The 72,089-nt window shown below is 42.5% G+C and overlaps 2 protein-coding genes across 8 annotated transcripts; one reads left to right on the top strand and one right to left on the bottom strand.

Annotated features, from left to right (window-relative positions):
* The first annotated feature begins 4,818 nt into the window (after nt 1-4,818).
* Nucleotides 4,819-12,302, top strand: ZNF792 (zinc finger protein 792). The gene is made up of 4 exons (XM_070557375.1): nt 4,819-5,092; nt 7,651-7,777; nt 8,300-8,422; nt 9,074-12,302. The coding sequence occupies exons 1-4, from the start codon at nt 5,060-5,062 to the stop codon at nt 10,702-10,704; spliced, it is 1,914 nt and encodes a 637-aa protein (XP_070413476.1). The 5' UTR covers nt 4,819-5,059; the 3' UTR covers nt 10,705-12,302.
* A 16,291-nt stretch (nt 12,303-28,593) lies between these two features.
* Nucleotides 28,594-47,877, bottom strand: ZNF30 (zinc finger protein 30). 7 transcript variants are annotated; one of them, XM_070557371.1, is made up of 8 exons: nt 47,570-47,793; nt 46,380-46,478; nt 43,066-43,153; nt 41,619-41,751; nt 40,526-40,621; nt 36,560-36,631; nt 32,948-33,073; nt 28,594-32,462 (listed from the first exon to the last, which is right to left on the bottom strand). In XM_070557371.1, exons 3-6 carry the CDS (start codon nt 43,072-43,074, stop codon nt 36,579-36,581), a joined length of 291 nt encoding a protein of 96 aa, XP_070413472.1. In that variant the 5' UTR covers nt 43,075-43,153; nt 46,380-46,478; nt 47,570-47,793; the 3' UTR covers nt 28,594-32,462; nt 32,948-33,073; nt 36,560-36,578. The 7 variants fall into 7 exon arrangements, with proteins under 7 accessions (XP_070413472.1, XP_070413470.1, XP_070413474.1 ...); XM_070557369.1 differs by lacking the exon at nt 46,380-46,478 and having other exon boundaries at nt 47,570-47,854; XM_070557373.1 differs by lacking the exon at nt 36,560-36,631 and having other exon boundaries at nt 47,570-47,763.
* Between the last annotated feature and the right edge of the window lie 24,212 nt (nt 47,878-72,089).

Here is a 72,089-nt window from a genome sequence, read left to right as displayed (position 1 = left end):
CATAGATTAGAAAAGAAAAATATTTAAAAATCAGTAATATAGCTTCCACCTTAGGAAACTAGGGAAAAAAAAGAACAAAGTAAGCAGAAGAAAAAAGTAATAAAAATTAGAAGAGAAATCAGTGAAAACGAAAACAAAAAATTAATAGAATCAACAAAACCAAAAGCTGGTTCTTTGAAAGAATTAATAAAATTGATAACTCTAGCCAGGCAAACTATATCAGTCTGCCAGCGTTGCCATAACAAAGGAACACAGACTGGGTGCCCTAAACAGCGGGATTTATTTTCTTACAGTTCTGGAGGCTAGAAGTCTAAGATCCAGGTGCTGTCAGGCTTGGATTCTGGTGGCCTGTAGGTAGCTGCCTTCTTGCTGTGCCCTCATGTGGTCTCTGTGTGTGTGTGGAAAGAGTTGTCTCTGATGTCTCTTCCTCTGCTAATAAGGACCCTGGTCCTATCAGATTAGGTCCTCACGCTTATGACCTCATTTAACTGTAAGTATCTCCCTGAAGGTCCCATCTCCAAATACAGTCACATTGGGGGTTAGGGATCCAACATACAAATTTGGAGGGGCGGGGGGCACATTTCAGTCCATAACACCAACAAGCTAAAAAAAAAAGGAAGACACAAATTACTAATATCAGAAATAAGAGAGAGACCATTTACTACTGATCCTATGGACATTAACGAAGTCCATTTATCAATTTTTTTCATGGATCATGCCTTTGGTGGTGTATATAAAAAGTCATGGCCCAAAACAAGTTCATTTAGATTTTCTCCTGTGTTATCTTCTATGAGTTTTGTAGCTCTGTGTTGTAAATTTGGGTCTGTGGTCCATTTTGAGTTAATTTTTTTATGGAGGATGTAAGGTCTGTGTCTAGATTTATTTTTTTGCGTGTTGATGTCCAGTTGTTCCAGCACCGTTTGTTGAAAAGATTATCCTTTCTCCATTGAATTGCCTTTGCTCGTTTGTCAAAAATCACTTAACTAAATTTGTGTGGGTCCATTTCTGAGCTCTCTATTCTCAGATCAGTAGATCCGTTACATTGATCTATTTGTCTATTCTTTTGCCAGTACCACCCTGTCTTGATTTCTGCAGTGGCCAATTTCAGGTCCCTACACTATCATCGCAGCGTTTCCACCTGGAATCACTTTCATTGTTCTTAAATATAATCTTTAGAATTGCATTTTATGCAGGTTAATTTTCTATTAAGTTTTTTCATTTTGGGCTTGAAATAACTTTATCTCTTTTTTTTGGTTGTTCTTGAAAGACACTTTTGCTATGTATAGAAATCAAGCTTGCCAGTAATTTCTTCAGCAGTTTGAATAGGTCCCGTCACTGTGCTCCTGAGTCATGACGGTAAGTTGGGAGTGAGTGGTGACAAGTTACGTATTTTGTTTAGAGTCTCCTGATCTTGGGTTGAGTTAGGAGCATAAACACTGTAGGGACCTGAAATTGGCCACCCCAAGATGTGTCTCTTTGGCATCAGGATTATTTGAGGCTGATTGCTTTTGATAAACTGGGACAGGGAAGGAGGCTCTGAGGAATGGAACTTGCCCTTCGTTAGGACACATTTACATTTGTAAGGTAAATCTCTATCTGTAAAATGTGCCTCTCTCTCTGTACCAGGAAGAAGAAAGGAGATGACCTTCTCTCTAGAAACTCTTAAGCAATACCAAAGGCAAGGACTTAAATCCGCATTTTATTGTGCTTGTCTGGTAACCTCCTGTAACTGACTTCCCTCCCCCTCCCAACGTTGGCATTTCCTTAAAGATTAAGCATCTTTCCTTAGGCAAGGAACTGCTTGCTGCGCTCACCTGTGACCGCCCAGCTCCAGACAGACTTGCCTCCTGCTACGCCCACCGAGACAGCAGACCGTTACCTGCTGTGTCCATCAAGCACTGTGCTGACAGGGCAATCTTGTGACTATTGTGGGAGGGACATTTCAATCACATGTGAAACACCTTGTTTGGGGGTATATAACCACTCTGTGCACCCCACTTCTTCGGTGCCCTTTCTTCCTTTGGGAAAAAAGGCCCCGGGCCATGGTTCCTCATAAAGCTTTGTTTAATTTTCTCTTGCTATTCTGTCTCATGTGAATTTAATTCGTTCTCTGGCCAGACGAACCCACATTTGGGAAGACGAAATGTCTTCCTCCCCTACAATACTAAGACAGAGACTGAGGCAGTGACGGGATAGGTTTGGGGTAGTCAGAAAAAAGAGGGGCTGAGAGGCTGAATGTGCAAGAAGAATGAAAAATGGGTGTTTGGTTGCCAAACTGATGGATGGTTCTTGAAACCAGCAATGTGCTCATCAGCCCTTTTTCTTTTTCTGTACACCCAGCTTCTCTTCCGTTAAATCTGGACCGTGTAAATGAGCTTGGGGCAATGAAAAATGGACAGACGTGATTGTGAAGCTGTGTCTTCTTTATGCCTTCTCATTTTGCACCTCTTCCTAGGATGGCCTCCTGGCACCTCCAGTTTCCCACCCACTCAGATGGAGTGTCCTCCATGGGCTGCAGGCTCAGGCGGTGGGCTGATTAAGTCTCGATGGGGACAAGGCCTGGTAACTTCCAGCCAACGGACATCAAGCTGGGATGTCTGGTGATCACGTATTTGTACCCAGATCTGGTTGCTCTGAATGCCACCGGGGAGTTGGGAGAGGGCGAGGTTTTGATTCCCGTGACAGAGTCTCTCCTTGGCAAACCTCTAGCCAGGCTCTTCTGAACTCTCTTCTCAACTAGGCCCTGACTTTCTGATTTCCATGTTCCTCTCTGCATTGTCTGATTTTAGCAAGAATCCTGTTGAGTCAGTTTCGCAACAACCCCCCCTTTTCACAACTCTTGATGACTGATCCAGTTCCTTACCCTCCACCAGCCCTCAGGCAACTCCTGATCCCCCTGGCCTGCCTTCAGCAAGAATCCTATTAGGTGCGTTTAGCCAGAACCCCCCTCACCCTTGATGTTTCCTCTGACCCCCACCTGCTCCTTGGCGATGAACCCCTACTCTTCTTGGCTGGGTTTGGAGTTGCTCCCAATCCCTCTTTCACTGCAAGCTCCTGTTGCAGTGGGCCCCAAACCTATCCCTTTATTCAGCGCCCCTGAATAAACTTCTTTAACAGGTATCTTGAATAATTTTTTCTTTACTGTCTGAGAATTAGAGATGAGTAGTGCCATGTCATCATGTCACAAATTTGGATCCATGTCAGCTCCACTGTCCACTTATGCCTGCCACTTAATCTGGTGCTTCGCAATGTTGAATCACGTGGCCTGTAAGAATCCATCCTCTGGGCAATAGGCCTACCTGTATTGTATGTAACTCTCCTGCATGATGTGTTTTTAAGAATAAAATAAAATTAAATTAAAAAATAAATAAAACAAAATAACGGAGCCAAATGGTGAAAGGTGTGCTTTCATGTAAAAACCATCATCTCCTATGAGGCTACTTTTTCACTTAGAGAGTTGTTGTAGTTTATATGTTGATGGTCTCCCGTATGCCCCTGCAGAGGCATCTCTGACCTGCCCCCCACGTCAGGGTGTGATGCTCATAACAATGCTCTTAACTGTTGAGCCCAACTCTCTGCCAGGCCCTGTTACCTACCATGAGATCTGTAGCGTTATTTTTCCCATTTTATTTACTGGATTCTAATGAGTCCCTTTTCTCAAATTGGGGTCCCCTGGTGGGCTTGCTGACACACAGAAGACTGGGCCCCACCCTCAGAATTTCCGAGTCCCTAGGTTTGGGTGGTTGCCCAGGAACTTGCATTTTTAACAAATCCCTGGGGGATGCTGATGTTACTGGTTAGAAATGTCGACGAAAATAATCCATAACCAATCTATAAATGAAAATTTGGGAGAGTTTATTCTGAGCTAAAATGTGAGGACCATGGCCCACGGCCTTTCTTTCCGAAGGAAGAAAGGGCACCAAAGAAGTGAGGTACACAAAGCGATTACATACCCCCAAAGAGGATGCTTTACATATGATTGATTACATTTGATGTCCCTCCCACAATAGTCACAGGATTGCCCTCTTGGCACGGTGCTTGAGGGACACAGCAGGTAGTGGGTCTGCTATCTGGGGTGGGGGGGCAGGTGGCGCGGCGCAGCAGGAAGCAAGTCTGTTGTGTCGGGCTGGGTGGTCACAGGTGAGCGCAGCAATCAGTTCCTAGCCTAAGGAAAGATGCTTGAGCTTTAATGAAATGCCAACGTTGGGAGGGGGAGGGAAGTTGCACCTTTATCTCAAGGGCCTTTGTTCTCGCCATAGGGAATATCTAAAGCAGATAGACAATGCATGCTTAACCGCCATGGTCAGACCCTTTTGGAAAGACAAGGTCAGGCCGAATTAGGTTTACACCAAATGGCTTCCTCATATACTCCAATATATCCTATTGCTTGCCATTTCTATTTGTCAGAAGCACCGAATTAGAGCAACTTTCGCGTTAGTACACAAAGACCCCGCCATGAGGTAGTATCTTTATTTTTCACGCGCATCTGGGTCCCTGAGAGTCTGCGAGGGGAAGGGGCTCGCCTGCGCCCACACAGGCAGACACGGGCCTCTGACAGAACTCCGAGGGCCCCAGGCGGTCACACGAGTCTGGGGACGGCCCCTGTAAGAGGAAAAGCTCGCGGTGCAGCTCAGCCAAGTCCCGGAAAGCCGAGGGGGTCCGCCCGCCGCCCCCGCCGCCCGGCCGGACGCAGGACCGCAAACAGCCGATCCCGGAGGCCGTGCCTGAGCGTCACCGCCTGGCGCCGGGCCAATGGCGGCCCGGGAGAGCGGCGGTCCTTAGGGCCGGGGAGGTGGGGGCCGGAACTTCCTGCCTTTCGCTCCAGCAAGTCGTTTCCCGGGCCGATCTGCGCCCCAGCCCTGGGGCCGGGCGGACCCTCCCGCGCCCTGCCCGAGCCGTGACCCCCCGGGGCGCTCCGCGGCCGCACAGGCGGCGCCCCGGGCCCCGCGCGCCTTTCACACCGGGAGACTGAGGCTGGGAGGGGCCGCAGCGCGCCCAGGGCCAGGCAAGGTGCCCGCCCGGGTCCCCCGCCTGCTGCCCGCTGCGCGCACAGGCTCGGATGGCGGCGGCGGCGCGGACGGAGCCGGCGCAGGTGAGTGGAGGGGCTTCAGGCCCTCAGCCGCTCACACCCGCGTCCTCCGGTGCCTGGCGCCAAGGGATAAAAGATGGGCGGTGCTGTCCGACTTTCTGCCTTTCCCGTCTCTCTGCTTTTGAGTCTGGGCGCCCTGGAGGGGAGCCACTCCCACCTGGGGTCCTGAATCCACGCCAGGAATTATATAGAGCCGTTCCATTTCTGAAACCCAGCGGGAGGCGGGGAGAAAGGGTTTCCTAGGCACAGGAACCAGCATGTGCAAATGCCGGGCGGTGGGAGTGAGCTGGGAGTGTTTAGAGAGCAAGTCAGCCCTGGAACGGCGGCCCGGGGAGCTGGGCCTCTATTCTGAGCGCCTTAGGAGCCATAGAAGGTTTAGAGCAGGGGAGGAAGATGATCTGACTCAGGTCTTAACGGGCTCCCCACGGCTGCAGCGTGGAAAACTGCCTGGAGGGGGAGGGGGAGGCGGGGAGACCAAAGAGTGGGCTACTGCAATAGTCCGTGAGTAGTGCAGGTGGCTGGGGGTGGAAGTGGTCGGATTTTGGGGTGCCCTTTTAAGTCGAGTTGACCAGACTTTCTGATGTGGAGGGCCAGCAAAAGAAGGGATGCCTGCGCGGTTTTTGGCCTTAGCGGCTGGAAGGGTGGATGAGCATCACCTGAGCAGGGAAGCTGGTTGTAGAGGCATTTTCGGTGGAAAAGCCGAAGTTAGGTTTTGGCCATGTTGAGCGCTGAGGTGCAAGAGCCCTGAGTGGGGCTGGAGAGTAGGCAGCTAGACACGCAGTTACGGGTGCTGGGCGGCTTCGGTTAAGGTTAGGAGAGACTGGATACGCAAAGGGGCAGCGGCCAGACCATATATAAAAATAGCACTCTGGCCCACAACCTGCAGCAGCCTGCCCAGGAAACCAGCGTGCTTATCTTCAGCAAACAGCCAGGAAGCTGGCCTCTGGGAGGCAGACTCGCAGGAAGCCGGATTGCTGTCTCTCGTGACAGTCCAGGAAGTTAAACAATGACTGCTGTCACAGCTGACCCCAAACCACCAGAGCTTGATTCATAACCGACAGCTGCTTTAATTTTTGTTCTTGCTTCCAACTTGGGACCAAGCAGAGAAAGCCGAACGTGCCCCCCAGCCAGTCACACAGGATGCCCCCGCTTCCAGGTCTCCTGCCTGCAGCTCCCACCGGCTGGCAGCCTCCCTTTGTCCCCCTATATAGCTTTCCCACTCCTCTGCCTGCCTTTGCTCCTCTGCCAGAACATAAGTGACGGCGGCTGACTCCCTTGCTAGAGCGAGCTCTGAATAAATAACCCCTCCTTTTCTCATTTGGTTGGTTTTCGTTTATTTCCACAGTTAGAAGGATCCAGTATGTGGCATCTGGCGTGTGTACAGGGTGTAGCAGTGTGTCAGATCTGGGGCGGGGGGGGGCAAGCTCCAGGTCCTGGTGGCAGTGATGTTGGGGGGAAGGAAGAAGATGGGGCCTGGGGTGAGAAGGGGCTGTCTTGCTCGCGCACCGTGCTTGGCTTGTTTGGCATCATAAAGACAGATGGAAGAGTAGTTGTGGTGGGGCAGGGGCTGTGTGTAGGGAATAGGGGGTCTGGCAGGGGCCACATTTTCCTGGGGGCGTAGATACCAGAGGGATGCTGAGGCTTGGTGGAAATGGAGGTGATGTTACACTGAGGCTGGGCTGGTGCTTAGTCACCTCTCTGCGTTCTCACCAGGCCTTTGTGGGGACCCTTGGTGGGGCCTGGGGATTCTCAGCTGGGCTGGGGAATTAGTTCAGGGGCAAATGGGGTCAGCTGAGAGCGCCACTTGACCCTGGGTGGGTGGAGGTAGGAGGACCAGAGGGGTTGACTTTTGAATGAGCGTGACAGACGAGGGGACAGAATGTGCAGCATGGAAGAGGGAGAGGGCCATGGATGTCTGGTAGCTGGTGTGGCTCTGCGTGGCTTAGATCGAAGCCAGGAACAGGGCCAGGTGGGGAGACCTTCAAATCAACCGTGGATGTTGCCCTTGGCACTGAGAGCCACCCAAGGCCTAGGGCAGTATGGGATCGTGGTTGTATTTGCCAGGAATTCTCTGGGTGCCATGTGCAGAGTGACATGTGGGGTCCATGGAGACAGCTGCGACGTGCTAGGATGGGGAGAGTGGACAGTGACAGTGGGGATGCAGTGGGGAGGTTCAGAGTTTGAGGAAGGTGCAATCCAAAAAGTGAGATGCATATGGGAGCGAGGGTGAGCTGTTGGCCCTGGGGATTAAAGGGAGATTGAGCCCATGTTTGTTTGTATCTGGGAGGCATGACATTGGTGACACCAGGGGAGAGGGCCTGCAGGAGAGGGGGTGGGCCCTGCGCTTCAGGCTTGGAGCCCGGCTGGTGTCTCTCTGCCCAGCTGTTGATGTTGTGGGCTGACAGCGGTCACGGGAGGCATGAGAACAGAGCAGGCGCCCCTGGAACCAGCACCTGGGGTCTCCTCTGAGTTGGGAGCCCGGGAGGAGGGTGAGCAGGGGACAGACAGGGAGTCCTGAGGAGAGAAGCTGCTCATGGAATGGACTATCCCCATCATGGCAGGGCTGTGTGACCTTTGAAGACGTGACCATTTACTTCGCCCAGGAGGAGTGGGGGCTCCTTGATGAGGCCCAGAGGCTCCTATACTGCGACGTGATGCTGGAGAACTTTGCACTGATAGCCTCGCTGGGTAAGGCCCTTACACCCACCCGGTGTCCTGAGCTCGTCTCTGCCTGTCCCCTTTCCCCAAGAGACGGCTCTTTCCGGCCCAGGGCCAGAACTTGGGCACTGCTGCCCTCCCCACTTTCCTGTACAGCTGCTGTGGGCTCCCGGGCTGGGCTGTGTGCACAGTCCCATCCTCTCCCTGAGCAGCCCCAGCCCCCGCTGCCCTGAGGCCTTGCAGGGAAGGGTCTGGGAACGAGGGGTCTGGCAGTCAGCCCAATGGGTCCCATTTTCTGGGCCCCTCCCAGCCTGGGTGATGGTCCAGATCTGACCGTTCTGTTCTGCTCCCTTCCTTTAGCTAACGTTTCCTGAAGTCTGACTGCCAGGAATTCTGGGCTCTGATGTGGTTCCTACTTGCCGTGACCACAGGGATGTTCCTGCCAGGCCTCCCTTGTGTGTTCTTTTCGTAATATTTCATTTTCTTTCCTGGTCTGTCGTGGGCTAGTTCACCTGAAGTGCTGGCCACTTACCTGTGCTGTCTTTCCCTTAGGGCTTACATCTTTCAGGTCCCACGTGGTTGCCCAGCTGGAGCTGGGGGCAGAACCCTGGGTGCCTGACAGAGTGGACATGACTTCAGCCATGGCAAGAGGGTTGTATGGCAGGCCTGGTTCTGGTAAGTGGGAGATGGGGGACCATGTGACATCACTACTGTCTTCAGGTCATACCTGCAACTTTTCTAGCGTTCATCATTGTTTTGGTGCCAAAGCCAATGGCTATGTCTCTGCCACCTTTCCTCTCCATTTTTGACACCTTGCCCACTTGGCATTTCTACTCCACCTTGGGGCCCCTGGCTGTGCCCCACCTTTCTGGCCTCCATGGCTCACTTTTTGCACAGCTCCCTCCGCAGCACTCTCCAACATGGGCATACACTTAATATGTCGTGAGATGCTCCCGTTTCCTTTGTTGGTCCTTGAACACCAGCTGCCCAGTTGCAAGCAGGTTTTCCTGGGCCTGGACACAGCCCTCTGCATAGGGCTTGTGTGTTACCAGCAGCCAGAGCCCTGCTGAAAAGGCTTCATAGAGAAGTGAGTTGTAGATCCTGCCTTTTTGCCCAGGACTGTACCTTGGTCCTCGTAAGGCCTCCTGTTTTGTGATCTTGCCAGGCACAGTACTGCAGAACAGACCATTCCTTACCCTGACCCTGGGCTTCTCATCATGCCAACAATCCCAGGGACTCACTCCTGGGTCAGACATGCCTTTGTGATGGGGCTGTTCCCTTCTGTCAAAGTTAACATGAACTTCACCAGCATTTCTCTGCTTTCAGATTTTTGCTGTGGAACTGAATGTGAGGGATCACCTTCCGAACATAGTGTTTCTGTAGAAAGAGTGTCACAGAACGGGAGTCCCAAGGCAGCTCTGTCTGCCCAGAAGGACTACCCCTGTGACACGTGTGGTCAACACTTGAAAGACATTCCGCACCTGGCTGAACACCAAGCAACACATCCCAGGCAGAAACCGTATGTCTGTGAGGCATATGGAAGAGAGTGCAGGTCCAACGCAAACCTTCCCCAGCAGCAGATGCGGGAGAATGTAGACAAGCCTATCAGAAGGGAGGAAGGCAGGGCCTCGCTCGTGAAGAGCTGCACAGACGACACATCAAAGAAGCCTCTCACATTCAGAGAGGGTGGGGAGGACTTTGTGGCCAGATCTGGCTTTCTCCAGCACCAGGTCACTCACTGTGTGGAGGAGCCACAACAGACCACGGAAGGTGTGGGGGATTTTCACACCGTGCAAAGCCATGGCAAGTGCAGTGAATTTGGGAACACTTTCAGCGACAAACCCACACTTGTGCAGCCCCAGAGAACTCCCGCTGGAGAAAGGCCGTATGAGTGCAGCAAATGTGGGATCTTCTTTAGCCATGCTGCTGGCTTGTCTCAACACCAGAGGGATCACAATAGAGGAAAGCCTTATGAGTGCTGCGAATGTGGGAAATTCTTCAGCCAACACTCCAGTCTCATCAAACACCAGAGAGTTCACACAGGTGAGAGCCCGCATGTGTGTGGTGAATGTGGGAAGTTCTTCAGCCGAAGCTCCAACCTCATTCAACATAAGAGGGTTCACACTGGTGAGAGGCCCTATGAGTGCAGTGAGTGTGGCAAGTTCTTCAGCCAGCGCTCCAACCTCATTCATCATAAGAGGGTTCATACCGGGAAGAGCGCCCATGAGTGCAGTGAATGTGGGAAATCCTTCAACTGCAACTCCAGCCTGATCAAACACTGGCGAGTGCACACTGGAGAAAGACCTTATAAGTGCAATGAATGTGGGAAGTTCTTCAGCCACATTGCCAGTCTCATTCAACATCAGATAGTTCACACTGGTGAACGGCCTTTTGGGTGCAGTGAATGTGGGAAAGCCTTCAGCCGAAGCTCCGACCTCATGAAACATCGGAGGGTCCACACCGGTGAACGACCTTATGAGTGCACGGAGTGTGGGAAACTCTTTAGCCAAAGCTCCAGCCTCAACAGCCATCGGAGACTTCACACTGGTGAACGGCCTTATTGCTGCCCTGAATGTGGGAAATTTTTTAACCAAAGCTCCAGCCTCAATAACCATCGGAGACTTCACACCGGTGAACGGCCTTATGAGTGCCTCGAATGTGGGAAAACCTTCAGACAAAGGTCAAATCTGAGGCAGCACCAGAAAGTCCACAAGCCAGATAGGCCATATACGTGCAACGAATGTGGGAAAGCCTTCAGCCAAAGGCCCACCCTCATTAGGCATCAGAAAATCCACACTAGAGAGAGGAGTGCAGAGAAGGTGCTCCCCCCTCCTTCGACACGACGACACACATTGGAGAGGAGCTCTGAGAGCAGTCCTTATGAGGGAGCCCTCAGCCAGAAGTTGAGCCTTGTTCATCCAAATATCCACGCTGGGGAGGTTCCCTATCAATGCTAGATATGTTGGAAGCTTTCAGGAATGAAGTTGCCTTTTCTGACCGTGGGCGTCACCAGAGTTTTGTTACTACTAGTGTTTGTGTCAGAAGCCGTCTCAGCTCTGCCCACCAGGAGGTCTCCACAGTGTGTGCCAGCCACTCCCTGAGCTCAGGGAAGACAGACGTCCATTCTCTCTTTCCAAGAAGAAATCACGAGTAGCCTGAGGCTGTAGGAAGGTGTCATTCCCTCCCCCATGACTGGCTTAGCTGCGGACATGATCCATCTTTGGCCATGAAGCCTTGAGCTGGCGTCTGCTGGAAGAGAAGGTTTCCCTTTTTAGGGACATCATTGATTTCATATGGTGCTCATCATGGATTCATCCAGCCTCCACATTACCCATCCCAACAATTGTCTACTTTACATTGCTCTGGTTTGGGTGATAATAAGGATCTTATTGATAAAGCCACCTTTAATCTTCTGTGTTGTGCTCACTGTGTGGAGTGGGATGAGAACAGAATTAAGGTTTACCACACTAAAGGGGTCTCCAAATTTCCTGCTTCAGAGGGAGCAGCAGGATGGCAGAGAACAGCTCTCAGGCCAGATTTGGCCTCATTTGTGTTGCTACTCAAGGCTTCCTGGGGAAGATTGTAGGGCTTTGTGGGCCTAATGTGGTCTGAATGGCATGGGTTTTTGTGGGTCAGAGATTACCCTGAGGAAGGGGCAGTGGTGACAGCCTCCAGTGCATCTGGGAGCAGCATGAATTAGTTCCCTTGTTTCCAGGGGAGGCCTCATGTTCCCAGCACTGTCGAGCAGTTTACCTGGCACCTGCCAAGGAGGATATGCCTTGAAGTCTGATAGCCACTTTACAGGTGTCTTTAACTGTAAGACACTGGGCCCAGTTGGGACCGTAATTTGTGCAGAATCACTGGGAGTGATAACAGGGAGTAGGTGAGATTGCAGCAAACTAGAGGGAATGTGCCTCTTCTAAAAGTGCATCCACAAATGTTCCCTTGAGTGTGACTGTGCAGGTTTTAGGCTTGGTAGAAGTTCTCAGGACCTCCAGACCTCTGTCCTATGATTAAGGTCACTGGCAGAGCAAATAATCTAAAGGTTTTTGTAGATTCCTGCAGGCTCACTGCACTGTTCACCTCAAGGCCATTGCTGCAGAGGAATGGGACAGAGAAGGTAGATCTCGTACTCCAGGGATGTGGCATTAGTGCCATAGCCAGAGATCTTGGCTGCCGAGGCATGAAGAGAGAGAGAGTAGAGCCAAATGTAATTTCTAGAATGGGTGGAGATCAGATTTTTATGTACAACCATTTCTTTTAATGGTTTGTTGAGATATAATTGTCATGCAATAATTGAATATATGTATTTGATGTGTACAAGGTAGGTTTTAAAATATGTACACACTCAGGGAACCAGCATCACAATTACGATAATGAGCATCTCCATCACCCATAAAGCTACCTCGTGCCCCTTTACCATCCCTCCTTGCCTTCTTGAGGAAACCCTTAGCCACATCCCAAGGAATCCATTGATTTACCTTTTTTTCTCTACGGGTTTGTTTGCCTTTCCTAGAATTTAATACAATTGGAATCATAAAGTATTTATGCTCTATTTTTGGTCTACTTTCTTTTATGTGGCATAATTTTCTTGAGAATCAACCATGCTGTGTGTATGAATAGTTCATTCCTTTTACTGCTGAGTAGTACTCTATTGAATGAATCCACTACAATTTGTTTATGCTTTATTTTTGGTGAAATACCCATAATATAAAATTTACCATCTTAACTGTCTCTAAGTGTACAGTTCCGTGGTATTAAGTACATTCATATTGTATGGCCATCACCACCATTCATTTCCAGAACTCTCTTCATCTTGTAAAACTCAAATAATAACTAACTAACTAAATAAATAAATAAATAAAACTAAATAATAACTCCCATTCCTCTCCCCAAGCCCCTGGAAACCACCATTCCACTTTCTGTCTCTTGAATTTGACTACTCTGGGTCCCTCAGATAAGTGGAATCATGTAGTATTTGTCTTTTTATGACTGTATTATTTCGCTTAACCTAATGTCCTCAAGGCTAATCCATGTTGTCCCATGTGTCAGAATTTCCTTCCTCTTTAAGGCTGAATAATATGCAGTTGTATGTATGTGCCATTTCTTGCTTATTCCTTCATCTGTCAGTGGATACTTGGTTTACTTCCACTTTTTGGCTATTGTAAATAGTGCTATGTACGTGGATGTACAAATATCTCATTGAGACCCTGCTTTCTGTTCTTTTGGGTGTATACTTGGAAGTGGAATTACTGGATCGTATGGTAATCATATTTTTAACTTTTTGAGGAACTTCCATTCTGTTTTCCACAGTGGCTGCACCACCTTGCATTCCTACCAACAGTGTCTAAGGGTTCTAGTTTTTCTACGTCCTCACCAACACTTGTTTTTTTTTTTGGATAGTATCTATCCTGATGTGTGTGAAGTGGTATCCTATTGTGGTTTTGATTTGTATTTTCCTAATGATTCTTGATGATGACCATTGTGTCATGTGCTTGTTGGTCGTTTGTACATCTTTAGAGAAATATCTATTCAAATCTTTTCTCCATTTTTGAATTGGGTTATTTGGTTTTTGTTGTTGAGTTTTAGGAGTTCTCTATATATTCTGGATATTAGCTCCTTATCAGATGTGTGATTTGTAGATATTTTCTCCCATTCTGTGGGTTACCTTTTTACTCTGTTGATAGTGTCCTTTGATGCACAAAATTTTTAACTTTTATGAGGTCCAACTTATCTATTTTTGTTGTTGCTTGTACTTTTGGTGTCACATCCAAGAAATCATGGACAAATTCAGTGTCATGAAGGTTTTGCCCTATGTTCCCTTCTAAGAGTTTTACAGTTTTAGGTCTTACATTGAGGTCTTTGGTCCATTTTGAGTTGTAAACAGTGTGAGGTGAGGGCCCAACTTCATTCTTTTGCATGTGGATATCCACTTTTCCCATCGACTAATATTAGCACCTTGTCAAAAATCATTTGTCCATATATGTGAGGATTTATTTCTGGGCTCTCTGTTCTATTCTATTCATCTATACATCTCTCTTTATGTCAGTACCTGACTGTTCTCATTAATGTGGCTTTGTAGTAAGTTTTGAAATCGGGAAGTTTGAGTCCTCCAACATTGATCTTTTCCAAGATTGTTCTAGCTATTCAGGGTCCCTTGAGATTCCATATGAATTTTAAGATAGAGTCTTCTGTTTCTGCAGAAAAGTGTCATTGGGATTTTGATAGGGATTGCATGAAATCTGTACATTGCTTTGGGTAGTATCAACATCTTAATAATACTCAGTCATCCAATCCATGAACATGGGGTACGTTTCCATTTATTTGTTTTCTTTAATTTATTTCATTGATGTTTTGTATATTTTATAGTACAAGTTTTCACCTCCTTGGTTAAGTTAATTTCTAAGTGTTCTATTCTTATTGATGCTATTGTAAAGGAATTGTTATCATAATTTCCTACTCAGATTGTTCATTGTTAGTGTAGAGAAATGCAACTAACTTTTCTGTTTTGGTTTCGTATCCTACTTTGTTGAATGCATTCATTAGTTCTAACAGTAATTTTGTGGAATCTTGAGGGGTTTTTACATATAAGATCATATCTGTGAACAAAGAAAATTTTACTTCTTCCTTTCCAATTTGGATGCCTTTTATTTCTTTTTCTTGCCTAATTCCTCTGGCTAGAACTCCAGTACTGTGTTGAATAGAAGTGGTGAAAGTGGGCATCCTTGCCTTATTTCTGATTGAAAAGCTCTCAGCCTTTCACCATTGAATATGATGTTAGCTGTGGGTTTTTCATAGATCACTCTTATTATGTTGAGGTAGTTTCTTTCTATTCCTAGTTTGTTGAGTGTTTTTATCATGAAAGGGTGTTGAATTTTGTCAGATGCTTTTTCTGCATCGATTGAGATGATCATGTGGTTTTTTTCCCTTTGTTCTGTTAATGTGGTATATTACATTGATTGATTTTTATATGTTGAACCATCCTTGTCTTCCAGGAATAAATCCCACTTGAACACAGTGTTTAATCCTTTCAGTATGCTGCTGAATTCTGTTTGCTAGTGTTTTTTTTTTTTTTTGAAGATTTTATTTTTCCTTTTTCTCCCAAAGCCCCTCAGTACATACTTGTATACTTTTAGTTGTGGGTCCTTCTAGTTGTGGCATGTGGGATGCTGCCTCAGCATGGCCTGATGAGCGGTGCCATGTCCACACTCAGGATCCGAGCCAGCGAAACCCTGGGCTGCCAAAGCAGAGCACACGAACTTAACCACTCAGCCATGGGGCCGGCCCCCTGTTTGCTGGTGTTTTGTCAAGGGTATTTGCATCAGTGTTCATAAGGAATGTTGGTTTGTACTTTTCTTTTTGTTTTTAAATATTGGCACCCAGCTAACAGCTGTTGCCAATCTTCTTCTTCTTTTTTTTTTTGTTTTTGTCTTCTTCTCCCCAAAGCCCCCCAGTACATAGTTGTATATTCTAGTGGTGAGTGCCTCTGGTTGTACTGTGTGGGACGCCACCTCAGCGTGGCTTGGTGAGTGGTGCCATGACCATGCCCAGGATCTGAACCCTGGGCTGCTGAAGTGGAGTGCACGAAATTAACCCCTCGGCCATGGGGCCAACTCCTGCACTTTTCTTGTAGTATTTTTTCCCGACTTTGGTATCACGGCAAGTAAATTAGGAAGTGTTCTCTTTTCTTCAAGTTTTTGGAAAATTTTGACAAGGATTAGTGTTAGTTCTTCTTTGTCGTAAGCTCTCTCTGCTGGGGATCAGCCTGAGGTGTAAACTTAAGGTCATCTCAGGTCTTCTCTGAGCCTGTGCCTTTCCATGTGCAGTGACTTCCTAAATTCCCCGTAATGGTCGCTTTGGAGATGTCATAGTCCTAAATATCTGGTTCCCAAAAGGAGGAAAAGAGAAAAATGAAGGGGAAGAAATGTGCTGGTGCCTTAAATCCCCTGGAAGTTGCTTCAGCTGGAAAGGGAGGGGCTCGCAAAAATGGGATGAGGGCTGCACAAATGTCTGCTCACTTCTGTGTCTTCACCTCTGCGGTGAGAAGCAACAGTCAGGTCAGAGCACAGATCCTCAGTCTCGCAAGAGCAGGATCTCACCCTGGCTCCCACGGAGCGTGCCAGCTGCTCTGGGGACCCACACAGCTGCCTGCCACAGGGCAAAGAGGTGGGCGGTGGGTAGGGGGTAGCTGCTACAGTGCTAAGGGCTGAAATTGACCAAAATTAAATAGTATCTAAGCCTGCCTCTGGAAGTTGTAAGCCTTTGAATAGACCCCAGGTTTCCAAAATAGTTTCATCAGACAGATTCTGCCAGTACAATTGTTGTCTGGGTGAGGAGACGAATTCCTGGTGCCTCCTACTCCACCCTCTGCACAGATTCCTTACTCAGATGCACCGTGATTTTTTTTTAACCCCTTTCTTCTGTTAAATGGGGTATGGGTTTTTGACTATTACAAATTAAGCAACCATGACCATGAGTGTACAGGTCTTCATATGGGCCTGTGCTTGCATTCCTCTTGCGTTAATATCTAGGAACGCAATGCCTTTGTCACAGGGAGGTGAATATTTAAAACTTTCGGAAACTGATAAATCATGTTCTAAAGTGGTTACACCGTGTTGCATTCCCCCAACAGTGAATAAGATTTCAGTGCTTCCATATACTCACCAGTAATTGCTCTGGTCTGTGTTTTTAACGTGTGCCGTTCTAATAGGCATGCGGCAGTAGAAGCTCTGTGGTTTTTCCTGGCATTTCTCTAATGACTCATGATTTTGAGCATTTTTTAAATATGTTCATTTGCCACCCATATATCTTCGTTGGTGACATGTCCATTCATATCTTTTGCCTATTGTTAAGGTACATGTTGGTTGATATTTCTATTTTCATTAACAAAAACACAATGAAGCAACAAAAAAGTTTGTTGGAACTTCAGTCATTCATCAATAATGTCAGTAACTTATTCACTTAGTGGGGCAATAGTTTTTGAATGCTGAAAGAATATTTCCTCAAACTTTTGTGCTGTGCCCAATGGAAAAACTATAGACACTTTTTTTTTTTTTTGGTGAGGAAGATTGGCCCTGCGCTAACATCTCTTGCAAATTTTCCTCTTTTTGCTTGAGGAAGATTGTCACTGAGCTAACATCCATGCCCATCTTCTTCTCTTTTGTTTGTGGGATTTCTCCACAGCATGGCCTGATGAATGATGTGTAGGTCTGCGCTCAGGATCTGAAACTGTGAACCCCGGGCCACCAAAGTAGAGTGTGCACATTTAACTACTATACCACCAGGCCAGCCCCCACATTTTTAAATTAAATCTGAATTATTAACATACTCTCTACTTCCTTAAATCTTCACAGCCAATGAAACAGTAAACCAAACTCTGAGTTGCAATGTTTACCATGCAGCCAATTTGAAGCTGCAACATGATGTCTCTGAATGTGAAGTTGGGAAAAGAGGTGCAGTAGCACGCCATTGTATCTGTTTCCACCATTTAGATACAGTAGATGTAAATAACCACAGATAACAGTAAGATGTAGTGAAATCATTGGAGAAGGATGAGTTTTGAGTACCTATTAACATTTTTTAAAAAACAGCCTTATTGAAGGCTAAACCACACATATTTAACATGTGCAATTTGATACACGTTTATGCCTAGGAAATTAAAGATTTTCTTGTGCCTTTTGTAATCTCTCCCTCCCTACCCACCCATCTTCAGAAACCACTGATCTGCTTTCTGTTACTATACGTTTGTTTACATTTTTTAGAAAATTACATTAATCTGGGAGCAGTTTAGGCAGGCAGTTATGGCTCCAGATCCCCCGTGAAGTAGCAGTCAAGCTGTCTGCTGGGGCTGCAGTCTCCGAAGACTTGCATGAGCCTGGAAGTTTCCATTCTAAGCTCTCCCATGGCTGTTGACAGGAAGCTTCGAGTCCTTGCCACATGGGTCTCTCCAGAGGGATGGTCGTCGCATGGATTCTTTTCAATATAGCAAGTGACCCAAGATCAAGAGAGTGCACCCAAGAAGGAAACCATGCTGTCTTTTATCACCTAAAATTGGACATGACATGCCCTTACTTTTGACATATGTGATGGCTATGGTCCACATAGATCGACTCTGATAAAATGTGGGAGGGGTGCACATGGAGGAGAATGCTGCCAAGAAGGGATTTGAGGGGCCATCTGAGAGCCTCTCCTACTACAATTGTATGTTTTACCTTTTTCAGTCTTTTAATGGTAAATTACATTAATTTTCAAATATCAAACCTTGCATTTCTGGGATAAACTCTACTTTTTCTTGGTATGTTATCCTTTTTATATATTGCTGGGTTTGATGTGCTGAAATTTTGTGAGGTTGTGCATCTGTATTAATGAAGGATATTGGTGTGTGATTTCCCTGTGCTGCCCTTGTCTGGTTTTGCTATCGGTATAATGTTAGCTTCGCAGAGTAAGCTGGGAAGCATTTCCTACTTTTCAGTTTTTTGGAAGAGTTTCTGCAGAATTGATGCGGTTCTTTCCTGGGATATTTGGTGGAATTCACCACTGAGGTATTCAAGCCTGAAGTTTGCTTTGTGTGAAGCTTTCTAATTCCAATTTCATTTCTTTAATAGATATAGGATTATACAGGTTATCTATTTTTTCTTATGTGAAGTTTAGTCATTTATGTCTTTAAAGGAATGTGTCCATTTCATTTAAGTTATCCATTTGTTGGTATAAATACGTTCATGATTTTCCCTTATTCTCTTTCAATATTTATATAATCTGTAGTGATGTCTCCTGTCTCATTCCTGATATTGGCAATTTGTGTATTTCCTCTTTTTATTTTGATAAATCTTGCTGGAGGTTTATCTGTTATTATTCCTAAGGCTCTTGTTTTCATTGACGTTCTCTACAGTTTATTCTGTGTACTTCATTGATTTCCATTTAGATTTTTATTATATTATTGTTTTCTGTTTCATTTGCTTTTCTCTTCTTTTCCTAGTTTTTAAATGTGGAAACTGGGATCCTTTTTTTGATACCTTTTCTTTTGTTTAATGTATTTACCTAGGCTTCACCTAACATATTGTCCTGACAATTTTTTCCTATATTTCCTTCTAAACGTTTTTTACTTTTATCTTTTATATTTCAGTCTGTGATCCCTTTTGAGTTCATTTTTGTTTAAGGTATGAGGATAGATTGATCTCCATTTCCTTTGCCTATGTATGTTCAATTGCTCCAGCGTTATTTGTTGAAAAGGTTTCCTGCCTTCATTTACTTGATTTTGTTGGTTTGTCAAAAATCAGTTGGTCCATTTGGGTCTATTTCTGGGTTCTCATTCTGTTCTGTTGACTTATGTGTTTATCCAATACTACACTGTCTTGTTTGTTGTGGCTATATGACCCTTATCATCATGGAGCCCTCAACATTGGGTAGAGTGATTCCCCTTAAATGGAGCCCCCTCCAACAAAGGCTGTAACCTTTGTCAAATTAAAATTAGCAGGCACATTTGTTAGTGCCCTCAGAGGCTGTTTCACTGTTGAGGCTGTGGCAACCTCTTCTCACGTGTCCTGTAGTCTCTGGACCACCTATGACGGCCATAAGTTGCACAAGATCTATTGATGAAGAAAATGCCCCTCTTGGCCCCATGCTATACCTTGCTGAAACAAAATGACTGACTACATACTGGGCTGTCCTGGAAACAGAGGCTCTCACAGACCTTGGGCCTGTGACGCTCCATACCCAGCTACCAATTATGCTTTGGGTCATGGAAACAGCACCCCACAAGCTTGGCATGGCTACTGAGACCTCCTTAGTACAAGATGCAGCCATGCCTGGCTTCTCTGGCATATTCCACCTGCAGAAGGAGATGACATCACCTTCCCTCAGTCCCTTGCCAGATGCCATAGTGCTGGAGGAGGTCACTCTTCCTCCAGATCCCTTGGCCAGCTGGGGGGACCCTTGGGATTAACTGAATGAACAGCAATGGGAGTTCATAGACTATGTGAGTAGCACTGCCAACCATCATAAAAAATGGATGGTTTTAATTTTCTTTTCTTTAATCAATGGAATGTTGCTACTTTTCATCTCTTAGCCAGGATGTCTCTGATAATGGAGGGAACCCATTGGTCAACACAATTGGATGAACTTCAGCTAGTCATTTTAGCATTGGATGTCATGGCCAACAAATGGCCCCATATTTTCATTTATTACGAACTGTTGGACCACTGCCTAAGAGTCATCCTCTTCAGGGTAAAAAACTGGGAATCTCTTGCTTCACAGATATATAAATCAAAATCACCTGTCTCTACATATACTAAGCCCACAGTACAAGACCTTACCAAGACACACCTTATTCCCTTCAGAGTTATAGACATTACTGATAATCAGCAAGCACACGTTTCAGTTCCCATCATACACAAAGCTAGGTTCTTGGTAAAGCTACTCGATCGAACTCTTTTTTTTTTTTTTTTTGGTAAGGAAGATTGTCCCTGAGCTAACGTCTGTGCCAATCTTCCTCTGTTTCATATGTGAGACACCACCAAGCATGGCTTGATGAGTGGTGTGTAGGTCCGTGCCCAGGATCCGAACTGGCGAACCCTGGGCCACTGAAGCAGAGCGTGTGGAACTTAACCACTATGCCACCAGGCCAGCCCCCAATGGAACTTTTATATCCCTGATATGTCCCAGATAGCCAGTTTGATTGAGAGAGAGAATTTCCTCCTCAAACAATTCCTTTTTAAATCTAGTCCAGCAAACGGACTACTAAATAGGTCTCTATCTTGCCCCAGGCCTTAATCTATCTTTATAAATTGTCAGTCCTATCCCCATCCCTATCATAAGGGCTGGAGGTCAGGTCAAGGTACATGCTCTCCTGGAACAAATGGGTCCCATTGGTCAATGGGACATTAACCATGGATTGTCCCATTGGCTGGGCAATTGCTCCTCTGAAAGGGGATCCATTTGAACCTAAACTTTAACCAGAAAAGAAAGCAAAAGGAACCATCAAGTATAGTGGCACGCTGTTCTGTTGACTGTTAGTGTTATTGCTACTGGTCTGGGTGCTCTCATTGGTCTGGAATCCAAAGGCCCAAACCCTTCAAACAAGCCATTGTTTCAACCAGACATGCTAAATGAGGAGGTCTACAAGCCATCAGCCTTGGCTAATCCAAGCCCTCTAACCCAAACATCGCAGAAACTTGCTTGTCACCAACCCAATCAGCAACTGAGGTGAAGACCCCATGATAATTGGCCAAATTAAAGGGCCCATCTACAGGGTGTGCTGGAGCTCCAAATCCTTAGCCTCAAAATAACACGCTAGAGCCATAAAAACAAGACCGACATCAACTTCAGTGGGTACCCACTTAAAAAGGATACCACAGTCCCTCCTCCCAGATGATGTCACCCTGGCCCAGGAGCTCACTGCTGGAGATGACTTTGACCCCGGCACCAGAGAGAACTTCACCCCAAGATACTAAAACTCCCACCCAGCAAAGCACAAATTGGACACAGGAGATTTATTGCTTTTCTTCTCTTGATATTAGGGATCCTTTTACCTTTCCCAAGCTCACTGTCTGCTTAGCCCACGATCCTAGAATTCTCCTTGCTCTCTGCCCCCACCCCCCCGTGCCTAAAGGGAAATCTCAGAAGTCCTGAATAATAATAAAACCTGCACTTAGAACACTTCACTTTATTCTTTTTCAAAATTGTTTTAGCTAGCCAAGGTCCTTTACTTTCTACGTACATTTTAGAATTTGTGTTTATGCCTACAAAAAAATCATGCTGGGATTTTGATAGGAATTATTTTAAAGCTACGGGTCACTTTGGGAAGAATTGACGTTTTTACTGTGTTTATTCTTCCACACCATGAATGCAGCACATCTGTCCATTTATTCAGATCTTCTTTAATATGTTTCATTAGTATTTTGTAATTTTTAGCACACGGATCCTGCATGTGTTTTATTAGATTTCTACCTAAGTATTTCAAATCTTTGGAGTGATTGCAAATGGGACTGTGTTTTTAATTTCAGTATCCACATGTGTGTAGTTAGTACATGGAAATACTATGAATTTTTGTGTTGATCTTATATCCTGCAACTTTGCTGAACTCACTTATTAGGTTTAATCGTAGTATTGTAAATTCCTTGGGACTTTGACATAGACTGTTATGGACTGAATTGTGTTTCCCCAAAATTGATACGTTGTAGTGCTAAAACCCAGAATCTTAGAGTGGCATTGTAAACCAGTTACAATAATATTGGCTTTTATATTTGTTGATGTATTTACTTTCATCAGAGATTTTTTACCCTCATATGGCTTTGAGTTACTGCCCAGCATCCTTTCATTTCAACCTGAAGGACTCCTTTTACCATTTCTCGTAGAGCAGTTCTAGCAGTAATTTGCTCCCTCAGCTTTTGTTTATCTGGGAATGTTTTAATTTCTCCCTCCTTTTTGAAGGACAGTTTTGCCAGATACAGAATTCTCAGTTGACAGTTTTTTCTTTCAGGGTTTTGAACATATCAGCCTACTGCCTGCTGGCCTCCGGGGTTTCTGTTGAAAAATCTGATGATGATCTTATTGAGGACCCCTTGTGCATGGTGAGTCACTTCTCTCCTGCTTTCAAGATTCTCTCTTTGTTCTTGGCTTTTAACAGTTTGATTATAATGTGTCTTAGTGTGGGGCTCTTTGGTTTTGTCCTACTTGAAGTTCATGGAGCTTCTTAGATGTTTATATTCATGCATTTCATAAAATTTTAGAAGTTTCAGTTGTTATTTCTTTCTTACTTTTTTTTTTTTAAAGATTGGCACCTGAGCTAACAACTGTTACCAATCTTCTTTTCTTTTTTCCTGCTTTTTCTCCCCCAAATGCCCCCAGTACATAGTTGTATATTTTAGTTGTGGGTCCTTCTAGTTGTGGCATGTGGGATGCCCCCTCAATGTAGCCTGATGAGTGGTGCCATGTCCGCGCCCAGAATCTGAACCGGTGAAACCCTGGGCCGCCCAAGCAGAGCATGCGAACTTAACCACTTGGCCACCAGGCCGGCCCCTGTTATTTCGTCAAATATTCTTTCTTCCCCTTTCTCTGTCTGTTGTTCTGGGACTCCCACAACACATGTGTTGGTCTTCTTGGTGGTGTCCTACACGTCTTGTAGGCTCTGTTCACTTTTCTTCAATCTTTTTTTCTTTCTGTTCCTCAAATTCTATAATTTTCATTATCCTATCTTGAATTTCCCTAGCTCCTTCTTCTGCCTGCTCAAATCTGCTTTTGAACGCCTGTGGTGAATTTTGTTTCAGTAATTATGCTTTTCAGCTCCAGAATTTCTTTTTGGTTCCTTGTTATGTATTCTGCATCTTTATTGGTATTCTCTTTTTGTTCATACATTATTTTCGTGTCTTTATGCATGTCTTCCTTTAGTTCTTTGAGCATCTTTAAGTCAGTTGTTTTAAAGTATTTGTCTCAAGTTTGCCATCTGGGTCTCCTTAGGAACAGTTATTCATGATTTCTTGTGTCCCTTTGAATAAACTATATTTTCCTGTTTCTTTGTGTGCCTTGTTATTGTTTTGTTGAAAACTGGACGTGGAACTCACAATACGGTAACTCTTTGAAAATGGATTCTCCACTTTCTCCAGGGTTTTCTGTTTTTGTTTCATTTCATTGTTGTGTGATGTCTCTGTGCAAGGGATCAATCTGAGGTGAAAGCTTAAGGTCTTCTTGGGTCTCTTCTGAGCCTGCATCTTCCCCTGGGCGTGCACTGCAATTTTCTAAACTCCCTCATGTACACGGTTGCTACTGAACATCCCACTCCTTAAATGTCTGGCCTCCAAAAGTGGAAAAGGGGAAAAAAGCAAAAACATGTGCTATCTTTTAAATCCCGTGGAAGCCACTTTAGCGAGTGGGGGTTGACCAATGGTGGCTCTCTTCTGTTTCTGCACCTCTGTGATCAGAAGCAGCAATCTGCAGTCAGAATACGGAATCCCAATATTTGGAGGACAGGCTCTTGATTGCCCACTCTGGCTCCCAGAAACTGCTCTAAGAATGTGGGCATAGCTGTCTGCCACGGCACTCGGAGCTGGTGGATGGGCATTACTACTGTGCTAAAGGCTGAAATGGACCAAAATTAACTACAATTTACCAGTGAATGCTCCCCCTGGAATACGCAAGCATTTCCATAGACTCCAAAATTCCAAAATAGTTACTTTGGATGGTTTCTGCTAGTAAATTGTTATCTACATGGAAAGATATCTGCCATCTTCTCTGATGTCATCCTCAATTCTATGTTTTTGCTTCATTTATTTTGAAGCTATGTTATTAAGTGAATAAACAGTTTGTATTATGTTTCTTAATGAGTTGACCACTTTATCATTTTGAAACAACCCTTTTAAAATCTTTGATAATATTCTGTGCTCTTAAATTTACCTTTTCTGTTAATATGGCTATTCTAGCTTTCTTTTGCTTCTTGTTGGCAAAGTATATCTTTTTCCTTTCTGTGACTTTTAGCTAATTGTGTCTTTATATATACATATTTTTTTGTAGGCAGCATGCAATGCAGTTCTAATACTAACTACCCAGAATTAGGCCAAACCTCCACACGACTGCCCTTACTTCATACACCGGCCACAAGCTCAGAAGTTCCCAGGTCACCTCTCTTCTGACCAATTAGCTACAAATTCAGAGGTTCCCACAACCTTCTCAGGTTCCATAATTTGCTAAAACATCTCTTAGAACTCAGGAAAGTGCTATACTCATGACTATAGTTTTATAGCAAAACTATAGATTATAGCAAAAAGGAAACAAATAAGGACCACTCAAAAGAGGGGACACAGTGCAAGGTCTAGGAGGGTCACAAGTGCAAAGCTTTTGGTGTCTGCTCCTTGTGAAGTCAGGATACTTCATCAACCTGGTACATCAGTGTGTATTCCCAACTAGGGAAGTTCCCTTGAAATTCATCCAGAGCTTTTATCGTGATTTCATTACATAAACATGATTGATTGAACAATTGGACATTTAACTAAACTCAACCTCAAGGCTCCCTCCCCTCCTGTAGGTTGGGCTGATATCATGTGACTCAAGGCCTCAACCCTCTAATCACATGGTTGGTCTTTCTGGCATGGCCAGCCTCCATTCTGAATAATCCCACTAATTTCTGTATGTAGATTTTATATCCTGCAACTTTACTGAATTTGTTTATTAGTTCCAACCTATTTTTGGTTGAGTCTTTAGGATTTTCTACATATAAGATCATATCATCTGCAAATAATGACCATTTTACCTCTTCCTTTCTGATCTGGATGCCTTTTATTTCTTTGTCTTGCCTAATTGCTCTAGCTAGAATATCCAACACTATGGTGAAGAAAAATGGCAAGAGTGGGCACTGTTGTCTTGTTCCTGACCTGAGAGGAAAAGCTTTCAATCTTTCACCACTGAGCATGATGTTAGCAGTGGGTTTGTTGTGAGTGGCCTTTATTATGTTGAGTTGTGTTCCTTCTATGCCCAATTTGTTGAGGACTTTTATGATGAAAGGATGTTGTATTTTATCGAATCCTTTTTTTGCAACTATTGAGATGACCATATGATTTTTATCTTTCATTCTATTAACATGGTGTATCACATTCATTGACTTGTGTATGTTGAAACATTCTTGCCTCTCAGAGATAAATTGCACTCGGGAATGGTGTTTGATCCTTTTAATGTGTTGTTGAATTTGGTTCGCTAAATTATTTTGAGAATTTTTACATCTATATTCATTGAGGATATTGGTCTATAAGTTTCTTTTCTTGTATTCTCTGGCTTTGGTCAGGGTGATGCTGGCCTCATAAAATGAGTTGGAAGTCTTCTCTCCTCTTCAATTTCTGGAAGAGTTTGAGAAGGATTGGTATTAATTCTTCTTTAAATGTTTGGTAGAAGTCACCAGTGAAGCCATCTGGTCCTGTTTTTTTCTGTGTTGGATGTTTTTGATTACTGATTCAATATTCACTCATTATTGGTCTGTTTAGATTTTCTATTTCTTCCTGATTTAGTCTTGGTAGGTTGTATGTTTCTAGGAATTTATCCATTTCTTCTAGGTTATCCATTTTGTTGGCATATAACTGTTCATAGTAGTCTCTTATGATCCTATGTATTTCTGTGTCTCAGAGGTAATGTCTCCTCTTTCATTTCTGATTTTATTTGTCTTCTTAGTGTAGCTAAAGGTTTGTCAATTTTATCTTTTTGAAAAGCCAGCTCTTAGTTTTGTTGATCTTTTCCAATCCTTTCAATCTTTAAATAATTATTCAGATCTTACAAATTTGTTTTTCTAATTATTTGGTCAAATTCTCCCTCTGTTTCTCTGTTGCTTTGGGGTTTTTTTTGGTGACACCTATAACTCATATTTTCATTTCCTGGACATTTTCTCTAATTTTGTAAGCACTCTATTTCATCTTCCTCTATATTCTTCCTCCCTCAATTTTAGGGATATTTCCCCCAAAACTACCTTTCAATCTCTTTATTGAACACCTTCTTTTTTTACATCATAGTTTTAATGGTCAAGTATTCTTTTCATTCTTCTATTATTTTGAACAGAAGCTTCTTATTTCATGGATGCAATGTATTCCCATATTCTCTGACAATACTATAAATTTTGAAGTTCTTTTCTTCCCTTGTAGTTTTTACTCCATGTTTCTTTTATCATTTACTTTTTCCTACCTTTCAAATGCTTAGTGGTCCATAGCTATCCACTTATATTTAAAAGTAACACACCAAAACAACTGACTTGGAGCTCTTTGTGCTTCAAATTATGGTAGAGTTGTGAATTTGTGTCATCATTTCATTTGGATAATGCCAAATGTCAGTATCTGTAGGCATATTTTCTGGGGTTGGATAGTTTCCAGAGAGAGGAAACATTCAAACTCCATCAAAATGAGGCCTGTAAAGTGGCAAAATGGAAACAAGACAGAAGGAGACATAAAAACTCATATGGTTGCGTGAGTGGCCATCATGTTAGGGGAGTGGCTGGGAAAAAGGCTGGTGCTGTGAATATGTTGGATTTACTGCTATTGTCTGTACAGGATCAACACTGTGGAGCCCAGAGAGTCCAAAACATATAGTATCAAAGAAGGAAAACAGGAATTCATAGAGCATGGTTATCAATGAATCAGAACCTGTTGAACAGTCTCCACCATTATTCACAATTTTTTCTGATACGTCTAATCTTCCTTGGGCCAGTAATAGGCCCAGTGATATTTATCAGGAGATGGACAAAGGTGCAAAGGCAGTTCAGGCAGAGAAAGGATAATCTTCCACAAATGATGTTGGAACAACTGTATATCCACACGCAAAAAAATAAACCTCAACCTGTAACCTCACATCCTACACAAAGTTATTTCAAAATGGATCATAGATCTAAACATAAAATGTAAAACTATGAAACTCTGAGATGGAAACATAGGAAGAAATCTTCATGACCTTGGGTTAGACAAAAAGTTTAGCGATAACACCAAAAGAACTTTCCATAAAGTATACTGATAAGTTGAATTACATAAAAATGAAATACTTTTGCTCTATGAAAGACAGTTAAGGAATGAAAAGACAAGTGGATTTGGAAAAAAAATTTACAAATCATACATCCGACAAAGAATTTATATCCATAACATATTAAGAACTCTTAAAACTCAACAGTATGAAAACAGCCAAATAGAAAAATGGCAAAAAAATGGAATGGATGCTTCACCAACGATATATGGATGTCAAATAACCACCTGAAAAAAGCGGGACACCACTGACCATTAGGGAAATGCAAATTAAAACCCAAATGAGATACCACCTATTAGACATGAGACACCTATTAGAATGGCTGAAAATGAAAACGAAAACAACTACTAATACCAAGTGCAGCTGAGGCTGTTTAACAACTGGAACTCTCATGCGTTGATGGTGGGAATGGAAAATGGTACAGCCACTTTAGAAAACAGTGTTTGGTAATTTCTTATAAAGTTAAACATATACTTACCACATGACACTACTACTTATAGGTGTTTACCTAATGAAAATGTCCACACAAAAATGCTAATGGTGCCTTTATTCATGATTACCAAAACCCAGAAACAACCCAAATTTCTATCATCTAGTGGGTGGATAAACAGATTGTGGTTCACCCGTATGATGGACTGCTAGCAACAATAAAAATGAATGAACTGATACACACAATAAAATGGATGAATCAGAAGCGCATTATGCTGAATGAAAAAAGCCAGGAACACAAGGCGACCAATTGTATTTGCATGACATTCTGGAAACATCAAAACTATAGATGAGTTGTTGCCATGGGGAAAGGACTTGACTATCCAGGAGCATAAGGAGACTTTGGTGTGACAGAAATATTCTGTATCTTAATTGTGGTTAGTCATACCACTGTATATATTTGTCAAAAACCACAGAATTGTACATCTAAAAGGGTGAATTTTACTATGTGTAAATGATACAATAATCCCAAAATAAAAACAAAAAAATTCCCTCAGCAACACAGATGTGAAAATTCTCTAATAAACATCAGCAAAGTGAAAGCAGGAATGTATGAGAAGTATACTATGATCTTAGGAATGAAATGTTGAGCTAACATTTGAAAATCAAGGTAAATCACTGTATGAAGAAAATAAGCAAGAAAAACTATGATAATCTCAATTGACGAAGAAGAAAGCATTTGATAATACGCAACTCACTTTAATGATGATGGGAATTGTTCACCCTGATAAAGGACATCTGTGAAAAATCAAGAGCTAACATTGTATTTACGGGAAAGAACTGAATGTTCCCCCTCAAGCTTAGACAAAAGCCAAGATGTCCACTCTCACCGCTTCTGTTCGACATTGTACCAGAGAAGAAAATTCAGACTGGACAGGAAGTAGTAAAAGTGTCTTTATTCACAAATGACACGGTTTTTGTATGTAGAAAATTCTAAGAAATAGACAAAAAGCTACTAGAACTCATAAACAAATTTATGAGATCACAGGAAAGTCATTATGCAAAAAATTATTCATATATATAATTTTCCAGTTATTCAACAATAGCACGTATCATAACATCAAGAATTATGACACACTTAAGGATAAGTGTAACAGAATATGTGGCAGAACTGAACAATAAGTACTCCCAAACATCGCTGAGAAAAACCAAAGACCTAAATAAAAGGAGAGAGACGTTCACGGATTGGTGGACTCAATAGCGTTAAGATGTCAGTTATCTCCATATTGATTTATAGATTCATTACAATTCACATTATAATCCCAAAAGCCATTTTCCCCCCATAGAAACTGACAAGCTGATATAAAAATAAGTAAGTGAAAAGGACCTTGAACAGGTAAAGCAATTTTGCAATGTTCGGTAATCAGTACCCTTTGGTACTGGAAGAGTGACAGACACATGGCGCAAGGGTACAGAAGAATATTCAGAAATGTAAGTATATCTATGTAGCATACTGATTTCCAACAAAGCAACTCAATGGAGAAAGGTAACTCTTTTCAAGAAATGGTCCTAGAACAAATAAATATAATTATTCCTTATTTTAACAGCTTTATCAATTGCATACACTGAGAATTATTGCCTAGGTGGTAAGGACAAAGAGATGAACAAAATGAAATTCTGGCTTTTAATCCTGGTTTCCTGTAGGCATTAATTTTCTAATTAATTTTGATATTTTAAAATTAATGTTCCAATTACAGTTCTGATACACAGGAATCTCATTATTAGTATTACTAATTATGGGAAAATCTGATATTATGTGTTTGCAAATATATGCAGCATTATCTTGCAAGTCTCTTTAGAATACAAAGAAACCTTTATCACTTCCAATATGGAAAAAACCTGGGAGAGGAACGAGTTAGATGACTATGAGGAAACAACTAAATGCAGAACGTGGGGCGCTCTACACACAACCTCCTCAAAACATCAAAATCGTGTAAAAAGGTGGGCTCAAGAGTAAAAGATTAATATTTAGGGGTGAAGTGTACAACCTCCTCTCACATGCAGAAATAACTACGTACAGAGAGAGAGAAGGAGATAGAGATAAAAGAAACAAAGACAAGTGTTACCAAAGCTGGTGGCAATTTCACTATTCTTTCTACTTTTCTCTATGTTGAAATTCCCATAAAAATAAGTTGCAAAGGAAATTTCTAAGTGGAGAGTTTATTTTTTCTATTGTGTTATTAATTTCCCTTATCCTGAATTTTGGACAAAATGTGGCTTTTAGGCTATTCTCAACAACTTCACACATATTAAAAGGCTGAGTATCTTTCATGAATTGTTTGATTCAACTTAAGAGATGAGTTCTAAATAATTATCCTCCCACGTTCCCTTCTCTCTACAAAGTTTTATCCAGAAAGATCTATCTGATATTCTAAAATGGATGCATGGATATAGGAGCATTTCTAAATTAACTACATCTGTAGGGTCTTACTCTCAAAATTTTACTAGCAGTTACAAAAAAATGGTAATATTAACTCTAGGAAATCTTGAGCATAGGTTTTTTAATAAGTTGGTAGGTTCTATCATCACCATTTAAAACAATGCCCTGAGGTGGAAAGTAAGGAGCCTAATGTCAGACAGGGTGCAAGGTGTGGGATGACGATGATGGTTAACGCGCATGCCAACAGCCATAGGCTTTCCACTATCTATTGCATTTACTGGTTTCAAAAGTCAGGATGAATTATCTGAATTTCAGCAATGCTTTAAGAGTAACTGGAAGGTTTTTCATTCACTTATTCATTCAGTCATTCTTTCAGTCATATTGATACACGTCATTTAAAATTTCATGCCAGGGATGCTGTCAGCATTAACATTTCCCACCTTTCCTGAACTGGCGACCACTATGAATATTCTGATATTATAAATACAAGAATGACAAATGAAGGCTTTCTTATGTGTTCTGAATTATGACTTCTCTAATATTAAGAAAGATGAGAGTATTTTCAAAAGGCCTACCAACATGGTTTACATTCAAGTTTCTCACCAGCATGAATTCTGTGATGCTGAACGTTTGAGCCATAATTAAAGGACTTCCCACATTCCTTAAATTCTTACGGTTTTACACCCACATGGTTTCTCTGATGCGTTTTAAGGGCTGAACTATATCTGAAGGCCTTCCCACATTTTTTACACGTAAAGGGCTTCTCACCAGTGTGTATCCTCTGATGTTCAGTAAGGAATGAATGAAGTCTAAAGGCCTTCCCACATGCCTTACAGTCAAAGGGTTTCTCACCCGTATGAACACTCTGATGCCCAATAAGCTGTCCATACACAGTAAAGGCTTTCCCACATTGGTTACACTGATAAGGTTTCTCACCAGTATGAATTCTTTGATGTTGCACAAGGTAAGAGCCAGAACTAAAGGCCTTCCCACAGTCCTTACACTCGTAGGGTTTCTCACCAGTATGAATTCTCCCATGTTGTACTAGGTATGAGGCACGACTGAAAGTTTTCCCACACTCCTTACACTCATAGGGCTTCACATTGATGTGAATTTTCTGATGCTGTGTGAGGTGTACATGTACTCTAAAGGCCCTCCCACAGTCCTTACACTCATAGGGTTTCTCACCAGTGTGAACCCTCTGATGGACAGTAAGTTGATGGCGACTAATAAAAGCCTTCTCACATTCCTGACATTCATAGGGTTTCTCACCAGTGTGAATTCTCTGATGCTGAACAAGGTACGAGCCAGTACTGAAGGCCTTGCCACACTCCTTACACTCATGGGGCTTCTCACCTGTATGAAGTCTTTCATGGTGAACAAGATATGAGGCGCGACTAAAGGCTTTCCCGCATTCCTTGCATCCGTAGGGCTTGACCCCTGCATGAATTCTCTGATGTGCATTAAGAAATGTGCTAAGTCTAAAGGCCTTCCCACATTCCTTACATTCAAAGGGTTTCTCACCAGTGTGAATACTCTGATGGCGAGTAAGTTGTCCATAAACAGTAAAGGCCTTCCCACATTCCTTACATCCATAGGGTTTCTCCCCAGTGTGAATTCTCTGATGTTTAACCAGGGGGGAGCTAGTACTAAAGGCCTTCCCACATTCCTTACACTCATAGGGTTTCTCACCAGTGTGAATGCGCTGATGCTGACCAAGGTATGAGAAGGTACTAAAGGCCTTCCCACATTCTTTACATACAAAAGGTTTTTCACCAGTGTGAATGTTCTGATGCCGAATAAGTTTTCCATACACTATAAACGCTTTCCCACATTCCTTACATTCATAGGGTTTCTCACCGTTATGGATTCTTTGATGTTGAATAAGGTATGAGCTACCATAAAACGCTTTTCCACATTCCCCAGATTCAGATGGTTTCTTACTAGGATGAATTCTCTGATGTACAGTAAATTGATGGCTACTACTAAAAGTCTGCCCACCTTCCTTACACTCACACGGTTTCTCACCAGTATGAATTCTCCCATGTTTAACAAAGGCCGAGGCTCTAACAAAACCCTTTCCACATTCCTTACATTTATAGGGTTTCTCAGCAATGTGCAATCTCTGATGTACAGTAAGTTGATGTCCATTACTAAAGTTCTGCCCATATTCTTTACATTTATAGGGTTTTTCACCATCTAGTATTTTCTCATGTTGAACAGGCTTTGAGCCTTGACAAAAAGTCTTCCCACATTCCTGACATTCACATGGTTTCTCTCTATTAATTCTCTGATGTAGAGCAAAAGATGTACATTTCTCATAAGTGGGCATTTCTTTACAGCTGATTATCTCATCCTTCAACTGAAAATCTGAAAGAAAACAAAAAACAAAATTGTTTTATTTTCCCGTATGAGAAAAATTAGGTTTCTGCGGAAGAAAAGAGATCAATTGAAAATAATATCCATCAGAAACATCTTAGATAATAATAAAGTATTCTTATGAAATTCAAAAAAAGGTCAAGGAAGAAGGAAGAGTTTATGTAAAATAGTAAGGTTGGTGATTAGTAAGATATTTTAATTTCTGATGTTTAGATGTGGATCAGAATCTCTGAACAGCTTGTTAAAAACTCCTGTTTGAGCGCCATCCCAGAACCCCTGCATCGGGGTGCACAGGGGTTCCTGGGAACGGATATTTTAGCATTTCTAACAAACGTTTCTGATGCAGACGGGCTCTCATGTCCCCGTCGTTCCTCGTTACACTGAGAACAGATCCACGGACCCTGCCGTGAGCACTCTGGCCCCTGATGGCCTGGCAGCCTCACGGCAAGTCTCAGTTCCCTCTGCTCCCTGTTTACCTCACTTCCCCTTCCAGCACCTGGAATGTGTCACATATTTTCTCATCTTTTGGTTCCATCTGCAGGTGGCGTCATCTCCCAAAACTCCTTTGGCATGTGTTGTTTGCAGACTGGATCTTTCTCATCCTATATATGTTTAAGGTAAAACGTCACTTTATCAGGAACACCATAAACTGCTGACTTCGTCTAAGGATGTCCATGCCTTTATTTTCTGTTCTAACACTTGATTCCTGTAATTCCTATCTGTTTTAAATTACATAATTTTTTCTCTTTGTTATGATTTCTAATTTATTTCTCCCAAACCTACCTGTGGTAGACCATATTTGGGTCTTCACGACCTTTGCCCTTGTCATGTCTGTGAACATGTTGCACCACATGGCAAAAGTATATTATAATCAAGGTGACTAATTAGTTGTGAGATAAGGAGATTATCCTGTATTATCTGGATAGGCCCTTAAAAGCAGAGCTTTCTCCTGGTTCGGGGCAGAAGGAAAATCAGAGACCTTCAAAGAGTGAGAAGGAGAGGACTTGCTGGTTGCCGGCCTGAAGATGGAGGGGGCCGCAAGGAAAGCGTGAGAAGGAAATGAATTCTGTCAACAACCAGCGGGCTTGGAAGAGGACCGCAGGCCCTAAGGGACTGCAGTCACAGCTGGTACCCTGATTCAGCCATCCTGTGCTGAACTTCTGACCCACAGAACCAGGTGATAACAACTGAGTGTCGTTTTTAGCTCCTAAGTTTGTGGTAATCTGTCACACAGCAACAGACAACTAACACGCCGCCCAAGAGCAGGCCCGACCCGTTTCATTCAGCACCGAACTGGAACCCTCTCGCACACGGGAGGAACTGACTACAGCACGCAAATCCCTAGACAAAAGAAACAAATTAGGATACTATTAAAAGACAATGGACCCTGGTCGTATATGGAGAGTTATTAAAAGACAATTTTTAAAAGTTATTAAAAGACACGAAAAGTTTTTGCATTTTTGTAAAGCAGTTCTAACTATTTATAAGAATTAACATTTTATGACTTTTCTTCTTTCTTAATGACCTTCCAAAGAACAAAGAGGGAAACGTACTTATTTTCAAAATAGAACAAATCTCATTCTTACAATTAGACTCGGTCCTATGGATCCTTTCATGAAACTGAGACCTCCCACGGGACAGCCATCATCTTATTTTTCCTTTGAGAATAAGAATAATGTTCCCTTGGAACTTTTTTCTATTTCATCATCCTAAGAATTATTCCATCATTACCCATCAATTATATCCAAATATGCAAAAAGAAAGACTAGCCACGTGACTAACCTGAATTGAGATGTGCTGTAAATGTAACACACATACCAGATTTCAAAGACTTAGTATAAAGAGAAATGTAAATTATCTCAATAATTTTATAGTGATTGTATATAAAAATGATAATATTTGGGATATATATGGAAATACACAAAATACATTATTAAAATTAATTTTACCATTTTTTAAATTGACCACTAGGAAATTTAAAATTACATATACAGCTTGCATGACATTTCTATTGGACAGTGCTGTTCTAGATGACAAAATGGTATGTGGTGCACTGTCTTACTAATCAATACCGTCCATGGTAAAAAAAAGACCACAGACAGATAAGCTGCGTGTGGACTGAGAGGAAGTATAAATACCTGATGGTAACTCCATACTCTGAGCTTCCCTAATGTAGTATCTTTTAAATGGCATGTCTTTTGGGGACCCTGGAAGCTATTCGATGGAACTGCCACAGGTATGGAATTCTGCGAAACGTGTCTTCTTTAAGCCAGGGCAATTCCCAAATGCACCTGCTGTGTATCCCGCCTCTCTGCACCTTACCCTCTGGATGGCTATGCGAGCATCTCCTGTATGAACCACCGTGAGGACTCATGCTGACAGGCAGCTGATGCTGCCCTGCTGGCAAGCTGGGGTTCCTGCTGAGGGATATTCTGAGCAGATGGGGCCAGGAGCATCAACGGCAGTCTTAGTCTGAATGTTCACTTGAGCCTAAGATGCCCCTCTGGTGGGCACTACAGGCAAGTTAATGGTTTTCCTTTTTGTGGTTATGGAGACTAATGTCCTTATTCTTAGTATATTCTTAAATATTTGGGGATGACGTGTTACAATTTGTGCAACTTACTTAGATGGTACAGCCAAAATTTTTTATATACATACAGAACAAAGTAAAATATTAAAAATTGGTGAATCTAGGTAAAGGTTTTAAGGATTGTTGTCATATTACTCTTCCAACTTTTATGTAGTTTTTAATTCAGCTGGCAAAATGCAAAAACAAAACAAAATAGACTTTTAAGGATGGTATAATACTTCCATATATTGAGACATTAAAAGCAATACAATTTATAAAATAAAACAAATATTCCCAAAGTAATATAAGTAGCCTGATAAGATGCAGAGTGTATTGAATTGAATAGTGTCCCCAAAATTCTTGTCCCCCCAGAACCTCAGAATGTGACCTTATTTGGAAATAGGGACTTTGTAGATGTAATTAGTTAAGATGAGGTCATGCTGGATTAGGGTGGGCCCTAACCCTAATATGACTGGTGTCCTTACAAGAGAAGGAGAGGACACACAGACACGAAGGCGAACACCACGTGACAATGGGCGCAGACGCTGGAGTGATGTAGCTACAAGCCAAGGAATGCCTAGAGCGCCAGCAACCACCGGAAGCTAGAAGGAGGCGAAGACGGCTCCTCCCCGAGAACCTTCAGAGAGGGCGCCCTCGACCTCTTGATTTCAAACTGCGGGCCTCCAGAACCGGGAGGCAGTAAGTTTCCATTGTCTTAAGCCATCAAGTTTGTGGTAATTGGTTACAGCAGAACTAATTTACATGTTTGTGGTTATTTATTACGGCAAAAACTAACACCCAAGAACAGGCGTTAGGAGACTTCTCCTCAGGGAAGTGCCGTGCACGCAAGACTGAGCCGCAATTTCACACAGCACATCTTCGTTAGAGCTCACACCACCTTTTTTAAAAGAAGCTAAATTTCTTCTGTTTATTTCTTTAAATGAGAAGGAATTAGCGCATGTTCCGAACAATATGACTTCCAACCACAGAACTCTATTGAAATGTATCCCAAAAGACCTTCCACTTACCAAAAAGCACACTCTCTCTTTCCTACTGCCCTATCTTCACTGCTACGCCCCGCACTTTCTTCCAGGACATTCTTCCTTCCCAATCACTCATCAGCCGGCTCTCCTCTCGAGAGACCCAGTGTCTACATCTTTTGCACCCACTTTCATCTCAGTATCTTCTTAGAACTGCTCCTCACTAAGTTATGAATGTCATTTAATCACATATTCTAGCTCACATATTAAGACTGTAAATTTCATCATAAGGTTTTTTTTTTTTGAGTAAACTCATAAAGAGGTCACAGAGGCTGCCATGGAGAGGCTCCCATTTGCCAAATATGAGACAATTTGAACACCAAAATGACAGTATAAGACTATAACTCATTAAATACAATAAGAATGCATGGGCCCATAGTGATATAAATAAAATAAATGAAAAAATAAAAGGAAATGCTCTTCTTATATTAAAATGCTAACAAATAAATGTTGAAGAAATGATAGAGTTATAAAATTACCACTTGGTGACCATCTAGTTCAGGTGTCAGCAAACCATGGTCCATGGGCCAAATCTGGCCTGCTATCCATTTCTGAAATAAAGATTTAATGAAACATAACCACACCAAGTCCTTCATGTATTATCAACGCCTGCTATCACGCTGCAATGGCAGAACTGAGTAGCTGCAACAGAAACCACATGGCCCATAAAACCTAAAAATATTTACTATCAGCCCCTTTACATAAGAAGCTGGCTGACCCTGGATCTAGTTGCTTTACTTAAGAATCAGCAATGGGTGCCAAAATTAGTGGTAAAAGTTTGATAACGAACCTGATATTTACAGCTCCAAAGCATCTACCAACAAAACACTGATTAATTAGATAGGGAAAAAAATTTGCAGTGGAGAGACCTGGCAGACACCACTGTAATCATGTGACACAGTTAACACTACCAGTAATGGGGTAAACTGACATCAGGAGCCTCCTGATAAATGATGCACTAAGGACAACATCATTTCAGTGATATTTCTGCCAGAAATACATAACTGAGTCTAATTATGAGGAAACAGACAAACTCAAATTCAGGGACAATCTACAAAGAGAGGTACTCATCAAAAATGCCAAAGTCATAAAAAAACAAAGGAAGACCAAGGAGTTGTTTCCAATTAAAGGAGCCTAAAGTAAGATGACAACGAAATTAAGTCCATGATTTTTGTCTTGGATTCAGGGTTGGAAATTCTTTCTTCTATAAAGGATGTCATTGAGACAAATGTTAAAATTTGATTAAGGCCTGTAGATTAGATAAAAGTATTATACCAAAGTCTGATTTTGATAATATGCTGTGGCTATAAAGAGAATGAACTTCTTCTTAAGAAATACACTGAAACATTTAGGGTAAAGGTAAAGGGCATCTCATGGTAGGGGGGCAGGATGACAATGATAAAAAACAAATATATAAAATATTAACAACCTCTGGGTGAAGGTTATGTATGCTCTGTACTATTCTTACAACTTTTCTGGTTAGAGATTATTTAAAAAAAAAGTTACATAAAATCCATGAATTAAGTAAAGAACCTTGTAAATAACTGCTTAAATCAATAAATTTAAGCTAAGAGAATGAATATAAAGCATAGTGACTATTAAAGATCATAAGCCAGACTGTGTCTAAATTCCAGTTCCAACAACTAGCTTTGTAATTAGGAAAAGTTCTTAATCATGCCAAGCCTTAGTTTCCTCAGATATAAAATACGGACAGCAATTTCACACACGTCATAATGTTGATGTGGGAATCACGGAGGCAACACATGTAAAAAGATTAGAACAGCGCTGGGCATAGAGCACAGAGTCAACAAAGTAACTGCTCTTACCACACCACACCACACCACACCACACCACACCACACCAGCACCACCAGCACCAGCACTGGCTGCATAAGACACAACCGTCAAAGAAGGGAACAGGTCAGGACGGGGTGTGTAAACTGAAGAACAATGTTAAGATTTCATGCCTCCCCTCACTAATTTTCAGTTAATGATTTTTCTCCTTCTATTTCAGAGAAAAACAGAACAAGATAGAAGAAACATACTCTTTCCTGTACTGTATCAATTATCTATACCCAAATCCACTCTCAGGTTTTTTTTATGCACAAAATTCTACTACCTCAAACTTAGGTCATTGCTTCATGATAATTTCCTCTTTCTAATGCCGCCAATGTTAGCACTTTGTGAACTGTTCCCATTATCAGTGACCCAGGTACAACCCGTCTCTTTGTGACCCGGTGCTTCCCGACAGCTGCGGACTCACTCGCATTGCTGCCTCACCTCCTACCCTGTTCAAAGCAGAGCCGTCAGGCTTCCACTCCTGGACACTACTGAGAATCTCCCCTTCCGGGAAGGCCAAACATTGTGGTCATTCTCATTTCTTCTTTTAATTTACTTTTCAGTGATCATTGCTCCATCTTGAAACATTTTCTGCGTTTGTCTTTGGTAGTACCACTCTCTGGTTATCTTCTACCTTAAAATGTGCTCCTTCTCAGCAGTCTCTCTTTTTCTTTTTTCCAGTTTTATCGGGAAAAAGTTGACATACATCACTGTGTACGTTTAAGGTGTAGAGCATGATGGTTTGATTTACATATATTGTGAAATGGCTATTGCAACAGGTTCATCTGACATCCATCATCTCATATAGATACAATAGAAAGAAAAGAAAGAAGAAAAAAATTTTCTCCTTGTGATGAGAACTTTCAACTCTTAACTCCTTTCCTACGTATCACACAGCAGTGGTAACGATAGTCATCATGTCGCACATTACACCCCTAGCACTTATTTATCTTATAGCTGGAAGTTGGTACCTTTTGACCGCCCTTTTTCCATTCCCCCTCCCGACTCAGCAGTCTCTTCTGCAGCCTCCCCCAACAGACCTCTGAATGTCAGCAAACCCTCCATCTGCACTGGGCCCTCTGGGTGACCACATCCAGTCCCATGGCTTTAAGTACCAGCCACATGCCAATAAGGCCCAAATTGTTATGTGTGAGCCTGAATTCTCCCCGAGCTCCAGACCTGCATATTCAACCGCCTGCTCAGCCTCTCCGGTTGGATGCTTACTGGTTATCTCCAACTCAACAGACTCAAAGCAGACATCTTTACATTTGCTCTCCAACCTGCCTTCCCATCTCAGGTGCCTGTATCAACGTTCACCTGCTCAAGTCAAACCTGTCGATCCTTCTTGACTTCCCTCTTTGCCTGCACACTTATTGACAGTTCACCAGCATGCTGTTAGTTCTACACTCAAACTACGTTAGAAAGACCACACCTTCTCACCACTTTCCGCCACTAACATTCTAACCCAAACCACTACTGCCCGCAGTGTGCCCTACAGGACTAGCCTCCCAACAGGTTTTCCTATTCTCACTCTTGCCCCATCCAGACTGCCCTCCATGCATCTGTGCAGGGAAAAGCAGAGGGGAGCCAGGGGGGCATCCAACAGACCTGAGAACCCAAAAATAACCAACGGATATTCATGGGAAAGGTTAGCAGGCGAATTTGGGAAGAGATGGTGAAACTGGCAGTGAGTATATGGGGTGCCTGTGAGGTTTGGAGTGGCAGGAAGTGAATGGCCAGGGAGGGAGAAGGAGGGCTGTGGTCAGGCACGTGATGGGCTTAAGGCAGGGCTGGAAAAGTTCCATCTCCTCATTTAGAGAACCTGGGTGAAGAGTACAGAAAAATGTTTTGTATAATTTTGTAACTTTTCTGTAAGCCTGAAATTATTTTAAAAACATGTTTTTGTTCTGTTCAAGGTGATGGTTATAGACATCTGTCTCATAACAACTCATTAAGCTATATATTTTAATGTGATTTTTTGGTTTCTATCTCATACAATGGAAATGATTAAAAATCAAAAGTTGGAAAAACATAAACTAAATCATGGCTTTTAGTCACTTGCAGAAAATAATCCAAATTCCTGATAATTAACAAAAAAATATGTATGACCTGTTCCCTTCTAACACTCTACCTTTTTTCCTGTTACTCTTCCCTCTTTAACTCTGCTTATTGCTCCTGAATCACGCAGACCTCACTCCCATCTCAAGGACTTTACATTCACTCTGCCTGGAACATTCTACATGATCATAGGGCCTAAGCCCTTACTTCTTGTTCTGTCTCTGTTCAATTACCACCACCTCAGAAGATATAAATAAATCTAAATGCAAAAGAGGAGCCAAAAACAAAGCAAATCCAAAATACAGCTGAAATACTGCACCGGGAGAGAGAATAAGCTAACAGAATGAGAGGGACGTGTGAGAAGGTGAGGGAATGTGGAAAGTGGTCAGGGGGAAGCTCCTCTGGAAAATGGTGAGATGGTCTCTTCCCCCCACGTCTCAGGCCCGGGGCCTCTGAAGGGAGACTGCCACACATCTCAGGGACGTGCCTCTCCCTGTCCGCACAGTGCTCCCAGCAGTGGTGGCTCCTCCACCTGACGTGCTTGCTCACCTGTCTGTCGCTGTCTTTGCTCTTTCCTCACGACCACCCAGGGCTCCTTCCACTGCTCCAGGAAGGTGATCACGTGTGGTTTGGAAACAGAGTGTCCTGCTCACAAGATAAGAGCACCATACAGTGTAGAAGAGAAATAAAATATGAATTCCAAAATACTTCGAGCTCAGGTTAAATGTGCAATACACTAAAGGTCGAAATGATATTGACAAGTACTTCAGAGCAGATAAAGGCAAGGGAACTCAAGAATCCAGACAGGAAGAGAAAAGGTCTTATTTTTAAAAGAAATGTGTCTATTTTTCTTTATCCTGTGTCTTGACTGAAAGTATGACATAATAATTGACGACACAGACTGTGGAACCAGAGCGCCTAGGTTCAAATTCCTGCTGCAGCCATGCACCAGCTGTGTGACCTTGGGTAACTCACTTAACCTCTCTGTGCCTCAGTATTCTCATCTAAAATGGTTATAAAATTAGTACGTATCTCATAGGGTGGTGGTTGAGGATAAAAATCAGTTAACACAAATACATGTAAAGAGCTCAGAAGAGTGACTGGCACACAGTAAGCACAATATGAGTTATAAACATTATCATTTTTCTAAGAGAAAAAGAAAAAATTTCCTGAGCCATCTATATCTATAGGATATTCATTTAATCTTAAATGCAAAGTTCATGGCTCATAAATTTTAACTACAAAGTCAGGTTGTTTTGTAAGAAACAAAATGAGGTAAATTAGTTTTAAATGATTTGTTAGCCCACCCACCGCTATATAAACTGCCCCAGCTCTTCGGCTGGAAGAAATCAGGACTCTGTGCAGCTTTCTGCCTACAGGTGGGTCAGACAGGGACAGAGCATTTACAGCAGTCGTGGGCATGAACACAACAGGAAGTCTGGGCTTGCCCAATGTTTACGCCATCAACACCCCAGAATTCTAATCCTGCCATTTCATTATTTCCACCTTAACAAAGTTCAAACCATTTCTTTGGGAACAGGGAGAAGAAATTACGTTCACTTCTTAAGACAGATCTAAAATGTACAATGAAGACAGTATTTCAGGGAGCAAATTCTAAATCATTCGCCAGAGGCAAACTTACCCAGTGAGGCCAAGTGGCTGTAGGTCTCCAGCATGACGTCTCTGTACAAGGCCCTCTGAGCCGGATCCAGACTCGCCCACTCCTGCTGAGAGAAGGCGACGGCCACATCCCCGAACGTCACCGACCCCTGGAACTGCAAACCCACATATTTCTGGTGAAATTACAGAAGACGTTTTTAAGATAAAAGGAGGGGAAATAAAAAGCTTCAGTGCAGCAAGGGAGCAATAATATAGCAATCAAGTAGGCTGCAGGCGTATGATACAGGAAGTAAATGAAGCAGAATATCTGCACGTTCTGGAAGAATCCTGTTGCTATGGACAAAATTTTCTGTATGTTGTGGGTATCACAAGACTCCAGATCTGTTGGGAAATGGATACAATCATCTAAGTTTCTCTGTTAAATAAACTGCATACACAAAGACGCTGCCTGCTAGATACCCAACTAATAAATTCTCAAGAACTATTAGTTTCCACAGCATTTTCCTTTTAAGAGAAAAAACAATGGTTTTTCTTTCAAGCATAAAATTTCTAGTTTAGAAAATAGATATTAAACAAATGTGTTAATTTCTCCAGCTTCAAGATCATGATGTCAGATCCTATCATAAGCATTTCTCCTTGTATTGATAAATACATTTCTCATGATGGCATGAAAGTACACCTCATGGTTATATGGGAGAGTTAGTAATTATTTTATATTTATATGAGATTGGACCAAATGTCTCAGGTTTTCCCAAATTCTGGGACTCTATGTGAATCTACTACTTATGATAATATATTTATATTGTCAGGCAGCAATATAATTCCTCAGTCAACACTTCTGCTGCTCTTCAGTTAGTGATTTATGATGAAGATGATTCAGAATCAACTGCATGTCACTCAAATCTGGTAGGTCCCAAATCCGGTAGGTCCCATTCCACAACAACACTGACCTGCTCCCACTCTCTCAGGCATCGCCTGGCAAGAACCACGATACCCATGTCTCCATGTCATCATCATGTCCCTAAAAGCTTCACAGAGCATGTGATCTCACTATATTAAGACTGAGACCAATGAATACAAAAATCCCATCTTAACGGGTCTGTGGAAAATTTTGTCTTCTGATGTGCGGTCAAATGAGGCCAATCTCTCAAACTCGCCAAACCACAGGCTGACGTTAGAAGCTCAAAGAATTCTCTCAGGGCCTTCACATCCTCACTGCTCCCTCACAGCGCTCCGGCAGACTGATCACGGAGGACCGGGTCCGTAGTTTGCTCAGTGAATTCACGGACACCGATCAGAACGGGGAACCTCATGAGCAGGAACCAGTCGCCTGGCGCTGCTTCAGACAGGAGGGACCAAGAAGCAGGTGATTAGACGGAGCTCTCTCAGGAAGAACACTTCAGGTTAATCAATGAAAATATCTACGTAATCTAAAAAGCCCAACATTCCAAGGAGACACAACAACTTACGTGGGCCATGCTTTTAGAAACGTGAGAACCGGTCAGTCTTCCCTGGGGTCTCTCCACTGGAGAAGTGCAAACTCTAGAAAATCCAGAGCTGAGAGAAGAAAAGGCGGCCTTAGTGTCCCAATAACATCACCCGATAAACCCCTCGTCCCCCATGTCGGCTTCCAGACTTTCCTACCACCACCCGCACATACAATCCTGGGGAGGAGCAGAGAGATTCCAGACGAATGCCAAGCGCAGTGACCCAAGCTGCAGGCAGCTGGACCCGAGCAGCAGCACTTCTTCTCGAAGCCGGAAGCAGACGCCTCAGCAGGAGGTTTTCCCGCCAGGCCTGCTTTTTGGGGAGGCTCATCTGCATCTCAGACAGGGCCGAGTTCTGCTTTGAACAGATTCCCCTCCTTCCATTCCTACATTCTAACTGAAAAGGAAGCCATACCACCCAAACCAGAACTTCCTTTGTGGCCTCAGGCTGCGGTCAAGACATGGGAGAAGGAAAATATAGAAGATACTGGTCAGGCATTTACTAACAGCTCAGTGGCTCAGCTCTCTCATCATTAAAACAGGGAGAGGAATATCAGCCACTAACTACGGCTATCTTGAAGAATAAGTAAGAAAATCCACTTAAAACACTTAATAGAATAGAATAATTACTTAACATGAGTTAGCTATTACGACTGAAGAACATTACCTGCCCCGTATCTCATTTTTAGAAAAGGAACAATTTGTTTCCATTTTTCACTTATCTCTGACATGCTTTCTTATAATTCTAACTAAAACATGGAGAGCCTGGCCTTAAGAATGCAACTCTTTTTTTAAAAAGAATAGCGGAAAAACTTCTCCAACATTTAAATCTCCCCTTTAATTTTTCTGCAGAAATTACAGAGAGAGGCACCATTCTGCAATAAGATGCAAACCTTAAACAATTAACAAAGGTTGAATCCTGCTCTTTCTGTGCAATACGGAGATTGGTATAAATGTTCATAACTAATATTATCGTATTCTCTTTTCTTATATAAATCTGTCACTGGAAAAGTAATTTGTACAACAGATCCTTGGAAGTCATTTTCCTGCACTAATAATTTTTATACGACATTGCTATAATCCCAAAAAGGTGTGCATACTTTTAGGGTTTTTCAAACAAAAGCATCACTGGCACTTCCCTTTTCTTCCTGCTGCATGAAAAGGAAATGAATCCTACGGTTTCCTTTTTTAATCTAAAGGTTGAAGAGTTTTTGCTACTTTACGTAATCAATTACTGTGATTCTATCTGCAGATACAAAGCAAATCCTATAAATACAGGCTAACAGAAAGGGGGGCAGTGCACACCAAAATATTAATAACTATATTAATAATAATAATATGTCTGTGTCTGGGAAAAACAACCTGTTTTCCTCTACTCTCACACTCACAATACTGCTAACACCAAATGTGTGGGCTTTTTCCCTACAGTGACCATTCTCTGACACCAGCTCGGTGTCCTCTAATTCAATTCACCTCTGACACTATCTACCTGGAGTTGGCAACAGATCCCACAAGTTAAGGGCTCAGTCTCACAAGGCTGCCCCCACTTCAGACGCAAGCCCAAGTCCCAGGTTGTCACCTGTACTTGTGACCAACCAACTATAAACTGAGGTTCCCAAAACCCCTCCTCAGGCTCGACAATTTGCTAGAACAGCTCACAGAATTCAGGGAAACACTTAAGTTTACTGGTTTACAATATAATACAGAATATGATAAAGGATACAGATGAACGACCAGTGAAGAGAAACATGGGGCGAGGCCTGGAAGGGTTCCAAACGCAGGAGTTTCCGTCTCTAAGGAGCTGGGCTGAGCCCCATCCTGGCACACGAATGTGTTCACCAATCTGGAGGCTCTCTGAACCCTGCACTTTGGGGATTTTTATGGAGGCTTCATCACGTGGGCATGATCAATTATCAACTTGTTTTCTAGATCCTCTCCCCTCTCCAGAGGATGGGGATCAGGGCTATAAGCTCAAAATCCTCATCACGGCTTGATCTCTCTAGTGACCAGACCCCACCCAGGAGCCCACCCAGAGTCACCTCTTTCAAACAGAAGATGCTCCTCTCACCCAGGAAATTCCAAGGGATTTAGGGGCTCTGTGTCAGAAACTGAGGTCAAAGACCAAATATTAGCAAGAATTGGGGACAGAGACCAATATATATATTTCTTATTATTTCACGGTCTGGAAGGGAGAGCTATGGGTAATTTTATCTTTTTTCATAAATTCTTTGGATTACCAATTTTTTTTTGGCAACAAGTCTGCATGAATTCTACCTTCAGAAATTTAGTATGAAGACTTTCATAATATTAAAACACTTATTCATGGTGGATATATTCCAGTCATTAATAAAACCAAGATCAAACAGGACGATCAGGGAAAACCAGGTCTTGGACATACTTTAGTTGTACCTCTCTCATCAATATTAATTAGGCTTATTCACTACCAAGACTTTTTTCTCTGAAAGAAGAAGGGTGAGTGGCCACTGCAGACTGAATGAGAGCATGAACGCAAATTAGAGAGAATAATCTTGGGTACACAGGAACGCTCAGTAAATGTGGCCACATCTCTCTTCTCCTTCACTCAACAACTAACTAAAATACTTCCTCTACAGTCCTTACAAGACATCTTACAAAACCCTATGATAGTAAATGGGATTCATATATAATTTAAGATTTTCTTGAATGCCACTATCCATAACTATGCACATAGTTTAAAACTACTTCATGCATTTTCCTTATGACTGATCCTTTACAAATATACTTTTATTAGCTGCATAACAGTCCATCAGATGAATGTAGGCTGATTACTTAACCATTCACATAATCTTGAACTCAGATTTTATACGATCATTCCCAGCTACTAAAGTCTTTGCTTGAACACCACTGGTTTTAAATACTTTTATTATGTATATCACCTTTGTTATTTGAATAAAATCACAATGTTTCTCCCCAGAAAAATACACATATATAATACACATATATAAATATAAACTACAGTTTTGTATGCAATTATAAGTGGTTTGTGATCACCTGGAAGCCCCTAAATAGAGTCAAAGCCTTCCGTTTAGGAATTCCTGTATTTAACGAGTTTACTTTTCTATTGATACTGAATTCTGAAAAGGAATGACCCAGAATCACCAAAAAATAAACAGCTGATACTTTCTGAGCACTCAGTATGTTCCAGGCACTTTACACATATTAACACATCTTACCCTTGTTAGACCCCGATGAAGTAGGATCTATTATTATCGCCATTTCAGAGATTTAGAAAAGTGAGGGTGCAGATGGTCACACACCTGGTTAAGCAGCAAAGCCAAGATTCAACGCCAGATTCTAAGCTTCAGAACTCATACTCCTCAACAGCACACCACACTGCCTCTCACCGGCCAAGGATACTGTGAAACAGACTCAAACAAGACCTGACGAACAGACGAAACTAAAAAAATCAAACAAAGGACTGAGGACACAGACCCCCCCATATGCTAAACCTACAATCACATGCCCACTTCTAAAAGCTTCACGAGAAAGATGACTTTGTTATTTGTTTACTGAAGTGGTTAAATGGACGCCCATCTTGCTAAGCTTTGACAGTGAAGCCCTGGGAGAAGGCAAGCTGTCTAGTGTGGGATGCCAACGCAATATTACAACTAATCTCCCCACCACATCAGTCCAAAATACGGCCCCAAGAGCAGCATTTCTACAACATACCCTCAACATGCTCAGAAGAGAGCACCGAAGAGGATTTGAATGATCTGTAATCAGTAGTGAGAAATATTAACTAAAAAGGTAAGGAGAATATTAACTAAAAAGAGAAAGAATGGGGGGCCACAGGGAGGTGGATCCATCTGTAAGGACTCCATCTCTCACTGGGAAGAAACCTAGAGCAGGTCACTACGAGGCCGACTATTTCGGGCAAAGGAAAACAAATGTACTCGTGTTCTTAAAACACCAATAACCTTATGAACAAAAAGGAAACACAAAACCCCCCTAAATCTTAATTTTCAGATGTGCAACAGTTATTTCGTCCTCATTTGGGTCTTTCTTTTGGAGAAGAATAGAATTAGAGAAGAGAGCCATGAGACAACTGTGCTTTTTCGGAGTTTAAAGGACTCAGAAAACACCCTCCAGGCCAGCTCCCCCGACTCACGCCCTTTCTAACCAGAAGGAGGTGAGGGCGAGGCGGCTCGGCCCGCACCCTGGGGTCGCTGTGGTTCTGCCGCCCCGACCGACCCTCGCAGAGCCCCGCGCGGACCCGCGTGGCGGGGCCGCAGGAGCCTAACACGCAGCTGCCATCCCTCCCAGCTGCGGATCCAGGGTCACTAGAGCTCAGGCCGCGGTCTCCGCGGGCGCACACCAGCGCTCTTCGTCCCGCCCACGCGACACTCCGGCCCGCGACCCGGCGGCCCCGGCCGCACCCTGTACACCTCGTCCACCCCACGCTCCCCGCCCGCGTCTGGAGAACCCCCTCCCCACTCCATGCACTCACTGTTCCCTTCACGCGAGTCCCTGGGACCCCGCGGGGCTGGCCCGAGTCTGCAGAGCTCGCTCCCTGGGGCCAGCCCCTTCCCGTCACGGAAGTACAAACCCGCGGCCGCCCCAACAATCACAACAGTGGGGTCAAAAGGCAGACGCCAAGGTTGCCCTGGTAGCCTTTGGGAAAAAATAGTCCCAGGCTAAACTGGCCTGATTGCAGTGGCCTGTGGGAAATGTAGTCCGGCGCCGTAAAGAGTAGAACATACGCGCCCTGCAGCCCACAAGGCCCGCCCACCCCGCGCCCCGGAGACTTCTGGGAGTGTCTTCCGTACTGGGAGTGCGCAGGCGCAGGCTCTTTCATTGCTGACCGCCTGACCAGGCTCTGCGTGCTTTAGAGCTGCGCGAGTTTGATGGGTTGGTCTTCGCGGCCGAAGGTAGGCAGTAGCGCCTGTCTGCACCAGGGAAGGCCGACATGAGGACTGGGGCTTTCGCGGTCGCCCGGCACCTGAGGCCTGAAGTAGAGAGCCAAAAACATAAAAATATAGGGTAAAATGTGTTATTACTTTAACATAAAAATATGAAAAATAGGTATTGGAAATTATCTTTCTGCATTGTTTACTTTTCTGTTACAGAAATGCTATTATTAAGTAGAACATCAAGAGAATAATGGCAGTTAGTAATAATAGTAAGACAAACACGTAAGAATAATGTTTCTGTCCTCTGATTCAGCAATTTAACTTTTCATTAGGTATTTAAATTTTATATGCTGTGTTATTGTGTATTCTTAAGATACATAAATGTAAGAACCTTTAAAAGGAGAATGTAAATACAGTAGGACTAATTAAACATATATTGTCTATATTTAAAAGAAATGTTTCTTTCATTAGGATTTTTTCCCATCATTAGGATATTTTTCCTCTTTCCTTTTCCTTTCCCAATAATACTTCTCTGAGCTGCCTGTACTTTTCCTTTTATGTAGTGATAAAACTGAATACAATTGTAGGGGAGGAAGAGCATTTCCTCTACCCTCTCTAGATCCTTCTAGCTGGCCTACAAATTAAGTTGACATGAGACAGAGTAATAGGAGAAAATCAAACAGCTTTCTAACCTGAATACATAGGAGAGACCCAGGAAGACTGAGCAACTCAGCCAGAATGGCCAAGGATGCCAACTTAAATACCATCTTCAGCTAAAGACAGAGGAGAATGTTGGGGGTAGTGGTTTGGGACTTCAAAGGGGAGGAAGAAAATTCACGTGGAGATGGAAAAGCAAATGTTTGGTAGATAGAACTTTGATAAGAACGGGCTTAGCAAGGACCCTCACAGTCTACCAATACCCAGAGTTATTTGTGGTGATGGCCTGTCCTGGGGACGTGCTTTTTATCTTAAATTCTTTTAGGCAGTGAAGGGGAAAGTTAAAGCTTCTTCCAGGGTCTTTTATTCTTAAAAATAATCGAGCCAAAGAGACACATTTGAGGTAGCCAATTCTGATCCCCACACAATCTAGCATAAAATTAATTTTGACTTGTGGATCTGGTCTTATCAAGCCCACATTACCCTGATTCCTGTGTTAGCCCAGTGTTAAATTTTAAGATATTAAGCTAAATATCCTCTCAACAAAGTGTTTGCATACGGAATACTTATGATTTTACTTACCAGCAACAGCAGGCTTTTAGCCTTGTAGGAATTGGTTTCCAGTTCTCCAGAATTGTCCCTCACTTTGTATCTGCAGAGTTTTTTGGTGGAGCAGCTGTTTGTTGACCAGATCCTTTGCATCTGTAAGTTCAGCATATAGGCTGCTCATGTCTGAAGTGCTCATCGTATTTGCGCTCTGAAGCATGTTGGATGTCATCATAAGTTAAACTTCTTTTTCTCGGGGAAAATGGCGTTAAATTACAGAGGCAATATGAACCTGTGAAATCAAAGTTGGCTTCCCCACAAGTAGCATCATGCATTCTTCAACCACGTATTGAACATCTCCTGTAGGCCCAGCTTGTTCTAGTCTTGGGGATAGAATGGAGAAGAGTAGCTCATGTTCCAGGGTTGAAGACAGATCTACAAAAAGGAACTAAATAAATGAGCAAGGTAGTGTCAGATGACTATAAAGATTCTGGGGGACATAAAGAGGACAACCAAATAGAGTGAAGAGATTTAAGAGATTGGGGGTGATTTTATGTGGGGCAACCAGGTAAGGCCTCTTTGAGCATGGGATGCTAGAACGAGGCAGGGATGAAGTGAGGGAGCCAAATGGAAGACAAATGAATGAAACAGAAAGGGCCTGACGATGTTCATGGCCATGATGAGTGTCAACAGGGCTGTGTGCTAGAGAGTAGCCCAGGTCCTGTTGGATGTTTACACCCTCAAGGACTCTGTACTCCTGCGCACTACCATAACTGAGGATTTTAAAAGGCTCACCTTTCAGATATAAATAAATGTCTTACAATAAAATAAATGTGGACTCTCTGTCAGTGCAAAGCCATCTCCACTTGTCATAAACAGATGGCAACTACAAGGATAAACCCAGTGAACTTCTTGACTCCCAGACTGCCCAGGGGCCCTCCTGCCACAGGAGCAACAATTCTAAAGATGCTGCTCTTCCCACTGTGCCTTTACCCTTAAAGGTTTTCCAATTCTCACAGTCCAAGAAGGCCCCAGAGCAGGATTCTCCCACGGATGAGCTCCAAAGCTTATCAAAGGCCTCGGAGAAGCTGTTCCCTTGAAAAAGCATGCAGAGCGATGGTCCCTGGGATTCACTGGGCACTGGGGACACACATCACACACGTGCTTTCATCAGGTCCCCTCAACCCAGGAGAAGGAATTGTCAATATTTCCTTGTTAGACCAAAGGAAATGGAATCTAAGGGCAGCAAGGGGACTGACTTAATATTGGAAGCAGAAATGGGGACCCCTCCATCTGCCCCCTGAATTCCGGACCCTGGGCGGGAGTGACGCCCTTCCAGGGCCTCTCGACTCAGCAAGTGTTCGTGGGCACCCATTTCTCACCCGCTGCTCTGTCTGTGCCAAACTTGAGTCGGGCTTCTCTTCTCCCACTTACTCCTGAACTTCCGTTTGACCTCAAGCCTCGAGCAATACTTAAATACAGAACATGTCCGCCCTCTTCCCAGCAACTGACCCCGAGACCTCGCTAAGGAGAGCAAGACACCGTTCCTGTCAAACTGCCACTGATCGTGTTCCCCGTTTCTTGCCCACCTTCCCTTTGAAAGTTTCTGCTAAACTTCGCTTACCCCTCTCTACGAAAGAAAAGCCTTTTTCTCTATGATACTGAGATGCGGTTTTCTGAGATCAGAGTTCTCTTTACTGCAATAGTCTTCTTAAATAGTCTCTCCTTATTTAAGTCCAGATTTGCTTTTGTTTGACAAGAACAGGGAGAAGGAAAATGTCTTGGACACCAGTAACCCCTATAGTGTGTACTGGGACCAAGAAAGTGGGAGCTGTGGAACCCTGTGTCCCCCAGGTTGACGTGGGATACAAAGTAACCAAAGTTTCTGGGCTTGTTTTGCAAAACAGCAGGAAGGCTGCTGCTAAGAGAGCCGCTTGCTGACAGCACCCTCCACCCCTCTCCCCGGCCACCCCCATTAAACACCGGCAGGTGCACTGAGAAGCTAAAATGACCAACTGTAAACTTTAGACGTCACAGACTGAAAATCCACCACATACAAAACAGCAGACAGGATGTTTCGCAGTGTCACCAGCAATGTTTGTTGAGACATAGAGTACGACTCCTGCCTAAGCAAGCAGCTTCACAGGTGATGTTTAACACTTTCACATAGATGCAGACTTCTGTACCATTTGACACATCAAGTAATTTTTTTGAACAGCACATACAGGAGGGTTCACAATCTAAAGATAGACTGATTACCCAAGGAATGTACTCTTTTAGGCCACGTGACTCAACCCTTGGGAACGTTTGGACTTAGTGCCCTTGATAAGGAACCTGAAGTGAGTTCGCTCACCTGTTGTGCAGCAAGCAAGCGCTGAGCAAGGAGAGAGAGCAGCTAACGCTGAAATCCCAAACTTCCTCAAAAGCTAAAAGGAAGGTTTTTTTTTTTTTGAAGATTGGCACCTGGGGTAACAACTGTTGCCAATCTTTTTTTTTTCTGCTTTATTTCCCCAACCCGCCCCCCAACACACACAGTTGTATATCTTAGTTGCAGGTCCTTCTAGTTGTGGGATATGGGACGCCACCTCAACGTGGCCTGACGAGCGGTGCCATGTCCGGGAAGGGTTTTTATTTGGGGTTTTAGGTAGGGGAGAGGGAGTGTATGGTCTTGCTGGTCAGAACTTTCCTACCAGCCTGTCTTTGGCCTTGAGACACTTGCAGAGAGGAGGGAGCCCATGACCTTGCTGGTCAGCAGCTTTCCCACCAGCCTGTATCTCTTTGTGGGGAGGAGATAATGAATCCAGGTGCTTGTCCTTGAAGGTGTCTGTCTCCATGGCGGAATAGTGGATTCTGGAGCCAGGAAGCCAGGGAGTAAGCAGGGAATGAGGGTTTTGGTTTTAACTCCATGTATGCTGGGTTTAATGTGAGGAAACTGATATCAGGGTCGGTATCACCCTCAGGCAAAAGTGGAGAGTGTAGTCAACATGTTTTCAAGATTGTGACGTAAGCTGACAGGCTGTTATCCATGTCTTAGTCTCAGGAACCAGGGCAGCACCTGCCCCTGCCTCCCTTCTGGCCATGATGGCAGCCAGACCCAGGCCCAAATGTGTGAACAGGAGACGACCAGCCTGACGGCCAGTGGTTCAGGGTCACTGAGTCCCACCCTAATGAAGACACTGTCTGGCCATCATGTGAGCCTGCAACCCCAACAGAGGACTAAATCCAGGGGAGGTGGGAAAACTGGAACCCCTGAGGAACAAGAAGCCCCCTCCCCAGGAAGGAGCCCACGTGAGGAAGCCTGACGAAGACACGATTTCACAGTTACTTCTCACTTTCCAACGGCAACAAGTTATTTGCATGATCCAAGTTAAACACATGGGAGTCTGGGCTATGCTGTCCTCCCGGGAGGCCAGAAAGAGAAAAGTGTCGCTGAGCATCTAAGCCAGTTTCTAGCACAATCCGTCAATGAGGTCACCAGATACACATTTTATTATTCCTCATGGACATTCAACTCTCTCAGCTGCGTTCTCTGCTCGCTGACCTCATGTCGATGGTGAATTACAAATTTTAAGAGTTTTCTCTCTACCTCCTAATGCCAAAAGGATTTGAGTAGGGAAAGCACTCAATAACCCATGCAGCCCACATAAATGGGATACAAAGTGGCATGTTAATCCTTTTCCAAATGGCAGTTATATAATGAATACATCTTTTTTAAATGGAGAATAATATACAATAAAGGAACAGACACTTTTTCTGAGGAAAAATTCCAACTACCATTGAACCAAACAGTTGACATCTCCATTTTGCTATTTCCTCTCCCGCCTTTGTTCACAAACATATGTAAAATCACATCACAGTTTCCCACTGCAATGACAGTGAAGACTGCAGCGTCCCGCTTTTTCCACAAACTTTAAGTTTGAACCCCATGAAACTGACAGCCCTCTAAGTCAAAACAGGTTGAATATTTGCAATGTAATGTCCAGTCTAACGAAGTAAGCACTCTTCCATTTAATTGTCACCGTAATTATGATATTTGGATAGTGGTAAATTATTCTATTTTTTTAATGAAATAATATTTTACTCATTTTCCTCTTTAGAGTTAGATATCTCAGGCGCTTCCATTTATTTCATGCTCAAGTAGTGCTAATAGAATAAGTCATCTGCGCACAGACAGCATTTTTCTTGTTTGAATTCCTTTTTTTGATATATGTTAGCAGGACTGTCAAGAGTAAATGGGTGGGAATTTAACGTAGTGATGTAGTGATGGGTGTAGAAGTTGTGAAATTAGTGAGCTTCTAGTTCATTCCATTTATCTTCTAACCAGGAGCCGAATCACAGGTCTTGACTGAGTGTCTGAACTTCCCTCAGTTATGCCTGTTGACTTTTGAGTAGGTCTGCCTGATCTCAAGAATTTCTGTGTCTTACGATGGCACAGCAGGGTTACATCCACCCTCTCCCCTCCCCCACACAGGCGCCAAGAAAGGGTGCAGAGATTCGTTAGTCACAGGATGAGGCTTTCTGGAGGGAGCGGGGCAGACTCTCAGGCAGGTCCAAAGATGGCTTGAGAGAGCAAGCCGGGGCAACTGGCTTTGGGTTTTATTGCACTTAGGGGTGGAGCTGGGCTGAAGATTCCCACACACAGAGCTGCAGGCTTAGAACTTCTCCCTGGCACCAGGGGAGGGAGAGCCAGGGCATTCTCATGGCTCGTCTGGATGTGGGACAAGATGGGACGAGGGCAGGCTGGGACTTGAAAGCTGTCAGCAGTCAAACATCAAATACAGAGTCAGACTCCTCATTACAACATCTTCCATAAAATATAAATTTTACCTTAGGTTTCCCTCCAAGCTCATCAGAAAGTAACTGTAGATCACGGTGTATAATGTGTGTGTGTATTAAGTGAGTTAATCTATACAAAGCTTTTAGGTTAGTGCCTGGACATATTAAGTGCTAAATGTTTATTGGCTATTACGGTTATTTTTCTTTTGTGTATTATCCCGCTATGTTAGTGGATACAGGTGAGGAGTATTTTAATCTACAGCCATGTTGCCTGACGAGCTCTTTACAAGCTCATAACAATCCACAGGATGCAGAGGGAAACCTCCCACTTGGATAAAAGTAGGAAGAAAACCTTGTTTGCTGCAGCAGTAAAATCTCCTCCTGAAAAGAAACTTACCTGACTCAGGGAAATTATTTCACGAGCTGGATCAGGTGGATGGTAAATCCCCCAACAGGCGGCAGGCTCAAGTCATTCGACGTGTCAGTTCTGTTTCTAAGTGGGGTCTGTTGCCTGATGAGGCCTGATTTTCCTCAGCTGAGTTTGCTGCCTGGCTGGAAGTGCAGTTTCCCTGGCTACGCGTTGATGGTGAGGGAATTAGGGGATTTGATGTGGGGAATAAAATATTTCTCTTTAGGAACAGCTAGGCTATGAACAAATGAAAAAGACCTGAGAAATGAAGACCAGCATTTACCTGCTGAGTCCAAATACACTGCGTTCCCAAGGGGAGCAGGAGGGGCCGCCCTGGGCAACCGTCTTGACCTCCTCCATTGGGAAGGAACGTCCCTTGAGAAGCATTTGTCCTACCTGGACACACACACACACACACACACATGCACGCTCTCATTCAAAACACTGCAGCCTTTATTAATGATTATCCTGAAAGAAAGAACACAACTGACAGATGAGGCCACAGCACCAGGCCTGCAGACAGGATCAGAGGCAGCTGGAGCTTCAGGAAACCAGCTGCGCCCAGGGGCAGCCCGCTCTGGGAATTAGCCTGGCCAGGGCAGGGCTTTCAGCCTGGGGCAGAGGCAGTCATTCCAGGGAAGACTCTAGTCCTATCTAAATGACCTGGAGATCAGTTCCTGAGTTCCAGAAGCATCGATGTGGGAAACCTTCTGATGTGGCCAGGGGAAGAAAGAGAACAAGTCTGATTGATGTTGTAGTCAGTGTTCTCCCTGCGCCGTGAGTCCATTCTCTGTCTGACCCGGAACCTGCGGGGTTGGTACCTGTCCCATGATGCCTCCTGCATGAATCCCTGTGGCTTCGCCTGGAGGTCTCACTGTGTGACCGGTTCCCGAGGAGTGGACTTCCGGCCAGCGATACATCGCAGGGCACCCCACTGCACTGCAGAGCCGCGTTCTCCTCGCGTGTTCTCCCTCAGTCATTTCTGGGGCAGGGAGTTCAGAGTCCAAAATGTTATTTTCCTAGAGGGTAAAGAAGGGTGCACTGTGCCGAGGTCTCAGTGTATACTCGGACTCAGGTGGCATTAGAGCCCCTGGCTAGAGGGCCAGGGCTGACCTGATTCTTGGCGGCAATCCTCAGAGGGAAAGGGGGCGTGGACTTGCTGCTTCAGGATCAGGAAAGAGAGAGACGCCCGATACATCAGGGGGCATGGTTCTGTTCCAAAACAGGAATGCCACCACAGGGCCTGGCACTGTCCCGCCAGGTGGGACTAACAGACACCATCCCCTGCAGGCAGCTCCTTCAGGGACCATGGAATATCCTATGGTCTCAGCCATATTGAGTATCCAATTAAATATATATATATAATTAAGTTGAAACAAAAATCCAGAATTTGACTCAATTGGAAATCTAAAAGCTACTGAAATAATTTATGCGGCACAAAGATAAAAGGGTGCCAATCGTCTTCCTCGCCTCTCGAACACGGGCTCTGAATTAACTGTAATGCCTGCTGAAATGGACTACGTGGCAAAGCTTCACAGGCTTACTCAATACTGTGGTTCAAACTATAGCTATGGAGGGGCTACTAAATTTAAACATGCTATCTCCTATAATCTTAGGGGAATTACTAAATATAAAACGGAGGACAAATAGGCGTTCCTTGCCTTGACCATTAGAACTATTGCCTTGCCTAAATTCCTATAGTGATGGCACCTATTGCCCTAACGTGTTCCATTGTGGGCCTGGATGCTCTGACCGAATGACTAATAAATTAAAATTAATTCTTTGACCTACAAATTAGATTTACAAAATGATACCCATGGACCACCCCCCACCCCAGTTAAAATAGTTAACATGGCGGACTGGCCCCATGGCTTAGTGGTTAAGTTTGGCATGTTCCACTTCAGTGGCCCAGGTTTGGTTCCCAGGCACGGACCTACACCACTTGTTGGTGGCCATGCTGTGGCGTCGACCCACATAGGAAATAGAGGAAGATTGGCACAGATGTTAACTAAGAGCAAATCTTCCTCAGCAAAAAAAAAAAAAAGGAAGTTAATATGGCCCAATGTAAGTTAAATTAGGGCTTTCAAGGATTGAAACTCATTTTACAAGACCTACTTACTAAGGGGTGATTATCCTCACTACTTTACCATGTGACAGTCCAGTTTTCCCTTTTCCTAAACCTGGAAACAGTGAATCGAGCCTTGCAGTGCATTACTGCAACTTTAATGCTGTGGTCCCACCCACAATACCCAACACTCGATATTACTGAAATTACTGACTCCATCCAGTCAGCAGCTGGCAAATATACTGCTATTATAGAGTTGGCTTATGTGTTCTGTTCAGTGCACATTTGAAGAGCCTCTCAGTTGTAGTCTGTCTGCCCTTTTGAAGGCCCCAGGAAGCTGGCTTAACTGAAAGGCCTATGGGCTCCTCAAAGGACTACTATTTCAGTTACAAAGTGGGCAATGAATCCCCCACTGGGCGTCACTGTTGCCACTGGCACTGATTAATCTGTGTTCACATCCCTCAGGGACCCGCACTTCCTACACCAGTGCCACACAGGTGCTCCTGTTGTCTTTGCTTCCTGTAAGAGGGCACAACTCTAAAGTCTGTGGAGCTTCACCAAGGTCTAATTTGATGTTCAATTATCAAGGTCAATTGTATTAAGGCCTGAATTTTCTTTTCTTTTTTTTTTTTTACTTGTCTTATTTTTTTAATTGAGATATAGTTGACATATAATATTGTGTAAGTTTAAAGTGTACGACGTGTTGATTTGATACACTTGTATATTGCCATATGATTACCACCACAGTGTTAGCTAACAGCTCCATCATGTCACATAGTTATCATTTCCTTTTTGTGGTGAGAATATGTAAGATCTAGTCTCTTAGCAACTTTGAAGTACATAATACAGTATTGTTATCTATAATCACAACACTGTGCATTAGACATCCGGAGCTTATCTTCTAGTGCAAGTTTCAACCCTTTCACAACATCTCTCCGATTACCCCACACCCCTGCCCCTGGTAACCACCATTCTACTCTCTGTTTCTACAAGTTCAGCTTTTTAAAATTCCATATCAGTGTTGTCATACAGTTTTTGTCTTTCTCTGACTTATCTCACTTGGCATAATGCCTTTAAGGTCCATCCGTGTGGTTGCAAATGGCAAGATTTCATATTTCTGATGGCTGAATAGTATTCCATTATATATCTGTATGTATACCCAGAAGTGGGACTGACTGCTGGATCATATGGTAGTTCTATTTCTAATTTTTTGAATCAATTCCACACTGTTTTCCGCAGTGGCTGCACTAATTTACATTCCCATCAACAGTGTATGAGTGTTTCCTTATCTCTACACCTCACCGACACTTGTGATTTCTTGTTTGTTTGGTGATAGCCATTCTGACAGGTGTGAAGTGATATGTCCTTGTGGTTTTGATTTGCATTTCCCGGTGATTGGTGATGTCGAGCATCTTTCCATGTACCTCTTGGGTAAGGCCTGAAATTTCAAGGGCTGCCTTGACATCTTCGAGCCTCACAGGGCCCAGGGAACCAGGGGACACCTCATGCTGTTGTTACGATGAAACCTGCCTCCTACAGCCCCGTCTGGTTCACCCTGTGCGATCTTGCGTGGCATGTGGTGTCCTTGCCCAGGCTGTGTGCATATGTGATTTGTCAACTGCTGCCAGTGTCCTTTGTCCAGTGTCAGGCGTTGTGTGTTTGACCATCGTGTGCCATTTGGGCTGGGGAATTGCTCCTTCACCGGCCGTGTCAATGGGTGGTGACGAGAACACAAGGCTAGCACAAATTCTTAAAATTTTCTGTCCACTTCATTAAACAATGCAAAAGAGAATATGATAATGTAGAGTTCTTTTTTATGTGTGGAATCTCTTTTTCAAAATTGTGTTAAAATATGCATAACATAAAAGTTACATTTTAATCGTTTTTAAGTGTACAATTCAATGGCATTAAGCACGTTCACATTGTTGTGTAACCATCAGTACTATCCATCTCCAGAACTTTTTCATCATCAAACTGAAACTCTGTTCCCATTAAACAACAACTTCCCCTTCTCTCCTTCCTCTAACCCCTGATAACCACTGTTCCACTTTCCGTCTCAATGAATCTCGTACAAGTGAAATCATACAATATTTGTCCTTTTGTGACTGGATTATTTCATTTAACATAATGATTTCAAGGTTCGTCTATGTTGTAGCGTGTATCAGATTTTCATTCTTTTTTAAGATTTAATAAATAGTCCACTGTATGTATACACCACGTTTTGTTTATCCATTCATCTGTTGATGGACATTGGTCTGTCTCCACTTTTTGGCTACCGTGACTAATGCTACTATGAACATTGGTGTACATCTCTTCGTGTCCCTGCTTTCATTCTTTTGTGTATATACCTAGAAGTGGAATTGCTGGATCATATGGTATTCCTATTTTTAATTTTTTGAGGAACCACTATAGTTTTCCCCACAACTGCTAATTTTTCCACCAGCAATGGACAAGGGTTCCAATTTCTCCACAGCCTTGTCAACACTCATTTTCCATTTTTAAAATAATAGTCATCCTAAAGGGTGCGCAGTGATATCTCACTTTGGTTTTGACTGACATTTCCATAATAATTAATGATGTCGAGTATCATTTCATGTGTCATTTGTATACCTTCTTTGGAGAAATATCTATTTAAGTCATTTCTTTAAATCATTTAAAAATGATCTTTAAATCATTTAAAAATGATTTTTAAATCATTTCTTTAATTCTAAGAGTTCATTTTTTTTTTTTTTGCTGAGGAAGATTCTCCCTGAGCTAACATCCACTGCCAGTCTTCCTCTTTTTGTATGTGAACTGCACCCACAGCATAGACACTGACAGATGAGTGGCGTAGGTCCGCACCCAGAAACCAAACCCAGGCCAGCAAAGTGGAGCACACTGAACTTAACCATTAGGCCACTGGGGCTGGTCGTAAGAGTTCTTTATATATTCTAGGTATTAATCCCTTATCAGATATATGATTTGCAAATATTTTTTCCCATTCTGTGGGTTGCTTTTTCATTCTCTTAATAGTGACCTCTGGTGCACAAAAGTTTCTAATTTTGATGAAGTCCACTTTATCTATTTTTTTCTTTTGTTGCCTTGCTTTTGGTCTCATATCCAAGAAATCATTGCCAAATATAATGTCATGAAGCTTTTCTCCACTGGTTTTTTTTTTTTAAAGAGTTTTATAGTTTTAGCTCTTACATTTGGGTCTTTGATCTATTTTTAGTTAATTTTTGTATATTCTGTAAATTAAACGTCCAATTTAATTTTTCTTTTGCATATGGAGATCCAGTTTTTCCAACACTATTTATTGAAAAGATTACTTTTTCTCTGTTGAATGGTCTTGGCTTCCCTGTTGAAAGTCATTTAACCATATATGTGAGGGTTTATTTCTGGGCTCTCTACTTTATTTTGGTAGAATTCCAGTGAAGCCATCTGGTCCTGGGCTTTTCCTTGCTGGGAGGTTTTTGATTACTGATTCAATCTCAGTAATTTAATTCAGTCTTGGCAGATTGTGTATTTCTAGAAATTTGTCCATTTTACCTAGGTTGTCCAATTTTACAGTTCTATCTTATAATTCTTTTTATTTCTGAAAAATCAGTAGTAATGTCCCCTCTTTCATTTCTGAATTTGGCTATTTGAGTGCTATCTCTTTTTTCCTCCATCAGTGTAGATAAAAGTTTATCAATTTTGTTGATCATTTTGAAGAACCAACTTTTGGTTTTGTTGATTTTTCTCTATTTTTCTATTCTCTATCTTGTTTACCTCTGCTCTAATCTTTATTATTTCCTTCCTTCTTCTATCTTTGGGTTTTGTTTGTTCTTCTTTTTCCAGGTACTTAGGGTGTAAAGTTAACTTCTGAATTTGAGATGTTTCTTCTTTTTTCAAGATAAGCATTGACAGCTATAAATTTCCCTCTTTGCACTGTGCTTGCTGCATCCTGTAAGTTTTGGTATTGTGTTTTCATTTTAATTTGCCTCAAAGTATTTTCTAATTTCTCTTGTGATTTCTTCTTTGACCTATTGATTATTTAGGTGTGTGTTGTTTAATTTTCATGTATTTGTGGATTTTCCAGCTTTCCTTCTACTGTGGATTTCTAGTTTCATTCCATCATGATCAGAAAAGATGCTTTGTATGATTTGAATATTTTAAAATTTATTAAGACTTGTTTTGTGAATAGTTATGAAAGTTATGATAACTTATGTAATATATAATAGCTATGAAAGAATTTATTAATATGATACTATTTGTTATTTATGTTTGTTAGAATTCAGCAGTGAAGTCCTCTAGGCCATATGATTTCTTTGTGTGAACATTTCTGAAAATGACTTTAATTTCTTGCATAAATATAGGAGTATTCAAATTGTTATTTATTCTTATGTTAGGTGAAAGAATAGATGCTTAGGTCAAGGGGACAGAATAGAAAGCCCAGAAATAGATCCACACACATATTGTCAACTGATCCTTGACAGAGGAGCAAAGGTAATTTAATAGAGACAGGTAGTCTTCTCAACAATGGTGCTGAAACAATTGGATGTGCTTATCTAAAAATATAAATCTAGACACAGACCTTATGCATTTCACAAAAATTAACTCAAAATGGATCATAGGCCTAAATGTAAAATCAAAACTCCAGAACATCTAGGAGATAATACAGGAGAAAATCTAGATGACTTTGGCAATGACTTTTTTAGATACAGTGCCAAAAGCACAATGCATGAAAGAAAAAAATTGCTAAGTTGGACTTAATCAAAATTAAAACCTCTGCTCTGTAAAAGACATTGCAAATACAATGAAAAGACAAGCCACACTGGGAGAAAACACTTGCTAAACACATATCTGGAAAAGGACTGTATCTAAAATACACGAAGGACTTTTAAAACTTAACAGCAAGAAAGCAAATAACCCAATTTAAAAATGGGCAAATGGGGGGCCAGCCCTGTGGCTGAGTGGTTAAGTTCATGCACTCTGCTTCAGTGGCCCAGTGTTTGCCGGTTCAGATCCTGGATGCAGACCTACACACGACTCATCAAGCCATGCTGTGGTGGCGTCCCACGTACAAGAACTAGTATGGCCTACAACAAGGATATACAACTATGTTCTGGGGCTTTGTGGAGAAGATAAAAAAAAGAGGAAGGTTGGCAACAGATGTTAGCTCAGGGCCAATCTTCCTCACCAAAAAGAAGAAAAAATGGGCAAATGATCTGAAAATAACCCTCACCAAAGAAGATATACAGATATCAAATAAGCATATGAGAACTGGACAGCCAGTGCAAAAGAATGAAACTGGACCCCTATCTTACACCATACAGTACACAAAAATCAACTCCAAATAAATTAAAAACTTGAACTTAAGACCTGAAACAAATAAAACTCCTACAAGAAAACATAAGCAGTAGGCTCCTTGACATTGATCTTGGCAATGATTTTTTGCATTTAACACTCAAAGCAAAAGCAAAGAAAGCAAAAATAAACAAGTGGGACTACATCAAACTAAAAAGCTTCTGCACAGCAAGGAAACCATCAACAAAATGAAAAGGCAACCTATGTAATGGGAGAAAATACTCACAAACCACGTATCTGATAAGGGATTAATATTCAAAATAAATAAAGAACTCCTGCAACTCAATAGGAAAAAAATCCTATTAAAAAATGGGCAAAGGAACTGAATAGATATTTTTCCAAAGAAGACACGCAGATGGCCAACAGGTACATGAAAAGATGGTCAACATCACTAATCCTCAGGGAACTGCAAATCAAAACCACAGTGGGAAACCATCTTACATCTGTCAGAATGGCTATTATCAAAAAGAGAAGAGAGAACAAGTGTTGACGAGAATGTGGAGAAAAGGGAAGCCTCGTGCACTGTTGGTGCGAATGTAAATTGGAAAACAGCATGGAGATTGCTCAAAAAATTAAACATAGAACTACCACATCATCCAGAATTCCACTTCTGAGTATATATTCAAAGGAAATAAAATTACTATCTCAAAGATATATGAACACCCCCATGTTCGCTGCAGCATTATTTACAATAGCCAAGATACGGAAACAACCTAAGTGCCCATAGATGGATGAATGGATAGAGAAAATGTGGTGTACATGCACACAATGGAATCTTATTCAGCCATAACAAAGAAGGAAATCCTGCCATTTGTAGCAACATGGATGGACCTTGAGGGCATTATGCTAAGTGATGTGTTAGAGAAAAACAAATACCGTATGATGTCGCTTATATGTGGAATCTAAAAAAACCAAACTCATAGAAACAGAGAACAAATTGGTAGTTGCCAGAGGTGGGAGCTGGGGGGTGGGGAAAATGAGTGAAGGTGGCCAAAAGGTACAAACTTCCGGTTTTAAGATGAATAACTTGTGGGGATGTAATGTACAGTGTGGTGACTAAAGCGAACAATACTGCATTGTATATTTGAAAGTTGCTGAAAGAGTAGATCTTAAAAGTTCTCATGACAAGAAAAAAATTTATAACTATGTGAGGTGGTGAATGTTAACTGAACTTATTGTGGTAATCATTTTGCAATATATATATCAAATAATTATGCTGTATACTCTAAATTAATACAGTGTTATATATCAATTATATCTCCAGAAAAATGAGGATAAAAAACAACCAAAAAGGAAATCCCAAAGGAAGTCTTAGAAACTGTCACATGACAACTAAATGTAATTTGGTATTTGGATGGGATTCTGAAACAGAAAAGGGACTTTAGGCAAAAACTAAGGAAATATGAATAAACTATAGACTTTAGTTAATTGGTTCATTAATGAATTAATTTGGTTAATTTGGTTCATTAGTTGTAACAAATGGGACACACTAATGTAAGATGCCAATAATGAGGTAAACTGTGTGTAGGGTTGGGGTGTATGGGCAATCTTGTACTATGTGGTCGATTTTTCTGTAAATCCAAAACTGTTCTAAAAATAAAGACAATCAATACAAAAACCCATACTTGGTATTCATATAATTTCCTATTTATATGCAGTGTTACATTATGAATAAATTCCTATATAAATGAAAATTTTATGAATGTGTATTATTCTATTTTTTTTTTAATGGCAAGACCTGTAAGTTTTTTCTATGTGTGTTTTGACTATAAAAGTGAGCCCATATTAAGGTAGAAAGATAACCTGGTGTCGAATAATGCAGATGATGTACTGTGTCATTCCTCAGGTCCCTTTCAGTTCCGAAGTCCTTTTATGATCATGGGAAAGCTTCTTCCACTACTGGGGCGTCAGTGACGCACATGCTTCTCAATGGTTAGTCATAAGTGCCCTTCCCAGGGTTCATCTCATTTAAACAGGCTGGAGAGGCATCAACAAGTTTCAGTTTACACATAGTTAATTTACTTATATCTGTTTTTCATAATTCATGTAAACCACCTGTCTCCAAGGCTTTTCCTGCAAACACATCACCTGTTTTCATTTAAATATGATTTCAAACATGTAAATACAGCCAAGGACACTCCTTAATTCTGACAATGTTGGATTCTTCTCCTGACCGAGCTTTTTGTATCCATTCTTTTCCCTCCAGTCCATTCACTTCATGGTGGTCAGTCCTTCTGCTAAAACACTAAATTTATTCTGTCTAAAACCCTCCTTGCTCACCTATGCCTTAAAATTAAGGGCAGCCTTCTTAGTGAGGTCCCCAAGCCTCTTGATGTGTTGTGTTCAGCCTCTTTCTGCAGAGTCACCTCCTGCTGACCTCCTCCGTGCACACTCACCTTTGGGACCGCACATCTGCTCACCTTTCCTTGCACATTCTGTACATTTGTATCTTTGTGCCTTTTCATGTCTGATTACCCTTGCCCTTTAACACTTGATGAACAAATGCCACCTGTCTTAGTAGTTCGGGCTGCTAGAACAAAATACTATAGACTGAGTGGCTTATAAACAACTGAAATTTATTTCCCCCAGTTCTGGAGGCTGGCAGTCCAAGATCAGGGTGCCAGAATGATCTGGTTCTGAGAGGCTCCTCTTCCAGGCTGCAGACGGCCAACTTCTTGTATCCTCACAAGGTGGAAAGAGAGGGCTCTCTGGGGTCCCGTTCAGGAGGGCTCCAGCCTCACGACCTGATTACCTCCTGAAGTCCCCACCTCCCCATATCATCACACTGATGTCAACATGTGACCTGTGGAGGGACACAAACGCTCAGTCCTTTAACACCTGTGTGAAGTTCTGTGGATGCTGTGGCCAGGACAGGCATGGAGCCCTTGCTCTCAAAGTCTTTCCATGCTAGAGGAAAGTGATGATTATGCAACTGATACTTGATAAATTACTTAATTCTTCACTGAGGACGTCTCAGTCCTCCTTCAAAGTTACCTCTAAGAATCTTTCTCCATTTCTTCGTACCTCTTGTTCTGTTCTCAATGGTCTCATAACATTCCACCCTTTGTCACTTAGTCTAGAGTTTGTGATTCTTTTGGTCTTCCTCTGCAACTTATCTTTTTGGCTTTGCAATTGTAGTGTCCCATTGTCCAGCACTGCTTGTGGTATATTGAAGATGGCAAAAAAAGTCTTCACTACTTCTCCCATTGAAAAGTGAGTTTAATTCATACTCCCCTAAATCTGGATGGACTTTAATAACTAACCTGATCAAAAAAGCTTGATGAAGGGGCCAGCCTGGTGGTGTAGTGGTTAAGTTTCACACTCCACTTCAGCAGCCTAGGGTTCCTGTGTTTGGATCCTGGGCATGGACCTACATACCACCCATCAAGCCATGCTGTGGTGGCATCCCACATACAAAAAGTAAGAGGAAGATTGGCACAGATATTAGCTCAGGAACAATCTTCCTCAAGGAAAAAGGGGAAGATTGGCAACAGATCTTAGTTCAAGGCCAATCTTCATCACCAAAAAAAAAAAAACCCCAAACAAAAACAAAAACTTGATCGATGTAGCATTCTCAGAATAGGTCAAAGCAAAGGGAGTTACAACTTCTGTGTGGTCTGTGGGTCTCTTGGAACAATCATGGCAGTGCTGTGTTGCCATGTAAGAAGACTGGCCACGTGGAGGTGCTCTGGTTGAGCACCTGGTGCTCAGCATCTGAGCCCAGCTTTCCAGTCACCCACAGCAAGGCACAGGCATTTGCGAGAAGCCATGTTGGATCCCCTAAGCCACTCTATCCATCAGCTGAGTACCACCACATGACTCCCACTGATGCCACATGAAAAAGAAGATTTACTCAGCTGAGCCCTGTTCACATTCCTGACCCAGAAAATCGTGAGAGTTAACGAAATGTTTCTTGTTTTAAGTCACTTAACCTTGGCTTGTTTATTAATGCAGCAATAGACAACTGGAAAAGTCTGAAATCTTTTTCACCTACCTAATTCTTAATCTCCTCCAATGACAACTGTCTTTCCTACCTTTTCTTTGCAGAGTCTCTCACATAATCTCTTTTCTCTGTGGGACCTGGCATGGTCCACTGAACTCACAGAAAATGAAGACCTCATCTGACAGGTGAAGTTTTCTTCTTTGAGATTTCAAGGGAAAGAAAAATTCTACCCTGGGGAAATGGTGATATCTGCCTTCTGCTGGCTCTTCTATGTGCCCCTTAACACTCAGCATCCTCAAGTATGTTCTAGAGTCAGTCTCTGTGGGCTGTTGTAGAGAGACCAGCCCTGAGGCCAGAGAGAGGGATCCTGGGGGGCGGCACTCCTCCCATCCCTGCCCTGGAAGGCAGACCTGGTCCTGAAGGTGCAAAATTACTGGACAGCAGCAGCTTGACCCCGGTGGTTCCTACCATTCAAAGGTGTAGGCAGGTGGAAGCCTGGAGCTGACGCTGAACCATACCCTGGGGCCCTTGACCCAGGGCCTATCTTTTAAGGGATGTGCCCATGTTCACTCAGGGAAGTCAGACACAGCCTTGATCGTGGAGGCAGGAGTGTGAAGAAGTTTCTTAGGTGTCAGGAACTGAGATTCAGGCCTTAGGTCTGACACTCACAACTTGAGTGACTTTGGGTAATTCCCTTCCCCTCTCTGTGACTGTGCCCCATTTTGTACAGTGAGAGGGTTAGGATGTTGATCGCAGTGATTCTAAATCCTGGCTACCCATTAACATCACCCAGGAGTTTTTTAAAAATCGCTGTATTGAAGCATAATTTACAGACAATGAAGGGCACCCAATGTAAATGCACAATTCACTGAGTTTTGACAAATGTCTACACTTGGGTAACTCCCAGCCCAATCAAGACACGAAACATTCCCACAGTCCCCAGCCTTTGTTATGTCCCACTGCAGTCAGTCACTCCCCACAGCCCCAGCCTCAGGTGACTACCGATTTGATTTCTATCGTTAGAGATTTGTGTTGACCTTTCAAAAATTTTATATAAGTGGAATCATATACCATATATCTGTCTTCTTTTACTTAGCGTAATATTCTTGACACTTCCATCCTGTTGTGTGCCGAGTAGTATCCTTCTTATTGCTAAGTAGTATCTCATTGTATAGATATTCCACACTTGGTTTATGCAGTTACTACTGAACATTTTTTGTGTTTCCAGATTTGACTAGTATGAATAAAGCTGCTAGGCAGTGGTAAAATTTATTCAACGAATGAATGAATGATTATTGTGTTGGCCTGTTCCTGGTCACATATATCGGGGCCCTGGATTATATCAGTGAGCTCTGTCTAAGTACAGATGCTTCAGGCCAGTCCTGGTAGCCCAGTGGTTATGTTTGGCACGCTCCACTATGGCAGCCTGGGTTCAGTTCCCACGCACAGACCTACACCACACATCTGTTAGCAGCCATGCTATAGTGGTGGCTCACATAAAAAAGGAAAAAAAGAGGAAGATTGGAAATGGATGTTAGCTCAGGGCAGATCTTCCTCAGCAAAAAATAAGTAAACAAATAAATAAACAAAGATGCTTTGCCAATAACTACTGATATTAGATAAGCTTCCCCATCTCTCTATTTTCTGATCATTGTGATTTTACATATTTGGAGATGTTGCCTTGAGTTGACTGGCCAGTTCAAGTGGGGCACAGTTTGGGGCAGTGTGACTGTTGTAGACAATCCGCTTTCAAGATGGCGCATTGTTTGACTGGTGTTTTGGTGCTGGCTGCCATGTGGTACACAGTTCCTATCATAGCTCCCAACTGAGAGCCTGGTGGAGGCAAGCCCAATGTCTCAAGTCCCAGGGACTGGCATGGGTACACTTGGTATTGTTCTCATTTCATTCACAACCTAATTTCATGGCCCAGTTACAAGGGAAGATGGGAATGTCAGTGGGCAGACTGAGACCCAGGAAAGAGAGGCAAAGCCATGCTAGTTGAAAACTCGCCGTCTCCACCACACACGTTTCGTTAGTTTTATCCTGAGTATCTTTACTTCTTCCTATAAAGCAAAAAATCTTTTTAAAACTACTTTTTCCCCATCTAATTTTCATCTGTAGAAGTGTAATTTGTTTTTGGATCTTGATCATAGTTATGGCAAACTTGATAAATTGTCATAAGTATTCTGGCACTCATTACATATTGTTTTTTTCTATATAGATGATCATAAATCTCAGAGAAATTATGGTTATGGAAATCCTACTCCAACCCTTTCAGTTTGTTTTTCTCTATCTCGTAACACCAGCTAGATTATCTGCTGCAATATTGAATTGAAGAAGTGATAATGATAGCCTTGTCTGGTTGATAATTTGAAAACAAAAATTTCTGATGTTTTGTCACCTAAATCAGGTTTATTTTACTGCTTTTGTTGATAATATTATACTGGGCACATATTTCTATGTATAGTGTGATAGGTTTTTTGTGGGTTTTTTATAGGTCATAATAGTTTATAACATTTTGAAATTTCAGATGTACATTATTATTTGTCAGTTACCTTAAATGTGTCCCTTCACCCCCCAGCCCCCTTCCCCTCTGGTAACCACTAAACTCTTCTCTCTGTCCATGTGTTAGTTTCTCTTCCACATATGAGTGAAATCATGTGGTGTTTGTCTTTCTCTGTCTGGCTTATTTCGCTTAACATAACACCCTCAAGGCCCATCCATGTTTTTGCAAATGGGGCGATTTTGTCTTTTTGTATGGCTGAGTAGTATTCTTTATCCTGTCACCAGTTGATGGGCACTTAGGGTTGCTTCCACATCTTGGCAATTGTGAATAATGCTGCAGTGAACACAGGGGTGCATAAGTCTCTTTGACCTCTTGATTTCAAGTTCTTTGGATAAATACCCAGTAGTGGGATAGCTGGATCATATGGCATTTCTATTTTTAATCTTTTGAGAAATTTCCATACTGTTTTCCATAGTGGCTGCACCAGTTTGCATCGCCAGCAGCAGTGGATGAGGGTTCCCTTTTCTCCACATCCTCTCCAACATTTGTTATTTTTTTGTCTTGGTGATTATAGACATTCTAACAGGTGTGAGGTGATATCTTAGTGTAGTTTTGATTTGCATTTCCCTGATGATTAGTGATGTTGAACATCTTTTCATGTGCCTATTGGCCATCCGGATATCTTCTTTGGAAAAATGTCTGTTCATATCCTCTGCCTATTTTGATAATTTTTTTAAAATGTAAATGGATTTGAATTTTATTTACATGTTTTTCCGCATTTGTTAAGATGATCATATGATTATGTCTTATCATCCATTAATATGGTGAATGACATTTATATGTTTCATAATAATAAACCATTTATGAAATGAATTCAAGGTATTACAATTATATGCATAGCTGAATTAAAAAAATTTTTTTTAAGGATTGGCAGCTGAGCTAACATCTGTTGCCAATCTTCCTTTTTTTTCTTCTCCTCCCCAAAGCCCCCCAGTACATAGTTGTATATTCTAGTTGTAGGTCTTTCTGGCTCTGCTACGTGGGATGCTGCCTCAGGATGGCTTGATGAGCGGCTCTAGGTCTGTGCCCAGGATCCCAACTGGTGAAACCCATGGTCACTGAAGCAAAGTGCGCACATTTAACCACTTGGCCACAGGGTCAACCCCCTGCATTGCTGAATTTAATTAGCTTTTTTTTTTTTTGCTGAGGGAGATTGTCCCTGAGCTAACATCTGTGCCAATTTTCCTCTATTTTGTACATAGGCTGCCACCACAGCATGGCTGATGAGTGGTGTAGGTTTGCACCCAGGATCCAAGTCTGCAAACCTGGGATGCCGAAACAGAGTGCATGGAACTTGACCACTATGCCACAGGGCTGGCCCCTAATTAGCATTTTTTAAGGACAATATTATTCTAACTCTGGAAAATGAGTTGGTAGTTGCTGATCTCTGGAAGATTTTGAGTATATTTGGGTTTATCATTTCATGGAATACTTCACAGAACTCTCCTCCCATAAATCTATCAAGATTTAGGATTTTCTTTTGGAAATTATTTTAAAATAAGAAATATTTTTGATGTTTGTTGAGTTGTTCAGTGAAAACATCCCTGGGAGTTTGACATTTGAGTATTGACATGAATGAGGTGAGAAAACAGGCTATGTGGACATTGGGGATAAAATCATTCCAGGGGGTGGGGCTATCAGTGCAGGGTCTCTAAGATGGAGTTTTGTGTATTTGAGAAGTCAATGGTAACAATAAGGGAGGAGGTCAGAGAGGTCAGCTTGGGGCAGCTCCCACAAGGCCATTATAAAGATGTAGACACACTAAGCATTCTGAATATCACAAGACGTCACACCCCCCTGCCGTTGATCTGTGACGGTACATATATCATATAAAAGTTCCCATATGGGCCTGAGGCCGTATCTGAGCTTCCTAGTCTGTCCAACGGATCTGTTCATCTGTTTTTGTGTCTGTATCATACATATGGGGAGAGCTCCCCTATGGCATCCCAGTGACCTTGCACGTCCCCATACAGGCCGTGTAGGCGAGGCTGTCCTGCAGTCTGACCTTGGTCTTTGTGGAACGTCCTGTGATCGTCCCAGGAACATGGCAAGCTAGACAATCTCATGAAGAACTTTCATAGGACATTTCTCACTTGCCTTTTTTTTTCACAGGAGGCTGCCATGAGGAAGGTTCTCCCCTCTCTCCCTGATTCTAGTGAGGCATGGGACTTTTGACCTTGCTCCCCCCACCCCCCGCATTTAGGGCACAGCTTCAGACTATTAAGACACTCAGCTGCAAACTGGAATTGGCTCTCACCACCACCCAACCCCATTACTGTAGCCTTCTAGTGTGCTTTACTATCTAGTAAAGAAGATGACCTCTTCTTGCACTTCTCTTTCTAAGTCTGTGAGTACAACTACTATAAAATGTAGCTGTGTGTAACACTGGAAAGATATCTTTTGTAAGACTAAATCTATCTATTAAATAAGATAAAATGATGATGTTCAAAGCGAGGTAGATATTAGTAATACAATACAAGAAAAAGAAGTATAAATGTAGAAATATTTGGACTAAGAGACAATCTTATAAAAATACAATGGATGGAATAATAAGGTTAATAGAGCTGAAATAAGAAATGGTAAGCTGAAATATCAGATAGAGGAACTCTAAATGCAGTTGGAAAGGGACAAAGCCATTGAAAATATTAAAGAAAAGCTAAAATGCCAATAAGTATCGATGATAGAAACAGACGTATCATATCCAGATAATAGAACTTAAAGAAGGTGAGGAAATATAGAAAGGAAAAGTTTAAAAAAGAGAAGCACACATCTAGATACATTGTGATAAAATAAAGAGCATGCAGAGCAAGGAGACTTCTACACAGATGCCCTGAGAGAAGCAGAGCGAGAATCGGTGGGAGCGGAGTTGCAGTCCACTCAATCATTGCAGTGGATGCAAGTCTAGAAAGAAGTAGAAAGTTTAAAGTATTGAAGGAAAAAATTTTTTACATGAAGAATATTGAAAGGAAGAGAGAAAAAGAAATATTTGTGATCACATTAGACCCTAGAATTTATTTTTTAAAACTGAGATCTACCATGATGGCCCTCTTATAGAAACTATTTAAATAATAAGAAAAATAAACCTGCAGGATGCTGAGAGGATAATCAATATTCTGATAAGTTTTATTATTGTCTAAAATAACAAAGATAAAATAAACTTACACACACACACACACACACACACACACACTATTCAACAGTAAATTCTGTTTGGGGATGGAAATATTTCCTGGATGATGTTTATGTGAACTTTCCTTCTACTTCACAGAGTGGGAAGAGGAGTTCCCTCAGCACTGCCTGCCTCCTCAGTGGCTTCCAGGCAATTAAGCTTCGCCCCAATTTCTCCAGGCGGGTGCAGCTCAGAATAAGGTCCCCAGAGTGCATTGGCTTCTGCCGTGTTGGTAGCACTGGGAGACTGTGACACATGGTGAGCATGTTAAAATGCTTGTTTTAAGTTTCCTAAAACTCATAAGGAAATTCACAGGACAAATAATCACAAAGACATCGTTAACAAGGACAAAAATGATTGGGTGGCTTTTTCTACCGGAAATTAGGAGATAATATAAAGCTGTAGAATTAAGGATCATTTGATCTTGGGTATTTGCAGTGTTAGACTAACAGATCAGTAGCAAGAATGTAGAGCTCAGAGGAGAACCACACACATTGGGACACCTATTTATGACAGTGAAGCAACTTCTGCTGTGAAGAAATATGTTCTTATGTGCATCAGAATACGTGACAAAAGCTTTCATAGCAGCATCGCTGTTGTAAATACGGGGAAGCTAATAGTCATTAGCATCACAATGGACAGATACAATGCACCATGG

Source organism: Equus przewalskii, chromosome 9 (assembly GCF_037783145.1).
Source record: "Equus przewalskii isolate Varuska chromosome 9, EquPr2, whole genome shotgun sequence".
NCBI classification, from domain to species: domain Eukaryota; kingdom Metazoa; phylum Chordata; class Mammalia; order Perissodactyla; family Equidae; genus Equus; species Equus przewalskii.
This window is presented reverse-complemented; position numbering and strand designations above follow the sequence as displayed.

Excerpts from the sequence above, each read along its gene's own strand:
- ZNF792 (XM_070557375.1), top strand. The coding sequence starts at position 5,060 with ATGGCGGCGGCGGCGCGGACGGAGCCGGCGCAG. Across the intron at positions 7,778-8,299 it reads TGCACTGATAGCCTCGCTGG|GGCTTACATCTTTCAGGTCC; the intron begins GTAAGGCCCTTA and ends TCTTTCCCTTAG. Across the intron at positions 8,423-9,073 it reads GTATGGCAGGCCTGGTTCTG|ATTTTTGCTGTGGAACTGAA; the intron begins GTAAGTGGGAGA and ends CTCTGCTTTCAG.
- ZNF30 (XM_008515097.2), bottom strand. The coding sequence starts at position 43,420 with ATGCAGATGAGCCTCCCCAAAAAGCAGGCCTGGCGGGAAAACCTCCTG. Across the intron at positions 41,752-43,065 it reads TTTCTAAAAGCATGGCCCAC|TTCCAGGGGTCGGTGACGTT; the intron begins GTAAGTTGTTGT and ends GTGGGTTTGCAG. Across the intron at positions 32,463-40,525 it reads GCAAAGACAGCGACAGACAG|ATTTTCAGTTGAAGGATGAG; the intron begins GTGAGCAAGCAC and ends GTTTTCTTTCAG.